The 52425-nt window shown below is 43.7% G+C and overlaps 1 protein-coding gene and 1 long non-coding RNA gene across 3 annotated transcripts in view; one reads left to right on the top strand and one right to left on the bottom strand.

The window, feature by feature from the left end:
- The window catches only part of LOC123028514, an 18802-nt gene extending 11714 nt beyond the window's left edge, over positions 1–7088 (bottom strand). Inside the window, exon 1 of the long non-coding RNA XR_006415696.1 lies at positions 6928–7088. This is a non-coding gene — a long non-coding RNA (uncharacterized LOC123028514). The remainder of the gene's footprint in view (positions 1–6927) is intronic.
- Positions 7089–15927: 8839 nt separating this feature from the next.
- HNF4A (hepatocyte nuclear factor 4 alpha) lies at positions 15928–44359 on the top strand. Of its 2 annotated transcripts, XM_044440276.1 has the most exons (10): positions 15928–16048; positions 26256–26430; positions 27561–27655; positions 31737–31843; positions 34127–34282; positions 38072–38159; positions 39018–39173; positions 40739–40975; positions 42075–42200; positions 43615–44359. In XM_044440276.1, the coding sequence occupies exons 1-10, from the start codon at positions 15928–15930 to the stop codon at positions 43755–43757; spliced, it is 1404 nt and encodes a 467-aa protein (XP_044296211.1). In that variant the 3' UTR covers positions 43758–44359. The 2 variants fall into 2 exon arrangements, with proteins under 2 accessions (XP_044296211.1, XP_044296212.1); XM_044440277.1 differs by lacking the exon at positions 39018–39173 and having other exon boundaries at positions 15934–16048.
- The last annotated feature ends 8066 nt before the right edge of the window (positions 44360–52425 follow it).

The raw sequence follows: 52425 nt of genomic DNA on the forward strand, positions 1-52425 counted from the left end.
CCCCCCCCCCCCCCCCCTTGGCAGCACACTGTCTGGCCATGCAAAAGCTTGGACAAGCCGCAGCTAGTGAGTCGTGGCTCATGACGTCATCGTCTGGCGTCACTTCTCCTTTCCCAGCATGAGCATGGCCCCTGTGTGCGCTGTTATCCAATGCTCGGCTGCTGGGGTGATGCTGGGGTGACTTGGCTCACGTGCCGACATAGGGGGATCTGTGTGCCCGCTGCGGCATGCGTGCCATAGGTTCGCCACCACTGCTCTAGACAACGTGGGAGACGTCTACAGTGCATCTTTTCCTTACAGCAGTGCAGCCCTGGTTTTTGGAGAAGTGATGCCAGTAGGAGGATGAGCATCTCCCACATGGAGTCCAGAGTTTCTGGTGTCAGTCCAATTGCACAGGAAGGAGCTGCACAGCAGCTGTATCTATCATACTACTGAGAAGCACCAAATGGGCTTCTCAGTAGGCAGACAAAAACTGAAGTTACTGTATTTCAGGTATATCATGAAAAGGTAAGACTTGCTGGAAAGGACAATAATGACAGGGAAAGTCAAAGACAAAAGAAGAGGAAGGCCAACTAGCAGATGGATGGATTCAATAAAGGAAGCCACAACCTTAAGTTTACAAGAGCTAAACAAGGCTTTCAAGGACAGGGAATTTTACAAGGCATTCATTCATAGGGTCACCATAAGCTGGAGATGGCATGATAGTTCATAACAACAGGTGGCACAATGCCTGCAAGCATCAGGATAACAGCAGACAAGTTTCATGGTGCCCATCAAAGTAGCCAACTGCTACACATTTTCTTTCCAGCAACATGAATTACTGTGAGATAAGTTTCTGTTGGTGCTGCTGTTTAGTGTCTTGTGGCTCAGACCTGCACATGGTAGGCATGTCATAAGCGGAGCCAGCTAGAGCCAGGAGTCAGACTAGATAGCCCGGGAGGCCCCTTCTGACTCGCTCAATGTTTCTATCTCAACTCTGCCTTGCACTTAGTCTGCTGGGCCAGCTACTTGCCCTTTGTCATTCCGCCAATGAGCTGCTGCCCAGTTTCTCAAATTGTCAACTGTGCCCACCTACCAAAGAGGTTGCCATCAGTAGCATAATTCACAATGAAATCCATTGCACTCACAAGGTAGTGGCAGGGTGGGGTGGGAGAAATATACTCGAAAGCTCAAGGCAGCTTTGTTCAATGTTTCTACTTCCTTAAAAAAACAGGCTCTTAACGCCAGATCTCTTTTAATATAAGCTAGGTTAATGCCCCACCAGCCAGTTCCCCCTCCCACCCTCTGATTAACTTACCCAATATCATCCACCCTCTCATGTTTCCATGAAACCAACTTTGGGGACACCAGTTCTGGGAGTTAATCATTGCATTGTTTATCAGTTGATGATTGATTTATAAGGTTCGTGGCTTCAGCTTGCTACTATGATCCAATTTGTCGAAATGCTTCATTGACTTGAATGATGCAGTTTATGGTTATAATATAATGTAATTATTTTATGGCAGAACAGGGCGTTATCGAAGAGTGCTTGCTGGAAGTATCAAGTAGCAAAAAATAATGTATTTTTCTGTTAAGGCTATCATTCATTAAAGCAGCCCTAGCAATTTATGGTTGCTGCAATATCTTGCAAATTGTTTGGACATCTCTTTCTAATCATAATGATTAGTAAGAAGAGTGAAAAGTTCTTAATCTAAACCTCATAGACCTGAACCTTGAAATATTTGTAATGAGCAAATAGAGACACTCATAATATCTGACAGCGCTGTAGCAAAAGGGGACATTTTTAGTACAGTAAATACACATGTCATCTATTCTTAAGGGCTGATTGTGTTTGGATAACAAATGTGTTAAATGTGCCACTTGGGATTGTCACTTGGGATTGTCTCTGGCTCTCAAATGTGAGCTGTCTGTGTGCCCCCCCTCCCCCAACCCCAAGACAGGGGAAAGCAGAGAAAAGCCACTATAAGTGAAAAGTTGCTGATGATTGTGGTGAGGAGGAGAGACCAAGCAGCTGGGTTCTGGGTTGGGAGACTAAGGGGGAACGAGGTGAAGACAACCCACTGTGATTTTGATTGTCTGTTGTCACACTGCGGTTTGTGCAATGAGCAACAAAGAGGTAAGGAGGATGGCAAACAGAAGAGGGGCCTTCTTAGTGGCCGCACCTCACCTATGGAATAGCCTCCCAAGAGCAGTTCGCCTGGCACCTTCATTACAATCTATCCAAATTCAGGAAAAAGCAACATTATTTTCTGGTCATTTTAATAATTGATTTTATTTTGTTTTATTATGTAACAACTCTGTAAAAAAGTTTAAATTGTTTCATCTGTTCAAGGCCTGCTCAGACCAATGGCATTTAAAGGCAAGACATTTGTTAGGAAAAAAAGAGATGGTAACCCACATCCTGCATGGTTGAATATTGAATATATAGGGCTTCAAATCCTGACTTTTAAGTGCTTTTAAGCTCCAGAGCCCTAAACCTGTATGGACAAATGTTGTTGGTTTGTTTTCTCCCACTATTATTTTTATTTTTAAATTCTGAGTTCTTTATGCCCTGGCTATGGAGAACCAAGTGGATTTGTGCAAATATTTATCAACACTAAAATTAAACACAGTTCTTAGCTATCCTTGATTGCATTGGCCCTTTGACAGGTGAAGCGCAATTAGGGATGGATGAGCCTTCTCAGTTCTTGTCAAATTTGAATGGCAAAGAAACCATTTTTTCTCCCCAAACTGAGAATATCTAGTGTGCATAATTTCTAATTTGTTTTATACAAGATTTCCTTTAGTGATTTTTCCCCTGATTAAAGAGTTTGATTGAAACAAATTAAGAATTATATCAATATGTGCACTGTGGTTGTCTGTCTTTGGTGCTTCTTCCTATTACTGTATTTAATCTTCCCTTTTTGTGCCCTAACCTGCTCTGTATCTGTCTACCTCCATGGCCCCCAAACTTTTTTTGCCCTTGAGCCCTTCAATCTTTTCCTCTCTTCTGTTCACCTTGACTTTCTTAGCAGGTGTGGAGGAGAGGGCAAGACACTGGCTCAAATAGCAAAAATTAGTTTAGGTGTGGTTTAATGCTTGCCATCCAAGCCTGGGAATGTGAGTTAAGGTGTCAAAACTCACTCAAGAAATTTGAGTGCCCTTTTTTGATAGAAAGGCAGGGTATAAATAACTAGATAAATAAATAAACAAACAGTAGTTGTGATCTGCTTACAGCATATTTCACTTTTCCAGTTAGAAAAGAACAGGAATATTGCTTACTTAATTGCCTTCATGATCGAGTGTTACATTTTAGAAGCTCTTGGGACTCAGCAAGAGGGTGGCCATATCAAAAACGTGTACTTGAGCATTAAGACGTTATTAAGAGGTTGTTTGACTCAAAAAGCAGTAAAAGAGTTATCCAGCTGTAATACAGTGTCTGGTTCATCTTGTCTGGTTCGTCTCTGTCTCTCTCAGGGTTATGACATTTCCTTTCCTCCCTTTCCATTCTGGGATAGCTCCGGTTTGCTACCAAGCCTTGATGAACTCCAGCACTCTCTGAGAGGCATCCATTTTGATTTCCAAAGGCTGCTTCTGCCTGGAACTGAAACTAGATTTCTTTTTCTTTATTATGTCCAGCTAGAGTTGAGCAGCCACCAGATGGCAACCTTGGGAGCAAGCCATGGGGTCAAATAGGTTTGACATTGGTTTGCATTTGTAATGTCACTGCAGCCTTTTCCAGAAACCTAGTCAGGCCACTAGAATACCAGTGGTGCTTTCTTGGTTGTCTTCTATAAGGGATGCACTGCAAGCATCACTTTTCAAGTAAACAAGAACCTCCTTGAAATAATGAGTCTAGACAGCCAAGGCAAGATCAGCAGATAATTCACAGGAGCTCACGACCGGGACAAACAACTTTGTCAGACTATAGTGACCAGGCATGTGACATAAAGGGTAAGGGGAAATATCACTGTGACACTAGGAATCTGTGCTCCATTTCCACATTTGCTAGTCTGACCATTTTGCTGGGCACAGTCTCTCTCTGGGCATTGATTTGCTGGGCATGGTCTCTCTCTTTACCACAAACAAATTAATAAATATGTGAAGGAACTTGGTGGCTGTTAAACCCATTTGGCTGATGGCTTTTGTGGAAGGAGGGCAGGGGGACTGGTTTGCAACATCACAGATGTTTTAATGCTAGGCAGCTGTTGTTGCCTGGTGGCTAGTACTGAGCTATAGCCCAGGAAGTCCTTGGATGGGGTGGCACCTCTGCCATGAATTGACTAGGGGACCGAGAGCAGGCCACTCTGGTCTTTATCCCCCTCCCCACGACACCCTCACTTGCAATATAGGGGAGGATCTTACAGGGTTGTTATATGAATTACAACTAGATAATGCTGGTGAAATGCTTTAAAGGTTTGAAGTGTTAATTATTGTTAAGCACTTCCCGCTTTTCAAAGTGGCAAGAAGTCCAGGGGAAGTCCAGATTCATTTTCTATTGGATAAAAAGGGCCACTAGAGATCCTCCCTGGCTCTCTTGGGGGTTCTACATGTGAGCATACCAAACCCATGAGCAGGGGGGGGCACATGAGCCCAGTCATTGTGTTTTGGTACCCTCTGTAGCACTGTTAGCCACACTGGTTCTCCATGGGGCTCAGGTTTCTGCAATATTTCTTAATAAAAATGAAACCAGAGCACTTTGGAAACAGGCGGCTGATGGATAAGCACCACAACTGTTAATTTTGCATCCAGTTCTCAGGCAGGAATGGCATGGCCCCCAGTACCCCCCCCCCATGTTGCCTAAGATAGGTGGCACATTGCCAAGGTGGAAGGGAAATTTCAGGGCATTAAGGATGATGTGCCCATTTGTTACATTCCTGTGAGAGTTCTCCATGCAACCAAAATATCAAAATGCCTTTCTCTCAGTCAGCCAGACCCTCCAGAGCTACTGCCCAGGTTTATACAATGATGGAAGGCAAATACCCAAAGTAGTTTATTATCCCTCCCTGAGTGTGCCCATTATGAGACATCTCGTTAACATAATTAGCAGGTTGTCATGCCATCTGAACTCAGCAAGTGTGGCTGGCTGGAATGGTTTACACAGCTCCCTACAAACCATGGCTTGGGCTAAGCTTTTACAGTGGTGGGTAAAACACTCCACCCACTGACTCTTGCCACTTCAGACGTCATGGTATCCAATGGAGGCAATTCTGCAAATTGGACAACTTGCAACCAGCACACATAGGAGGGCAGAATATGGGACCGTGGCTTATTTTCCCTCTGTGATTGGGTGAATCATGTCTCTTTGTCATGGGCTTCTGTCAAAGTGGCTATGCCGATCCACTGGTACTGCTAGCTAGCTGAGAATTTCCCATAAGTCCTCAGCAACCAACTAATGCCCCATTCATCGTCTGCTTCTAATTACCAGTTGACCTCTGATCAGAAGGGAGAGTGGAGAACTCTTTGCTATCTCAACATTGCCACATTTTTATTTTGTGTCTAATCCTGTGTCTTGAACAACTACAAGGCATGTACGGCACTTAGGAGGCGAAGCTTCTTCTGAGCTGCAGAGGCAGTGAAAGGAAGCCGACCTGCCAGCATCCCTTCTGCTTGCCATGCTGGTGTTAAGTGTCCATTAAATAAAACGAAGAGAAAGTGCTCATCTGTGGTTGACTCATGTAAGGCTGGTGTAAAACTGTTTGGTGTGAAGGGATCACATCACCTTTTCAGTCTCTTTTATTCTAGTTTTGTACCAGGTTCCCAAGTTCTTGGTTTAGTTAATCCAGAAGTGTAGGAAACATCCTAGAAAAAACGTGGGCATGTTAAAATTCTCCCTGCACCTGCAAAGGCACCTCAGAGCCTGCCATGAAGATTGCACATCCTATGCTGGCCCCACATATTTGCAGTACAAAGGGCCAAGAATGAGTGCAAGCCGAAGCCTCCATGTATCTAGACCATCCTTCCCCAACCTGGTGCCCTCCAAACATTTCATATTTCCACTCTCGTCAGTCCCTGCTAGCATGGCCAATGCTCAGGCATGCTAAGTGTTGTACTCTCAAACATCTGGAGGGCACCAGGTTGGGGAAGGCTAGCCTAGACTGCCAGCCCCCCTCACTTTTTGCAAACCTGGCCCCTTTCTGAGCTGCAGCAAGTGAGGATGTACCCTCTGACACCTATTCCTGATGCATTTTTTCCAGTTGGCTAATAATCCATAAATGCTCTGCAACTTTCTGATTCAGCTGAATTCCACAGGGGTGCTTATTAACACATGGAGGAGGGGGAATGGTTCTGTAATCATTTAAGACATGAATCCAGGCAAAAGGCAAATGGGATTTGATGGTGTGGAAAGAAGATCCCTGTTTACTAAAGTCTGACAAAATACAAGCCTTTGGGGGCTTTATCATCTCCATTTGGAAACAGCCAGAGAGCAAATATATACTCAGGTCATGGAAAAGGGGCAGGTACAAAATATTGACTCTAGAGGGGAGGGTGGGAATGATCTTTCTTTCTCTTTTAATGGCGCACTTAGATTCAATGCAGGATCTTACCGAGGGGCCAGACATTCTGCCTGACAGCTTCTTATGCCATTTCTTGAAGTTGTGAGCAAGTCATGCAGTAAACTATTCCCTGTTAATTTTTTAATGCAGGACAAACAGGCCAAGAAATGATTAGCAGCAGAAGTAAGTTTGAACTAGTCTGGATAGAATCAGAAAGGATGAGAGTGAGAAAATCGGCCTGGAGTTATCTGTTAACTACATCAAGTGCCTCCAATTAGAAGAGTTCGTTCTTCCTATCTCTTTGGCTTTCGGTTCCCTGCCCCCTTTACATTGTTTTTCTTTTATAATCTTAAGCAGTGGACCAAAATAACTTCAAGCACAATAGAAGGTTTCATCTCTTTCCTTTGAAACAGAGATTTGCAACAACTGTAGGAGACAAGTATCTTCCTACCTGCTCTGGGAGTGGTGATCAGAAGGCATCCTCTTCCCCAATTCCTTATGCTGAAGTCACAAAAAGGCCAAAAGGAATCCAAAACCTCCTGGGTACTCAGGTTATGCATGCAAAACTGGGGTTAGTAGGTTTCCCATCAGCTCCAGGCACAGAATGTCAGAGAGCTGGGGGAAAGCATAGCTAGGTAGTCACTTAGAATGGAGTTTGGTCAGTGGTCGGAGATCTATATTCTCAGATAGGTAGGACTTTGTCCACAAACTGGAATTTGAAATTTCAAAGGGGGGGAAAGCAGAAGGGACGGTTTCAGAGATGATTGTGCTGGCGTGATTCCCCTAGGACTTTAGTTCTTAACCTTGCAACTCTGGGCCGTGCCCAAACAGGCTTACTTTCCTCATGGCCTGGTGAATGAAAAGCTGAATGGCCTCAGACTGCCTTGGCATGCATCATGTGTACTTATTAATGCTAGAAGCTGCAGTGCTACTTGTGTTTATAACTGCAAGAGAAAGTGCAAAGGACTTGCAATGCAAGGGAGGTTTCCTTTCCAGCAGGTTGTGGCTGGGAAGACTCAGGCTTCTCCTAGAACCTTTCCATGGAACAACTTCTGATGTCCAAGTCAATAGTGCAAAAGGTCAACCCAGAAGCAGTGTCATCTGGGCAGTCTACATGGAAATCTTTCCAATAGATCTTGATTTGCCCATGGCCGATGCTGGCTGCAAAAGGTGGGAATTGCAACATGGCACATCTGGAGCACACCAGGATGGGCAAGGTCGCATTAGCTTATTTGTGCATTTGGCTGGATCAGGCCAAAGGCCCATCTAGTCTAGTGTCCTGCTTCCTAAACTGACGACCTCCAGGAAGCTCGTTATGCAAGACATGAAGGGATCAGTCCTTTCCTGCCCTTACTTCCCAGCCATCAATATTGAGAGACAGGACATGGTGGTTGTATAGACTCATCATGGTGAATAGCCATTGATGGACCTCTTCTCCATGCATTTGTCTTTTTCCTCTTTTAAAGCCATCTAAAATAATGGCCACATCTTGTGACAGTGAATAGGTAGTGGTGGCCAGCACCAACTTAAATGGTTTTATTATGAAAGCGAGTGAAATGAAATTGTTCTTTCTTTCCCCAGGATGCTTTACATTCTTCCAGTTGAGCTGCCATCTTGCTAGGTCCTATCCATTTAAACATCTGGCCAGACGCTTCATGCTTTAACATTTTAAAGGGTCGAGGAAAGGACTGAGCCTCTTCAGAACTGTAGTCCTGTCTTGTATCCATCCAAATGCAAAAACAAAAACAAAACCCTCAATCAAACCAAACAAACTAGGAAAAGCAGGCAAAAGTATTTATCCTGCCTCTACAAGTTCTCTAGCAAAGCCCTCCCATCTTATGGAATTTTTGTCTCCTGGCATTTTAATATAGGGTTTTGTTTTGCTTTGTTTTTGTTTTTTGAGGTCTCTTCTTGCCCCTTCTCTAGTTCTACGCAAAATTGACTGGAAAAGCCCTTAGGAGCTGGATTGCAAATACTTGCTTTGGTACATCTGAGTCATCAGCAGTAGAGGTGAAAGGCTCTATGAGCCATTGACAATTTCCAGGGATTTAATCCTTCTGTTCCCCTTAAGGAACTCTCTGCCCTGCTACCCTTGTGCATACACTTCTTTCGTTTGCTATTTGTGGCATCCTTAATCCTTCCGGGGCTAGTTCCTCAGACCTTGTGGGGAGAACCTATTTTTTGCCTTCCTTAGCAAGGGGTTTATTTGAACAAAGACTTGTTTTGCTGAACTGAGCAAAACAGGCTGGAGGTTTACGATATTGTACTAGACACTATGGCAAATCCTGGACATATTTAACCTGATGTCTGTACACATTTATCTAATCACAGGGATCACTCTATCCGAGCCAGGATTGGGATGGAAGATCCGTCCGTGGGGCTGTTAAGGCTCTTTCTTCACCTCCCTGACCCTCTCTTGTCCCATTGTTCCTTTCTATCAAGCAAATGTATTATTGCCTCAGCAAGATCCTGGCTAAAGGGAAAAAATACTCAGCTGTGTTCTTTCAAAGAGTACCCCTGAGGGGTTACGTTCCAGAGACTTGCTCTGCCTGCCCGGAAGAGCAACGGGAAGGCACAAGCCATGATTTGTTCAGCCCCGGTGGTCCTGTTTCGAGCTAACTTTGACTGCACGCATTGCGGTCACTGTGTGGGCTACATGGAATCTCCAGGTCTACAGGCAGAGTGGTGTGGCATTGAATGCCACTTCCTGAAGAGCAACAGTGGGATTATGTCTGAATAAGATCTAGCCAAACCACTTCCCAGGCAACTCATACAGAGGAAGGTTCACAGAGACACAGACCACTGGCTGACTGTCCTCCCTGCTGCAGTTGCAAGCCAGTTTCAGCTCCAAGCAGCTTTTTGTCACTTCTTGCCTCCCCTTGGAGATCACAACATCTGGTTGAATAGCCAGGTTTGCAGGTCCCAGTTTTACAGCCCCCGACAGCCGCTTGGAAGTGCTGTCAGTGCTTGGCAAACATTTTTATGTACTAAATAAGCCAGCATTTTTAAAATGTTTCTGGGTTTTTTAGAATTTAATTTTAATGCACACTTTTATGGGGCTGAAACAGGCAGACATTTCTTGGGCGATGTCTTGAAGGAGACCTGCTGCAAAGTGCAGGTAGCCACAATGAACATTGACCCAAATACCCACACACACGCTTTGCCTTCCCCTGACAGCTGTCAAAAGGTGAGTTATCCAGGGAAAGCAAAACTGAAAAGTGGCATTTGCATGTGGAAAGTGGTGACAACAAAATCACTGCCTTGGTGACAAGATGGTCTACTTCTTTTTGGCTTGATTGGTCTCTCCTCAGCATCCTGCTTGTTTTCCACCCTTTCCAGATAGTCTAGGTATTCAGGAAAGTGGAAGAGTGAGAGACATTCCCTTCTATGGGAGCAAAGAATGTCAAAACACAGGCTTCTTTTTAAACTGTGGGGGGGGGGTTTCAGGGGGAGTTGTTTGTTTTTTATTATTTTGTTTTGGCAGACTTAATCCATCTCCCTCCTCACACACAGGGACATATGCATTTGTCTGATTACAATTTAAACTAACATTCACAAAAGCTGTGCAAGGGGCGGGGAGAAGCTGCAGTGAGAAAAGAAGTTCTTGCAATCACAGCAAAGGGGGCACCAAGGATCTGACGGTTGCCCCAAAGTGCTGCCTGGTCACTTTTGCAAGCAACTGTCACATATTTGGCCTGGGCAAGCTTGACAAAAGCAGCAATGGACAAGTGGGTGCAATTCCTGGTATCCAGAATGGGTTTAATTGTCTGTTTTTAGATGATATCATGGGTAGAGCAACACCTCAAAGAAGTCGTTGCTTGCCTGGGTGGTTTGTTGTCCTCAAACAATTCATCCTATGGAAATAGTCCAGATTTGTACAATATGACAACCTACCAACAGTGTGTTGTCATATCATGCAAGCCTAGACTCTGTCTCTCTCCCCACATATACATACTATGAGAGTAAGAAAGGTTCCAGTTTAGTTTAACTTAGTCCCCAGTGAAATTAGTAGGGCTAAAATCTTGGATAATTTGTCTTACTGATTCCATTGGAGCCATTGCAAATGAGTTAGTTTCAATCCATTGATTCCAGGCCATATATCATTATGTATGCATTTATGAAAATTGCTGAAAGTCCTGTTGCTCCACTAGGAAAAGAACTCTCCAAACCCATAATACTTTCATTATGTAAGGAGCAAGTCATCTTAATTCATTATTACTGAATTCTCAGTGCAACTCAAGGAATACAATCCAACTGAAAATGACCAAGATCATACAATGTTATCTCACCTGGAATACTGCATACAATTCTGGTCACTGTGCCTAAAAAAAGGACACCGCAGAGCTGAAAAATGCAGAAAAGAGCAACTAAAATGATCAATGGGCTACAGCAAGTCCCCAGTGTGGAAAGGTTACAACAGCTGGTTCTGACTGGCTTAGAAAAAGGTCAGTGAGAAGAGACATGATGGAGATGTACAAAATTATGCATGGTACATAGAGAGTGGATAGGGAGACATTTTTCTCCCTCTTTCATAATAATTGAACATGGAATCATGCCATGAATATGCTTGCTGGAAGATTCAGGACAGACAAAAATGCAGCCAGTCAGGCTATGGAGTTCACTTTCAGAAGGTGTAGCGATGGCCATGACTTTAAAAGGGGCTGGAATTCATGGAAGATAAGGCTATCAGGAGCCAAAAATCTCGATGGCTACATCCAGCCTCCAGTACCCAAGGCAGTAGGCCCACGTACACCAGTTGCTGGTGGAAATGGGTGGGAGTGGGCTGGTGCATTGTTCGGCCACTGTGTGAGCAGAATGCTGTACTGCATAGAGCTTGGTTTTCTCCGGTACAGCTCTTGCTATGTTCTTACGCTCCCAAGTGATTAATTGATTTACAGTTATTAATCATGGGTTGTTACACAAGAGAATTTATAGTGATCATAAAACTCCTCCCCAGTTCAAGCCCGTGTAAGCAATTCACAGAGCTAGAGATGAAAGTAGCTTTAGGAGAATGTGGCGCATATCTGCTGTTTGGAGCTGCACCAGGCTTAGCACACGCAACACACATGCACACACAATACGAAACGGCTCCCGTTGACTTTGGTGGGACTTGAGGCAGCTCTGATTATGTAGAACGCTTGGGGAGTGGCAGCAGGTGACGGGAGGCTGTGTACAAAAATATGTCGCAGTTGTTCAGCTTGCCTAGAATATGGGCATATACACAAGGAAGAATCAATGCCGACTGAACTATGTGAAAGTATCATACACACCAGTGTGTTATGAAAGGGAAAGGCTACTTTTGTTTTATGTTAAATGTAGAAGAGGTTCTGCTTACTACATTTTATGAAGAGGGCTTTGGTATCTGTAGTGAGAAAGATCACACCACAATATATGTATTAATTTAATGTCTGTGGCAACAGACTGAAATGCAACTTATCACACTTGCCAGTCTTCTTCTTTTAGGAGGTGGTGGCATTTCCGTCCTCCCGCCTGCCCGACTGCCTGCCTGTCTAAACTATTTATTTTTCTGTCTATGGGGTTATACCATTTAACTCCCCAAAGACCTGTGAAATAGTCAAAACCAAGAAGTCATGGCTTCTCAGAGCCAAGTGCTCCATGACTTTAGTAGCAATTTACACACAGATTTTCCCTAGAAAATATTCAGTCAAAAAGACTATTTTGAACTTAGAAATTGAATTTAGAACTCTGAATTTAGAAAAACACACATCTTTTTAATTTATCTTGGAGCTTGCTATCATCTCTTCTCCTGGCATACACACAGTATTATCTTCAAAATATACATTTCCCTGTCTTCCCAAAAACACACATTCATCTATAGGAGTCTCAAATTTGGTCATGTTTATTGTTCTATGCTTCATTTTCCAATCACTGAAATGTTTAGAATTTGCTACAATACAGCAAAATCATATGAGAGAATTTCAAAGTAATATGCATTTTTCCAGTAGGATAGTGAAATGAAAATGCAATTGATGCCTGAAACTATTTTGGTGCTATTATGGTGCTATTTTGGCTATTTTTGGCCCTGTTCCATTTGCCCCATTCCCATTACCTTCAGCCTTTCCCTGAAATCTTCTCTAAAATAGCATTCAGTCCTTGGGCTGAAAAAAGAAATTGTGCCTGTGTTACAGGCAGTCCTTCTGACCACAGGGAATTCTGGGAGTAAAGGTATCTGGTAAAGAAATACAATGAGTATCTATAAGCAAGAAGGGCAGTGCACAATACAGGACGGAAACACAGTCAATGGCAGACTGATGGGATTCTGGAGGCAAAGAAAGCAGGATCAGGTAGTTCTGACTGGAGAAAGCAAGGTTATCAAGAGGCAGTGGATGCAAGGTAGAAAATAAGCTGATGATGTGATCCAGAACAACTGCATCATGGTAACCTCTTATACTTCCTCCGTGTTGAAAGCAGAAAGGTGGGTTAGTAAGGCATGGTGGTTTGTTACCTTCCCTGTGTATGCTGGCCCAATTTACAAAAATGCCCTTTGCCAGGTGTCTTTTGTTGTGATGCGCACATCTGGTGAGGTAATTACTTCAAATCTGGAGATGATACTGGGGCAATTTTCCAAGCAACCCTATAACAAACCACTGATTCTGGATAGTTTATTACCTACCACTACCACAACCTTCCCGTGCTGCATCGGGATGTTTCAACATGCTGTAGCTGGCACTGCAGCTTATTAACCCCCTCTCTGCCACACAAACCAGATTGTTCTATACTGACTTAGCTCTTACTTGCAAGTTTGGTTTTAGAGCATAACATTTGAGGATTGGATTTGGCCACTGAACTGTGGGATGGCACAGGGCACCATCTTGTCTCCAGTGTCATTTTCCATGTGAAGCCATTCAGAGTAGTCATTATGAGATCTGGGACAAGGTGTTAGCAATTCGCTGATGCCATGCGGCTCTGTTTCTCTGTGCTCTCTGAATCAGGAGAGGTGGTGCTTGTTCTGAATGATGCATGGATGCAGTTATGACTTGGATGAGGGCTGATGAACTGCAACTTAATCCTCACGGCACATGGATTCTATGGGTAGGCAGTTCCCAGGTCTGGGAACTGGGCTGGATGCATTTCTTCCAAAGGAGCAGGTATGCAGTGGGGTGCTCCTGGATCCATCTCTGTCACTGGAGGTCCTGGTGATCTTAGGGAACTGGAACTCCCACTACCAACTTCAGCTAGTCCCTAGGGTGGTACCCAGAACACCCAGCTGTGTTCACATAACACCTGCTTCAGCTATTAGGTGGTACAAAAATATCATAAATCAATATTGGCTACAAAGCTTATGTTGTTGTCAAAGTCTTAAACAACTTGGGAACAGGATGTCTAGCAGACTGTGTTCTCTCTAAATATGCAGCCAGCCTTTAAGAACTTGAGAGGAGGCCAGGGTAGTTCTCCTGTGACAAACAGAATATTACCTTCTTGGTGATAGCACCCAGCATCTGGAAAATTCTCCCCCGTGCAGTTCAGGGAGGAGAAAATATGGTACGTTTCAAGAACTTCCTGAAAATTCTCTTGTTCACTCAAGCTCTGTGTTATAATTAATTGCAATTACTCATATGCTATGCCATATTCTGTTCCTTGTATTATTATAATCGGGTGTATTTTAATACCATATTTAAATATGATTTTCAATATTTATATGTGAACCAATGGGGGATTTTATTACAGTAAGTGATATATAAGTATTACTAAGAACATATACATGTTTCTTTGGACATTCAAAATGCTGGCCAACTGAAGTAGATCTTCCAATATAATGCAAACAGCACGAGATTAAAGATAAGTTTCCTGTCTGAGTTTTTTGACGGACCAGCTCCCCGCATGCTTAACATTTGCCAGCAAGGGCCCACTCAAGACACCATCTCTTATGAATGAATGCAAGATGAGCACCCATGCAAAGCAGCAAGGACTTTCCAGTTGCGTGTTCTCGTACTGTGAAATGTGTTTCCCTGCCCCTGCATGCTCTGAAGAAATAAAAGCAAGGGTGATGAATAATAATTCAGACATTCTACTTCAGCAGTAGAAAAGGCTACAGTCAGCAGTATTTAGATGGCTAGGAAGTGGATGCTTCTGCAGATAAAACCAATCAGCAAGGACTGATTGTAATCGCACCAACACCCATACCTGGTGGTGATATCCAGCTGCTAGAAAGAAGACGCACATCTAGGTGGTCATATCAAGTTGGGAAAGGACAGACACGGAAGAGACAAGAGCTGATCTCTCTCTCTTTCTCGATGGAGCCATCAAAGGGTCCCCCTAAACTGGTGCAGGGAAGCACTCCTAAGTGGGGGGGGGGGGGTTGATTAACCCTCTATTCCCCATGATTTCCCTGTTCCAAATTGTCTCCTGAAGAAATTCCTACTATCCCTGCTTGGGAGTGGGGGACATGATTACCCACATTGTGCCTTCCAATGATATTAGTAGGTGAGAGGACACCACTTCAATCAGGAGAATGGCTCAGGAAAAAGGGGTTAATAAACTTTTCCAGCACTGCTGCCCTAAGCCAGCTGGTGATTAAGCTTTACAAAAGACCCTGGGCAATTGGGAGATGGGTCACATGCATCACAATGCAGTTGCCCCAAATGCTACTTCCTGCTGGTGCAGGGGTGAATCACAAGGAGGAGGTTATTTGGCCCATGAAATACAAGCAGTGAATGCTGGAAGGAATACACCAATGGTGCAGTAAACTGATTGTGCATTTGTGTGCCTGGCCCGGTGAGATCTGTTTTAGGTAAATGCTGTGAAGTGGGTGTTGTTTATAGCCAGGCCAGAGCCTATAAAACACAGTTTTATAAGGAAGTAAAATGAAAGTCCCATATTGTCTCTGTGTATGACAGTGTGTAAATTACATTCTACTGACCTTCACCAAAGAGAGACAGCAGGGTGTGGGAGAAGAATGGGAGAGAGAAAGAAATAGATGGCGTGAAATGGCAACCAGATGGGATAGGGGAGCGAGGTTTTCAGCATTCCCCATCCATTTGTCTGATCCTTTGCAACTTTAGCTAAACATGAAGCAGCCCTGAGGACTGGGCATTAGGCAGAGCAAGCACTGGGAAAAGTTAGCCCGTACTGCTTGCTGCATTGTCCATCTCTGACACCTGTCCTGAACTGAAACCAGCAGATTGCCAATTTGATCTTAAACAATCACCCAAACTGAAGGCAAGCGGAGAAAAGAATGATGGAAAGACAGAAAGAAGAAGCAGAGCAGAGCAGTATGCACTAGTGGGTGAGATGATTAAAGATTAACCCCCCCTTGCCTCCTGCCTCCACCCCCTCTGGGTAGTATAGGCCTTGAAGCTCAGAGAACCTTTCAGAGAAATATTTGAAATAAAGGCCAACAGATAGGGGACGCCGGCAAAATCAGTTAGGGAGGTTGAGGGGCCAATAACCTCTGGCTGCAGGATCGCTGCAATCTGGACCGTGTTTGCTGATGATAATGCGCCTTTCCAAAGCCCTGATAGACATGGAGATGGCAGATTATAGCGCAGCTCTTGACCCAGCATACACCACCCTGGAGTTTGAGAACATGCAAGTCCTGGCCATAGGCAACGGTGAGTCTAATTTGCTCTTTTCTATAACAGTAGGGTGCTGCGGGTAGGCAGCCAAGACATTCAGGGGTGTCTTTCCAGGCTGGCAGACAGATGGTGTGAAGACGTAGTAGCTTGTTTCTCTCTTTCCTGGGTCGGAGGAAAAGTTTTTCCTGGTGGTAGAGGCTCTTACCTGTTGACACAGCAAGTTCTTGTTTGAATTCTACTCCTCCTGGCTTTGAGTGGATAAGATTTCACAGGATAGATGCTCTCTAGAAATCCAAAGAGGAGCATGGTCTGTTCTCTCACATTATATAACTGCTTGGCAGACTGGCATGGCTGATGAGCTTTTGAAAGGATGACTTGAGAAGCCTAGCTTTTCCTGGTTGCTGAGACTTCTCTGGTGCAAAAGCCTGCTAGCAGTAGAAACGGCATTGCTAAGACATTTCAACATGGTTTTTACTGCATTGTACCGTCAGAAACTACAAAGGGAAGCTGCGTCAGGATTCTGCAAAGCTTGAAAAGGTTTAGTGGCTGCAATCTTGTTTACACAAACCTGGGGGGAAAGACCCCTTAATACAGTGGCACTTAATTCCAGGTAAACATACCTGGAACTGGGGTTGCCCAGTTTGTAGGCAGCACTGGTGAACCATTCTGAAGCGGTCACATCTGAGGTAGAAAAATATCCTGATTTCTGTCAGGAAGATTCAAAATATGCAAGGAGAATTAGACCGAAAGGAAACCTGCTTTTTCTATGGCGTCTGTGTATTTTGTAGCTTCAGTGTATTTTGCAGCAGTCTTGCCCAATTTGGTGCCCACCAGAGGGATTTGACCACAACTTGCACTGTCTCAGCCACCTCAGCCCATGGCCCTGTTGGCTGGGGATGATGGGAATGGTAGTCTAAGATAGTTGGAGAATACCGGCTATGGGAAGGCCACTCTATAGAAAGGAAGAGTAGACAAGTACTGCAAGCTGTCATTATTGTTTCCTTGCGCTTCTTTTGCCCTCATGACTTGTGTTGCATTATTCCACTGTTGAATCTTCCAGGGATTAATTTCTGTTTATGAGAACAAAGTGCATTCTTGGGCATAATTACCTCACATCCTCAGGAGCCTCAGAATTAATGTTAGTGTAATTTAGAAGCATGTCTTTCATTCATTCTGTAATTCAGAAGCATATTTTATATATGTGTGTGTGTTGCTAAAGTCACTTAATAAAGACACCTCCTAAGCTATGATCAGTGCGTCATACTCTCCACGTGCACCTATTTAACAAGCAGGACTTTTAATGATGAGTACAGTTATTTTCTAGAATATTTATGGTATAGCTCTATTTTGGTTGGCCTAACACTTTCTAATTTTGGGACTGTCTCCAGAATCCTAGCCAGTATGTATTGAAATTCCAAATGTTTTGAAATTGGGGGTGATGGCATGCTATGAATCAAGAAAAATATGCTCATTTGTAAGCATGTGTGCTTTTAATAATGTGTGTTGTGAATCTGTGAATTTCAGAACGTTTTCGGCAGGGTATCTTGGCAGCTTGTACAAAAACAGTATTTGGCTCATTTCATGCTAGAATATGTCGGGCTGGCTGGGTTGAAAGAAAAGATGGTGCTCCCACAATCCACATGCAAAGACCAACTGGACTGGCAACTGAATTTTATTTCAACACTAGCATCCTCTACTGCGCTGGGCTGCAGGAGGCTAATTTGGGGCGGGGGGGGGGGGGCAGGCCTCATGGCACAAACAGCTCTGTGTCCGTGACACCAGACCCTTCAGTTTCTGGGAGAGTGCAGAGAATTTATTTGTCTCTCCTCTGAACTGCAAATTTTGTGTTTTGAGTTTTGCACGCAACCTCTATGAAGCTTCTGAACTGCAGACAAGCCGGGATCAGCTCCAGCACGAGACATAATATGGCAGCTGCTTCAAGTGATGTGTGCCAAGGGCCAGATATGGACAGAGCCAAATGATTGTGAAATGCAAGAGCTGAAGTTTGCAATGGTTCAACATGAGGCTTAAATCTGTACAAGATAAGCAGAGTGACCAATCCCAATAGCAATGATTGTCATACTTGATCGGCATAATTGGAATTAGATGAAAATTACATTTATTGACATTGCTACATAATACATTTATACCACGACTTTATTCCTCTTGCAAGGAACCAAAGGCTGCTTACATGATCCTCTTTCTCTCCATTTGATCCTCACAACAGCCCTGTGAGGTAGGCTAGGCTGAGAATCAGTGACTGGCCCAAAGTCACCCATGGAGCATCACAGCTGAGCGGGGACCAGAATGTGGATCTCCAGGTCCCAGTCCAATACTCTAAGCCACACTGGCTTTAATAGGTTTCCCACAGACACATAACTTGCTGCCTTCCTGTTACTTATGAGGCCATTTTCTCATACATGAAGTACTTGCCTTCTTTGATCTTTGGAGGTGTTATTCTCCACATGCCACCACAATAGGATGACACTTGTCACAAGTCATGTTCAATTAAACCTTATGAGGAAACACTCATAATGTCTTGTGAATATAAGAAGCAGTGAATCTTGTATACATCAGCCATTAATGTAGATCAAGATTAATACCTTCGTGTTTTCAGAGTAATTCCCTGAAAATAGCCTGATCATTTATCTCACTTCCTTCAAATCAGGTTGCACATTATTTGAAAGAAGGATGTTTGTGTATGTATGCATTCCCACCGGGGCCCGCTCAAGACCTTTTGATGCCTGAAGGAAAGCAGCAAATGTCCCTTTCCTACCCCTCCCTACCAAGTTATGTCCAAGTCAAATTGGTTGGGCACCCAAGACAAAAAATCCCGCAAGCACTTCTCCCACTCCCTAGTGAGTCAAATACAACTATACTAACTTAAATAACTAGCCAATTCCTGCCATTCCATAGCACCTATTCATAGGCACGCATGCTGCCTAACACAAAATCTGGCCCCGATTCACACAGTGCCAGGTATCCTAAGTGATTCATGCAATGTCTCGCATTCACCCTATAGGGCTGGCAAGATAGCAAGCTTTTCTGTGGCACAGCTCTATTCTTCTGGCAGGGAGTTCGGTGCTCCTTTGAAGCTTGCTACAATACCAACACTGTAGGGATCATCTGAATCATCTGAGGTTCTCCTCTGATCTGGCTGGCATTGCTCAGATGAATGATAAAATAGTCTGGTTTTGCATTTCATAAAAGTGTTATTTATTTTCATAAAGTATTGTGGAATTTGTCCTATGACTGTCAGAAACTTCCATTTCAAAACATGTGTTTCCTTTATCACTTACAATATACAGTCATTTAACATTTATATATCATAATATTTTATATTACCCAGTGTATAATACAAATCATCATAAAAGCACTTTATATGTGCCAACCCAGTAGACCATATCAGAGGTTATATTCTGCTATTATGTACAAAGTCAGTGTATTCCAGCAAGTGTTAGGCTTATGCATAGGGGAAAAATAGTTAACTGTTGTGCCTCTTAAATAGAAGTACCTGGACAGTAAACTGAACTTGTCTGCCTTCACGACTAACAAGGCAGTCACTTTCATTATTACCATTAATCAAGATGATGATGTGTATATTTTGCTCCCCACCACAAAAAACTGCTGAAGAAACTTGCACACACAGCTACAGAAATCCATGATTAATATGACCAAGAAAACTATTAATCGAACAAATAGTACAAATAAAAATAAATGCAATTAAAATATCATCTAAAAATCAAGGCAGTACAAAAAGTGTCCAGACAGTACACTAATTTATTTCCTGCCCATCCATATGCCCTTAATTCAAATGACCACCACAAAAGCAGCCCATAATGGGCCTTAAAATGGAACTCAGCATAGTGAAGTATTGGATCTCAGCAGGAAGGGTCCGGGAGGTGTTCCTGCGAAGAAGAACACTGTGTAATTTACAACAACAATACAACAAACTGTGTCTCTTTCCTGATACCAGCATTATTTGATTACCTGGTGCAACAGATTGCTTAGTTGCTTGGGCCGTGATGTAATGCAGCTGGTGGCCATTGGGCTCTTCTTTGGTCAAATCTTTACCTCTCTGTTTCCCAGCATCTTCCCTTGCAGCTTCACGATACTTTCATTTTCAGTTGGAGATGTTTGCTAGGGAGTGGACGTACGAAGAGTGGGGCGGGTGAAGGGAAATAAGTACACATCCCTTTGACTTTTTTAATGCAATGACAAATCACCCCCCACACATACACACACAAAGGGGGGGGGGCACCAGTACCAGCATTAAGGTTTCCTTCTCTTTCCTTTCCATGGAACAGGATAGCACCCTATTCACGTAGGATTGCTGAGCTCTGGTACAGGGGGAAAGAGGGGGAAAATGGTGTTTTGAATCCTTTAAAAAGGCCACGAGGTGTCATCAGGAGAAAAATCTTTGGATGTTCCCAGACCAGGTTTATATGGCAACATCACCCTGCAGAAGCTTATGGAGAGTCCAAACAAGGTTGTCCTCTTTTCATAGCCCTCCTGTGTTGTTGTTTTTTTACCACATTTCCGCCTTAATAATCCATCTGGAAGCCCCATCATCGTTCTTCTCACATTTCCCACTGATTCTTCTGTCTCTTCCTTCAGGTCAGTTATACTTGAATTATCCCTCCCTCCTCCACATTGGATATTGCTTTGAACTTTTATTGATAGGTTATTAGAATGTTTTAATTGTTAGGTCATTTTTACCAGTTTGTTGTCTGGTATTATCTAATTCATTTTGGTATTTTATTCTCTGACACTGCAGGCTTTGTTTTGGAAGGAAAAGTAGGATACAAAGACTGAGATGAAATCAAAATGAATCCTGCATACCAATTGTGAACTCATTTTCTGGGTGCTGATCCTTCTATAGGCCCAGTTGCTCGGTGGAGAAGCAAATTCAACTGCCAGCTCTTAGAGTTGCAAAAGTCTCCTCCCTTCCACTCCATATTGCAGCTTGACAGATTGTTTGAGACTTTTGTAAACAGCTTTGTAAACTTCAAAAAAACAGCACAGAAATACAATAGCACAAAGTATTTACTGTGCGCTTCTGATTCTTTACTCAGGGCGATTTGCAGATGCCTTCCTTGATGTTGCCATCCTCCAGAGCCTTTTCTGTGCTTTGCAATCATCACTGCATTCTTTCCCATGTGAGGAAAGTCTGATATTATCCATCTGTGAACAGCAACAGGAAACTCTGGTGTAATTGCACAATCCTGCTATAGCACAGCACCACCTAGTGGTTTATAGAAAGTCCAAGGAAGAAAAGCAAGGCTGTGGGGACATACAGAAAACAGTTAATCTAAATGCTGCAAAATTCTGGAAGCAGAAGCCTTGGTAGAAGGCCTCATATAGAGACCGCCCCCCCCCCGGCCCCCGCTGCATCCGCTGCCTGTTAACTGTTTTGATGACTGCTTAAGGCTGTAATCCTGCTCACACTACCTGGAGTAAGCCTCCTTCAGTTCAGTGGGACTTAGCGTCTGGGTAGACACACACAGGAGTCCAATGTTAACCAATTTCATATGTGGAATGGTAACTTGTATGGCTCCGAGAAAAAACAGAGGACTCCAGAGTGAAAGATGATGGTGTTAGCAAGAAGAGGAACATTTTGTATCATGTATGCATTGACACCCGCAAAGTAGAAAGTGAGGGCTGGGTAGCCTTGGCTGTGGTGTGATGGGAGCTCCCCTGCAGCCAATGAGGAAAATTCATGTGCAGGCCTCCCTGGGTAGGAGCTCGTTATATAAGGCAGTGGGTTGTACACAGAGGCCCCAGGCTCCTTGACTGCATCCAGCAATCAGGGTTCCACATGTAGTCCCTGTCCCAGAATCCTTCTCCACAACGTGTGACACACTAGCATTGTAGACATTATATGGATGTACCTTCAAATGTCTCTATCAAATCAGTTGTGATATAAATCCTTTGGCTGCAATTAGTTAGGACTGGCTTGCATTCCACTGCTTTCAGCTGGACTTTAAGGGCTTGATATCATGTCGGGTTTCTGCATCTGACGTTGTACCTTGATAAAATGTGTCTGGTCACTGCACGCTTAATTACCTTCCAGTAGTGGAAACACTTAGTCCATCAGTCAGTGGAGTAAGTGACATCCTGCTGATGAGGTGATGGCTTGGGACATCTAGTTGTGGTTTGTACTTTCCCGAATCCTTCCTATTCCCCACCCACTTCCTTTCTGTGATATCAGCCCAGTTTCCTGAGCAGTGGGCTTTCTGGGGTACAGTGCCTGCCTCGGGTTCGGTCTGCTTGGGAATGCGGCCACTGGAAGCTTCCCAGCATTTGGCAATGCCTCTGTTTATGAACCTAGATGGAGGCTGAGCATAGGTTTAGCATGGATGCCCCAACGTTCCCTGCTCCCCCATCAGACTTCAGGGTGGTGGAGGTGATGCAGCCAGCACCATCAGACTTCCCAAAGGCCTCTAGCTGGCTCTCCTCGGACTGACACTGCCTCATTGCTTGAAAAGTACAGGCTGCTTGCTGCTATAGACACCTTTGCCTAGCACATTCCTTAGAGGAGTGGGAGCGGAGAGGTACAGGCAAATGGCCTCTTCCAGGAACATCATGCACCCTTTCCTCGCTCATGCCAAGGAGCCATTCAGTCACCTTCCGCCTGATCTCCCTACTAACAGGGGACACACCAAGTTGAATTGGTCTGACCTCCTTGCCCCTTCCAGCAGTTCACCTGGTTATCATGGTTGGGAGCAGGAATGGGGGAGCTCTGAGCAAAGATGCCCCCTGCCCACACCCCCTGCTGCAACAGCTTCTTCCTTCCCCTGCCAGCTCTCAACCCTTCCTCCGTTTGCAAAGCAGCAAGAAATGATGAAATAGTCCTTTTCTCTTGTCCTGTGCTCTCCCCGCTCATCCCATTCCACACACAGAAACTGACTGCGCTGGCACCACAACCCAGAACATCAGACGAGTTGTGTGGGGCGTGTGTGTGGGGGGTCCATACAGGCTCTGTCTTCCAAGAGAAGGGGCTGCCCTGGGAGGCTCAGGAGGGAGGGGGCTGCTGCCCCTCAGCTTCTGTGGCCCGAGGCACTGGCCTCACTCTGCTAATGGTAGGGTCAAAAGGAGACTGGGCAAAAGAGGCCCATTCCTCTTTCTTCCTGCCACATGGGACATGGAGGAAGGGGGTGGGTGTGTGGCAGAAAGGTCCCTTTCTCGAAAACCTTACCAAGAGGTCATCAGATGCGTTGAATCCAGCAGGCTGGGCCACTTCTGCAGAAAGCTTCGCAGACAGAACAAGGGGCTGCTGCTCCACGCCCACCCCTGCTGCCCCAGTGGCCGACTGCGTGGCCTTTCCTTTTTTCCTTTCCTTTTTGCAGAGTGAGCATGCAGAGTAGGGATCCAGAGTACCACTTAGTCCCATGCAGAGCCCAGGCACACAACATTCTGGGAAATGATGGTGCCTGGTGCAAATGACGGAAGCTTCCCCCGCCTGCCCTGCCCTGCTCTGCGGAAAGCATAAGGAACCAAGGGAAAGAGGTCGTGGTGATGGGGCACCATCCCAGCCTTGGCTGCGAGGCACCAGAGCTGAATCCCACATTTCCACCCTACCGGTGCCATTGGCTGGGGGGTGTCCTGAGATGTCACTTGGTCAAAACCCCAAGCCCATAGTGCATCTGGCTGCGGCCCACCTTAGTCAATACTGTTTGCACAACCGGAAGTGGTTCTTCAAGGCTTCCCCAGCCCTGCTGCCTGAGAACAATCTTAACAAAGCTGTGGATGCCTGGGGAGCTCTTTGCACAGAAATCATGTTCTCCAACCATAAAGTGTTGTTCTTCCCTGCAAAGATGAGATTCGAATTCACAGCCCTTCTAGCCCACTCTGGGCTGCAGCACAATGCACGTCACAGCTCCCAGGCAACTACATATTCTGAAGGGAACCCCTGGTTGCATATTACCTGGTACACGGAAACCATCTCTCTCTTTCCCTCACTTTTTCCCATGCCTGGGAGAAGATGACCACAACAATAACTAATGCTTCTTCTTTTTTCTTCCTCCTTCTTCTTCCTCTTTTCCCTGCTCTTCTCTTTGCCCTGAAATGCATATTACTCTGCTGAATGCAAAATCTACCCTTTATTGCATCTGTACTTTGCAAAAAGAGGTGAATGGTAGGGATTTCCCCCCAGGCTTTAAAAGGCTTTGATTCACTTCTGTGGTGTTTCCACTTTACGGAAGGGAAGCTGAGGCATAAAAAGCTGGAGCCCTCCTTTTCACGCCAGCTCAGACTGTTAATAGCTCAGAAGTTATTTTGCAGGAGTTTTGTCAACTAAAGGGGCCCTCACTCAACCCCACCTTACCCAAGCACACAATATACTATTTTGGGCTGTTTCTTTAAGCTGCTTTAAGTGCCATTTTATGGAAGAAAAGTGGGGTACAAATGAAATAAATAAGGGGAGCTCGAGCAAGACCATAGTTTTGCACTTCACTACTTTTGCTTTAGAGCTACTATAGCCAAGAGAGTAATCCTACACAGTGGGTAAATACCCAGAGGAGGATGCTGTAAGAAACTAAAGGCATCCTGCTGTGGCTTCCAGACATCGTGGGTGGTGGAGGGAGAGCAGGATTCCTCAAGGTCCTCTGATAGCTGAGCCTCACCGTGGCCCTTGCAGCTAGCATGGAAAGAGACACACCAGCCGCCTTCCCAAGAGCAGAAATGTGGCTTTGAGAGGGCAAAGAGGGGTTGTGGAGAGAGGACTTATGCCAGTGCCTACTGGTGCTCCAGCCTCCTTTCTCCCTTTCTCTGATGCTTCATCTATCTGGCCAAAAAAGGGCATCTGGATAAAAGGCAGAGGGCAATGCATGGTCATGGGAGAGATGGGTGTCATTGCATCTCTCTCTGGTTGCTTGATGCATCGCAGCCTCTGAGTGCGGAGGCTTATGTGCATCCAGAGGTCCTAGGATTGTTCCCTAAGCTACAGACCAGAGGTCCCTGGTTTAGCTCTCACCACTGCCAAGCAGTCCAAGGCAAGTCTCTCTGGGCTTTTCTGCATGAGGTGTTTAACATGCAACTTTGCTGAGGTTTCTGTTTCCAGATTCTTCGAGGTATTAAGATGGATACCTTTTCACATTGGTTCCATTATGGAACCAAGAGGTAGTACTGTGGTACAGTGAAATTGTGCAATGCATCAGGCTATCGTGCTGCCATTCACAGAAATACCAGACTTCCCTTGTTAGGCAAAGAGAAAAGCTATAATGGTTGAAGAGCAGAGGAGATGCCCTGGAGGGCAACAGTGTTGTATAAAGCACCTTCAAACTGTGAGTGACTAATTATGAGCACACAATAAAAGTCTCATGTAGAAAGCCATTCTTTCAGTGTGCATATAAATAAATATACTGTACACAGTGCATTATCAAGATAATAAAGATGACCTGCCTTGTGTGGTTCTTGTAAAACTGTATGTGATTGTGTTTTCAGTGCTCCAGACAGACTCAATCAATGTATTGTCAACTTATTTTTCACTGTGCCTTTCATTCTAAAACAAGATGCTTAAGGTGATTTAAATATAAAGCCATTCTTTCTTATAAAACAATTTGAACTCTGAACAATGGCTACAATCTTTCCCCCCTGCCTGCAAAACTGGTCAGCACAGAGATAAGGACAATTATCTAAAATGTTTTTAAAACATGTGTGTAGACATACATAGAGACTGATCTAAGGATCTGAAAGTCCTGAGTTTGAATCTTGTCTCTGTCAAGAGTGACAGAGTGACTTTAGACTTTAGGCAAGCTAATTATTTCAGCTCAGTACCCCAATCTGCAATATGAGGAATATTTATTTACCACTCTATATCTAAATAGATTCCAGGATAAAACGGTGGCTGCTTAGAGCAAGAAATAGAGATGTTTTCAGGAGGTGCCAAAACCAACACTGTTTTGGTGCCTGCCTGACCTCCGGAGGCACAGAGTTCCAGAGAAATGGAGCCACCACATTGAAGGCTCTTGCCTGGATGGAATCCAATCACTCCATTGATCTGTGTAGAACCACATGGCATCTCCACATCCCATCAGGCTGCTAAGCTAGCAGGAGCTCTCTCAAGTATCCTGGTCCCAAGTTATTCAATAGTTCTGACCGACCCTTGCAAAGTTCTTGCAAAAATAGGAATATTGTTTTCATTGTTGCTTGTGTGAATTTGGCATGTCCATAGTGATGTCCTGCCTCCATTTTAATCTCCGGTTATTCTACTCTTGCCTTCCTTGTCCCCCTTCCTAAGCAGACACAACCCCGTCGGAAGCTGCCAACCTCCATGCCTCCAACAGCATCGGGGCCAGTGTGTTGTGTGCCATCTGTGGAGATCGCGCTACAGGGAAACACTATGGAGCTTCCAGCTGTGATGGATGCAAAGGTTTTTTCAGGAGAAGCGTCAGGAAGAACCACATGTACTCCTGCAGGTAAAGCAGGGCAAGAGTACTAGGTAGACCTTTCATGCTTTAAGCCTTTGAAGTGCAATGGATTGCAAGGTATTATTTTTGAAACAAGGGGCTGGGTGCACATCTATGCTGGATCAACTGCTTTGGTGACAGTGGATTTCCCCATCTCTTTCCCTCCCAAGATAGCCTTGCCTTCCCACTGAAAACCCTACACAGAGGATTCCTCTTGGAGATTGTGTGAAAACTGAAAGCAGGGAGAAGTACGGGAAAGCAAAAAATGGCTTGAGATCGAAACAGGGAGCATCGTGTCCGTGATGTCTGTCCCATCATTCTACTTAGGCATGTGTAGGGTAGTTGGCACTGAAGAGGCCCGATGAGCTCGACAAGATTGGCAAGGGGCTTTTGCCAGTCTCATCTCATAGCTTGCTTGCTGCTTCCCTGTACCCACACTGGGGTTGGTCACCCGGGTTCAGATGACGTGGCAACTCACCATGGGCACAACAGCCCCAAGAGCAAGCCACAGGTTGTGAGGGTAGCTTGTTGCCCACAAGCAAGTGACTTTGTAGGAAGCAGTCTGGGTTTGAATTGTTTATGTATTTATTTAAAACATTTCTATAATATACCTACAGCCATTCAGCTCTCTGGGCAGTTTACAGAATTACATAAGAACCCACTGTGGCTCGTCCATGACATTATGAGTTGTCCTGTTATGTGAACCTAGCCATATTCTCTCTTTCATCCATCCATCCATTCACTCAGACAGACAATGCCCTCAACCTTCCCACCATAAATACCGAAATAAAAGATGACTGACACTTGGCTAGAATGGAAAAAGATTCCCCAGCCCTCCTTCTCGATAATGATATTTTTCAGAGTGAGGCCATAGAGTTTGGTAGGTGACAGGAGGAAAAAAACATCCCTGCACCCCAAAGTGGGAGGAAGATGCAATAGGAGGGGTGCAAATGGGGCAGGGGCTGGGTAAGGCACCCCTGGAGAGCAGAGGGAAGACTGAGGTCTGCATGCAGGCTCCATTTTGTATATCCCTCTTCTAGCCAATTATGGACCGAAAACTCAATTCATCCTTGCATTGCATCAAGTCTTAGCATTGTTTGCTTTTTAAACTAATCCCTCACTCTTCTCTGTCTTTGCAGGTTTAACAGACAGTGTGTTGTAGACAAGGACAAAAGGAACCAGTGTCGATATTGCAGGCTAAAGAAATGTTTTCGAGCGGGAATGAAGAAGGAAGGTGAGGGCTCTTCACGGCCACCCTGTCATGTCAAACAATTTGAGTGCAACCATGTCGGAAAAAAAGCTATATACCTTCTCCTTTCTCTGCCCAGCTTCACACAGCCAAGGAATTTTGAGGTCAACATACTTGCATTAAGGCAGAATGCTCAGTGTTCATTTTTGCATACAGATGTATTTCTAATCATGCAAATAAGTGTACTTGAACAAATATACTGCAACCATTTATCACCCACCTTTCTATACTAAGTGTCTCACAAAACAAAATAAAGCAAGAAGCTATAAATATAATAATAAAAAATAGCAAAAGGGCAGAAACAACGGCAATTAAAATGATCAGAAAAGTGCATCATTAACTTGCTGCCAGTTTTTAAGCAGAATACATGCATTTCTGGAGGATAAGGCTGTCATTAGCTAGAAATGATGGTGGTATACCAGTTGTTGGGGAAAAACAGCAGGCAGGTACCCTGTTTCTCTCAGGTCCTGGTTTTGGGCATCCTGTAGCCATCTGGTTAGATTAGAGATGTAGAACCTTGAGGGCTAAGGTCAAAACTGGCCTTCTTGAGATCCACATCTGGCCCTCTGGTGTTTTCCAGGGAGCCGTGCCCTCTTCTCTTACCCCAACCCCTTTCCCCTGGCCAGCAGTCGCTGGATGCTTCCCAGTTTCTGTGCACTGTTCCCATTCCAAAAGATTGAAATGTCTTCCTTGAGGCAAGAGCTTTAAGAAATAGTAGACCCAATGGTATTTGGGTTATTTTGGCTCACCTCTTTTGCTTTCATCATACCAGCTCCCAGGAGCTTGTTCACAACAGAATTTGACCCTTGGATCTAAAGAGGTTCAGCACCCATGGTATAGAATAGATGTTGTGAAAGAAAAGATGCTGGGTCAGGTAGAACTTTGATCAGATACACGAGGGCTTCCTTTATATTGTAATTCCAGCCTTATTTATTTATTATGTTTATATGCTGCACCCATAGCCAGCAAGGCTCTCTGGGAAGCTAACAGTGAGTAATAACAACAGGAAAACAAAAATTAAAAGATAAAAATCCAGTTAAACCAGCAAGGCAATAAAACTAAAAAACCAACCATTAACAAATTAAAAATTAAATTAAAAACAATCTAATCAAAAATGTTTTAGTAAGGAGTTAAGAACAATAAAAGGTTTACATACAATTCACAGCCCAAGTGCATCAGATGAAGTTTGTGTGGACTCACAGAAACTTTTGCCAAAATAAAGGCAAGTTTAAATCGAAAAAAAAGCTTTACTGGCTAGGAGCTGTGGGCTTTTCTGTAAACCTGTATGGAATTGTGCCCAAAATGTGTTGATCTTTTAGGTGCTAGAAGATTCTTCCTTGCTGCACATGTTTCTTTAGTTTAGAGTGAGCTGTGGTCATAATCTCTTTCATCATTTTTTTTCCTGCAACAGCTTAATGCAACTAACCCCCAGATCTTGGACATCCGTGTCTTCTCCACAGTACTAGCTGTAATCAAACCCGTAAGCCCCGGCACTTCTAAGAATGTGGCTTAGACATGCCTGAAGGATAGCGGAATCCTCCTGTCTTTTTGGAGCACCCACTCGTATTTTTCTGTTAATATTCAATGGAAGTTACATTAGGTCCATGACCAGCTAAATACTGAGTAAACATTCAGAATACATCATGCCACGACTGAGCTCTGGCGATCCTGATAACACACAGAATAACCTTGAGCACTCCTATTAACAGCCGCTGACTGCAGGGTTTCCATTTCAGAACAAGCTCATTATAGCCCTATTATCAAGCAGAATTATATGATTGCAAAATCAATCTTCAGAAGCACAGGTGGAATAGTGACAATCAGATATTGTTTGATGCAGGTATTCTTGTGATTAGCCATAGAGAGGATAGATAGCCATCCAGTTGTAGCTCGCAGTTCAGGCATTTGTTTGACTTGGCAACTTGGTTTGCCTCCAGGAAGTCAGTGCTGGTCACGGAAAGGCCAGATGTCTTAACAGGAGAGCCTAGAATACCTTTCCCTGGTGCAGGAAGGAGCACCCAAAATGGTTGTACAGGTGGAGTATCTTTCCTGCAATGGAAGGTTAATGCACTGGGGCCTTTTAAGCTGAGAAAATCAAAAAAGATGACTAAGAGGGTAGATGAAAGAGAGCCATACTCTTATGCACAGTGAGGAAAGAGCTATCCGTTTCTTTAATTTGACTTAAGATATCCCTGTGTACATATGTATCCTTTTAAACAGACTCATTTCAGCCTGCATCTCAGAGGAGTAGCATCCATGACAGGAGAACAGAAGATGTGGAAGGTGAATTTTTCCTAGTCCTGGTGAAACTGACCAGGTTTTCCTTTAATCTTAGCTGTTTCCCCAGAGATCTGAGAAGGGAGAGTATGAGGGAAATCTGCATGTGTGAAGATGACTCAGCTTCCTCTTGCACACTTCTATACATCATTCGCAAATGTGTGCACTTCTAGGGTGAGAGGGGAGGGGCAAAATGCTGACTGAAGGTTGCAAAACGTGGTTCAGTTTGAGCGTACCTGTTCTGCTAGGTGACCTGAAAAACAGAGAAGTTGAAGCATGGCAGTAAATCTGTATTTCTGCATAGCCATCAACCAATTTCTAAGCATGATACAAGCATCTTTAAAGCTAGATTTCTGCCTTTTGGGCATGCAGACTAATAGCAGGAGAGTGGCTCTCAAAAAGAACTTTTAAAAATGGCCTGTGAAATCTATCTAGATTAGGTCCTATCACTGAAAGGGAAAGTAGAGGAGAAACTTGCTGAAATCTGACCCTCATGTATGCACATTAAATGTGATCTTTCAACATTTTTAGTTGAACATGTTGATGTTTTCAGTTAAAATGCATCCTGTCATTCATCGTTAAGATCCATTGAAATTGGTGGGATTTACTCCTGAATATATGCACCATGGTTAGGAATGAGCTGTGAATCCCACTTAAATCTGTGCAGATTAAGACTGTTGTGTCGGGGGTTTATTCCATTGCTTTTAATGGAGTTAGCCATGATGAGCATTTGCTGGCTAGCCAGCCCTGTTCAGCTGGGATCATTTCAGTTCAGCTGACTTCCGTGATGGTGTATGTAGGATTCGGTATACTTTTGAGGTGCTTTCAGATGGGCATCTCCTAACAAAGTCTTCCCCAACTCAGTGCCCTCCAAATGGTTTGGACTTCAAATCCTATCAACCTCAGCCATCATAATCAATGGTCAAGAATACTAATGGCTGTTGTTCAAAACAGCTGGAATTTACAACTGGTATAGTCTGTCCTAGAGCTATCAATGAGATTGTGCAGCTGCTCTATATTTTCTGGGATACAGGAGGAGGAGAAGGAGGAGAAGACAAGACAGCATTGTGTTTATACCCCCCTTTTTAACTCCTGCAAGGATCCCAAGTTTTCCTCCATTCTGTTTTTATGCTCATATCAACAACATTATTAAGGCTGGCTGTGAAGCTGGTTAGGCCGAAGGAGCAAGACTGCCCTAAGCCACTCAGTGACTGGCTGGGTAGGGACGAGGGCCTGGATCTCCCAGGTCTCCAGTCCAAGACTCAAACCATCACACCACACTCTTGGTGTTTTTTTGATCCTCTGCGCAGTTTTTTGGATGAAGAAGAATGACTGTAGTAAGAAACCCTTGCCTGGAAGCACCCTGGTTTAATTTGGGCATTTCATACATTTATGTTATCTTTTATCTCAAATGTTTTGGACAAGACAGGTGGCATCATATTCGCGTTTGGCTTTGCCTTTTCAGAGGGTGAAATCGAATGCTACATGAGTGGCCCTCTGCCCATGCGATGGGGTATCCCCCTCCTCTCCCTATGCCGTCCCCACAAAAGCTGCTCTGCAGGGTTCCATCCGCAGGTGGGGCTTCAGCGACAGGGGAATTGCTCTTGGCCAACAGAACCTGTTGCAAATTGGATGCAACCCCGAAAATTAGGACTATAGCATATAAAATCAATGACTAAAGTATACAAACCAACCAAAGCTTTTTGCTTTGTTTTGTGTTACTTTTTGAATGCAAGATAAAGGGTTTTTTGTGCTTTACGTTTTGGTTTTGGTTTTGTTTTGTTTGCAGCTGTGCAGAACGAACGAGATCGAATCAGCACGCGGAGATCCAGCTATGAAGACAGCAGCTTACCTTCCATTAATGTTTTACTGCAAGCAGAAGTACTTTCACAGCAGGTACTTCTTTGAATTTAGAGAACAAATCAACATAAGAACTATCTGACAAGCCCCCCTGTGTTGTTTTAATTTTACTTTCCATTTCATCCTCTCTATAATAAGAAAGAAATTTCTGTAAATCATCAGATGCTTACACTACAGATCCTGTGTGCTTACTCTTGAGAGGAAGCTCTACTGAACCCGCTGGAGCTTACTTCAGAGTAAACGTGCATATGGGTGTGCTGTGAAATCTCTAGCAGGACATCTTTCATCTGAACCAGATCTGTCATTTGTCAAGGACAACATCATGGGCAATATCCAGTTGCTCTCTTCATGGCACTAGTGCAGCCACATTCAAACCACATTTGGTCAAGGTGCAGTCAGCTATTTGGCAGGTACAAAGTACTGCCCTTTTGTGCTGAGAAAATGTAGCAGAAGTTCAGATTTGAGGGAAGTTGCTTAGATTAGGTGAATCCTGGATGGGGAATCTTGGAAAATGAAGGACATTTTTCTATCTATGAGTAAATATTCATAAAACTGTGCCCTTAGTGTATCAAAATTGAGAAAGGCCCTTATATAGTTAGGTATAAGAAGGGCAAATATCAGGAAGGAATTTGTTTATGTCCAATCCAGAGTCACTCGGTATTTATGTGTATTAAATCTTCTGTGTTCCTTGACTAAGAAATGAAATAGCAAGGGTGTGTTTTTTATTTTCTTTTTTGTTATTTTTACAATTCTGTTGATTCAATGACACATACTTCTAAAGCTGACAAGTTTCCAGGAAATAAAGGCACTTGGAAGAAAAGAAGAAGGGTGAAAGGGTAGGCTTTGCAGTGGCCTTGGAGACAATTTTTTGCACTCTGTAAACAAGAGATTTGGGATCCTTGGATGCTAGAAGGAACTGTACAAGAACTGTACAAGAAAGGAGGCGGAAACCCTTAAAGGAACTGGCTTATGGCTCACAAAAGTATCAAAGCACAATAATTCAAATAACTTCAGTGCATAATAGTGATTGCCAAAACATGCATCCAGGTAGACCAACACGGTGGTATTGCAAACAGATCCATGTAAGAACAACCCAGCTCATTTCAATTGCAGAGTCAGCATTCCACTAAAATAGATCATTGAAGTTTTGGCCTTATTCCTTATAAGGTGTGTGCACAAGAACTTCAGCGTGTTCTATCACTCAGCTCCATGCTGTTCACTTTCCCCAAACAGGCATCTTTTTTTACTGTTTATTGTGATCTAGAAACTGCCACCTAATATTGTCCCCCTCCGTATTCAGACTTGGCAAAATGGTCCCAATGTTCTCTGGCTAGCCAATCAGAAAGAGTGGAGAATGGTCCTATGCATCTGTCTTTTAATTTTGAACTCCCTCATTACAAGGAGTCTTGGCCAACTTGCATGGTTTCTTTCATCCCAACTGCTGCAATGTTGGGTGAGATATATTAGGCTCCAAGGACAGGCACCAGGCCTCGTGACCAGTGGTGCTTCCAGACAAGGCTTCTATTGCGAAACCGTCTTGCAAGAAACACAGAGTTTTGGGGTTCGGGTTAGGGGCAGACAGCATCTTTTATTTGCACCCCTCTTGTATTTCACAACCATTGCTTCCACTGACATTGTATTTGGGATGATGCGAAGAGGTATGACTGTTCTGTCTACTGGTGAATTGCTGTATTCCTTCTACACCACCAGAGCTCCAGACAAACTCATGTGAGCTCAGCTTTTGAATCATCTGCAAGTGCTCTAAGAACACTTGGGGCTGGTTTGCAGGATCAACGGCTCCAAGCTCAAGATGACAAAAAACCAACTGAAGCCAAATCACAACCAAGTGATAGTTCAGTGTTTGGACCGAAGAGGTTTTGCCCACTTGCTGCTGAACTCCAGTACCCAGAAGCCCCAGCCCATAAGGCCAATGTTCAAGGATGATGGGAGTTGCAGACCAACAGCATCGGGAGGACCACGCATTCCTCACACTAGCCCTAAGGAGACCAAGGGAAACAAGTTATACCAATGTATGATTTGCTTGCAAAAGCATTTACCCTAGTTTTGGAGGCCAACATAGCTAATAAAGGAGGGGAAGAAGAGGCATTAAAATATAACTCATGTTAGACTATTTGAGGAAAAATGAATTTCCATTTGGTAATAGGTCAAGAGCCTTTGGATTCCACTTAAGCATAAGAAAAGGCATTTCACATTCTCCCACATTGTTAGATGATGAAATCTTGTAGTTTGCATAGCTTCCAGTTCTGTTTTTTTTTTTTTTTCCTAAGTAATGTTAGGTAAATTTTCATGCTTTTCCAGATATCATCACCAATTTCAGTGATAAGTGGAGATATCAGAGGGAAAAAGATTGCAAATATTGCAGACGTGTGTGAGTCTATGAAGCAGCAGCTGTTAGTGCTAGTGGAGTGGGCCAAGTACATCCCAGCATTCTGTGAGCTTCCTTTGGATGACCAGGTAAGCCAGTTGTTTGGATTCCCATTTATAGCTAAAATTAAACTGTGGTTTCCTTATTCCAGCTCTAAAAAATTCTGTAAGCCTCTTATGTTACTCATTGTTTGAATGAGCATTATTGTCCTTTCGCAGTTCATTGATACACAGAAATACTGAGCTGATTAGCAACATGTAATATTTTGTTATATTTTAATTTATTTTACATGTGCATGCTGCTCCCTGCTCCAAGTGGAGTCTCTAGGTGGCTTACAACACTTAAAATTACACAATCGCTAAAACAATAAAACGAATAAACAATCAATCACTCATACAAGGAAACAATAATAAAACCAATCAAATATGATAAAAATATGATAAACACAATAATAAATAAGTAATTGCAATAAATCCACTGCAGGAACAACCATAAGATGATACGTTATCACACACATTAAAATAGTTGTTAAATGTATTGTTAAAATGCCTGGAAAAGAGAAATGTTTTCACCTGGTGCTGGAAATGGAGTAATATCGGCACCAGGCAAATTTCTCTGGGGAGCACATTCTGTAAGCGAGGGGCAGCTACTGAGAAGGCCCTTCTTCTATTTGCCTCTCACCTCTTTGAGGAATGGCTCCTTTAGAAGGATCTTCTAAAGGTCTTTACAAATGGAGACAGGGACCTCTAAAGACACATACAAAAAGAGACTTGAAGCATAAGCAAATTAGCATATGCAAATTTGTGGAGGTTGTCCTGTGGGCCTGAGTTTCAAATCTTTTCGGTACCTCCCCACAATTTATCCCCCAGGAATACTTCCTGCACACTTAGGGGCAGTGGTGAATATTAGTGTAATAATCTACATACTTTCTTCTTTGAAAGAAGGATGAAATGCTCCTGCAGTAGGCCACAAAATTGCACATCCTGAAAACTGCTACAACAAATCATCATCAGCTGAAACTTCTGTTTAAAAGGACAACAAATTCATCATGAGTTAGGTGTGGGTGAGTGGAGAGTTAGTAATACAACCTGAAATATGCAATTGAGATGTAAGTATTTGCATGCAAAACCTCAATGGCCATGGTGAACAGGCCTGGGGAAGGACTGCATTTCACCAGCAAGAGGATGGTAGGATGAGTTGGAAGAAAAGCATCTGTATCCCTGTCAGCCATCTATTTAATTCATTCCCAGAAAGCACCTTCATCCAAAAAGCTACATTTCAGGGCATAGCACATGAAATTCCATCCAGCAAAATAATATGAAAATCACAACATCAAAACTTCATTGACAGTAAAATTGGCAAGATGAGATAAACAATTGCACAGGCTAAAACCACACAACCGCACAAACCAATTGTACAAACCTAGCTTGTTTTCACTAGTCTGGAGGGCATTCCAGGGACAGGGCACCATCAAAGAAAAGGTTTTGTGGTTGCACAATGCACTTAAACTAATGACTGATTCAGAGAAAGGCCTCAGCTGAGTACAGGTTAAGAAAGCAAGGAGGGAGCCCAAGAAGGAAATGTTGCAATGAAGCAAACTTTCCCCATGCTTGGGGATAATAGGAGTTGAAGTCCAACACATCTGGAGATCACCTGGTTGGGGAAAGGTAAAATAATGGTTGATTTAACTTGGCAAATTAAACATCTGAAAAAAAAGAGAAAATATCTAAATATGATGCCATAGCAAGTTAGTTGTAAAGTTGAGCGTGGGAGTGCACACAATAGGAGGAACAGTTGCTTTCTTGCCCCGCTGTTTGTCATCTTGCAGCACATGGCCAGTCCTTGGAAATAGGACACCAGACTAGCAAATCTTGCTGTGAGCAGATAATAACACTCTTTATGTTCTCATTGGAGGGGAGGGGGATGCATCTAAGTGGGAATCATGCGGATACAATCCCTGAAAATGGCTGGGGTAGATAAGGCCTCATGCATGCTTCATTTGCCTCACACAACAATCACATCCCTGGTTGCAGGAATGCCTGCATTTGCGGCTTGTTTACAGCAGGGCTGGGCAAGTTCTGGCAGGTCAAGGGCCAATTTTCCTTCCCTGCCTGCTGCCACCACACTGCTGAATTTGCCACCAAATTTTAGCTGCACAGCAATAGCAAAAATACTGATGTTTTTGTTGTAAACCTAAGCACATGTCCTGTTTGACAGGGAATTTGTGGCAAATCTGGCAGCAGCAGAGTCTGGGCCACATGTGGCCTGGGCTGCACATTGTCCACCCCTAATTTACAGAGAAGTTTGAGATGGCCCTTTCTGTGCTTTTAGTATCAGGATACTTTTAACGAAGAACATTGCTCAGGCAAATTTGCCTCCTACTTTGTCTTCATGAGTTGATCGAAGCCTTTGGGAAATAGTAGTCTCTCCCTTCCCTTCAGATTGTTCACTGCAAGGTTATTTCTCGGTGTTTGTTCAGCACATACACATTGGCCCATCCCCGTGAAGACACCCTTTCCCAAATCCTTAAGTTAATGTTTAGTAGTTGTTTGCCACGCAGCTGAAGTCCCAGTCGGACATTAAGAAGTATCCATGTCACACCGTGTTTTCGTGTTAACCTTTGTTTCTGCAGATTTTTTTTTAACAGAAGTAGGATAGGAGAATCAGAGCATTCCTGAGGATCACTGGAGGGTATAAAGTGACTCACTGGAATCATTAACAACAAAGTGATTGGTTTGGTTTAAAAAAAAAAACTCTTCAGAACCCTCTTCTCAACAAAATGTCCACAGTCACCAGAAAAATTACATACACTGGGACAGGGATGCTAAACTTTTGGGGTTGGATCCAGATAGGATGGCATGGAAGAATTCCTTGGCGTTCCATGGAAAGAATATACTAACACAGTAGCACAACATGCACAGATTGAAATCTGCCCATACACCAAGCACACAACAGTTCCTGAGCAACACTGCACACATGTCAAGTGCTGACAGAGCCCAGGATGCCAAATCAGGATGGGCCAATTAGTGGAATAACATTACCAAATAGGGAGGAAAGTCACTGTGCTGTAACACACATTCTGCTCACATGGGGCAGAATCTGGGTCCAGCCCATGAAGGATAGTCCACCTTGTGGCTATTCTGTGACCTTATGGTGCTCTAAAGAACCTTCATGTTGCAGAACCCTGGCAGCTGAGTATAATTTCATTTCCTGATTAACTAGAAATGGTCCATCCTCACACTCATGCAGTTCTGCCCTCTGGAGAGGACCAGCTCAGTTCAGCTTTCTTCCTTCGCACTGCATGAAGACTCCAGGAAGTGTGCATGTACTGGCTATTACCACAGAAGTACTTCCTGTACAGCCATCCAACTGGCCTTCTGGTCCCCACGCCCCGAGCTTGCAAGATACTGATGATATGGGAACTCTAGTCCCAAAACAACTTGGCTCCAAGTGAGGATGCTCATTGCATCATTGGAGTATTTACTTCCACAGATTCTGGTGAAAGGTCAGACAGTGTCACCAAGAAATGAATGGAGTTTTGCTGTATTCTCTTTGATGTGTGACATATTATGACTGAATATGGAAGGGTGAGTGCTCCCTGTACTCTGATGCATGGGAGGCACTCCCTTGCCTATTGTTGCAAGTTTCGGCTGGCATATCTGTGCAGACATGAGTCAGCTGGGGAAGGAAAGTTTTCCAACCCCACAGAAACAAAACAGTCTTGAGGGCCGCACTGCCAGATGCCTCCTGTAACGTGGCCTTCACAGGAGGTAGCAAGGTGAATGTTCTCTCTGCATTTCTCTTCCATGGGTACATTCGAGTTCTCTGCCTTTCTGTTACACTCTTCTTCCAGTAATAAGAGGTCTTTGTTGCTCCAGGTGGCTTTGCTACGGGCCCATGCAGGAGAACACCTGTTACTGGGAGCTGCCAAACGGTCGATGGTGTTCAAAGACATCCTACTGCTAGGTAAAGAGCCTCTGTCTCCTCCCATTATACATACTGCAGTCTGTGAAGTTTTCAGTGTAGGGATTTGAAAGGAGAAGTGTGTTGCAGATTTTAACAGCACAATCCTATGCATGTTTATTTGGAAGTAATTGGGAATGTATGAACAGTGTAAAATCCATTCTGCATCTGTTTCAGTGAAGGTTAAGTGCTCTTTGTTGTGCTGTCTGCACACTGAAGGAATCAAATTTTTCAAAAATCTGTTCCTATGCATTTGCTAAGATTTGCATTCTTGAAAATGAGCAGGCTAGAGACAGTGAGTAGTTTTTAAGAGTTGAATGTGTGATAAGATAGGTGCTTCTTCCTATTTCTTCACTGTCATTTCCAGTAAATAGATTTTGCAGGTTTGGGAACGGGAAAAGGGCAGAGACACTCTGAGTGACATATAAATGATTGCACTGATATGCTTAAGCTCCAATTTACAAACAACTTATGAGTATTCCTGCAAGTTATTGGTGGGACATAAGGGACATCAGTTCTGCCATAAGGACATTTTTTCTGGAAGAAAATAAAGTGAAAACAGGAGCCTTGGAATTTTTAAATTTTCCAACAGTTAAATGATGGAGAGGGCAAGGTAATTATTTGTCATCTGTTTGTCTTTCAGATAAATCAGCTGTATAAATAATAATAATAGTAATAATAATAACAACAATAATAGCAGCAGCAAATGTTTCCATCATAGCTCAACAAATCCACTGGAAGGGGAAGAGGTTATTTAATAAAACAATAGATAGTAAATTACAAAACTATGGGCAGCCAGGGAACCGCATTGGCAAAGATGTTTGAAAGAACTAGGTTTTAAATAAAACAATTTTCCTGCAGGAAATGACCACATAATCCCACGTAACTGCCCAGAGCTCCTAGAAATCAGTCGTGTGGCTGTACGGATCCTGGACGAGCTCGTGTTGACGTTCCAGGAGTTGCAGATTGATGATAATGAATATGCTTGTTTGAAAGCCATCATCTTCTTTGATCCAGGTAGAAGCAGATTTCTTCATGACTGCAAGTGGGGTGTACAGTGGTTTGTGCACTATACAGTAGTCCTCTAGCACAGCCAAGACACTGCTTTTATTCAATCTTCTGGAAGTTGGAATCAAGGACAGTGTTCAGCATGATACTACCACTGACATGAATTGCCTGTGCAGGCCTCTAGCAGAATGCCAGTCCCTTTGGCTTTTAGGGCAGGTTTCCCCAGAAAACACAACATGGCAACATGGGCTATTGACCTAGAAGCTGCATATGCTATTGTTAGTGCAAGATAATTTACGTCAGTGACAGTGTCACACTGGATACCACACAAGCACTAAGGAGAAAAGACCTCCCAACAGAGCTTACCCAGTAAAATCCCATTAAATAGAATCCTAAAGCAATGGTAAAACACAACATTTAATCAAATCTAAATTATTAAGTAACGCTGTTTCCCATGGCCATGCTCCTCCTTTACGCTCATTCTGCAAAGGTTCCTTACAATGTGATCCTAGATAGGGAATTAGTGATTAGTTTAAGTGCCTTCTGAAGAAACTGTCCTAATTGCCCCAAGGTTGATTCCTGTTTCTGCCAGGGATCAGGTCTCTTTAAGTACTGTTTTGTTTTCTTTTGTTTTTCATGTTACAGCAAGATAGTTTGACTCTGAATTCAATAACAAAAAGTAACCATCAGAGAAAGCCCGAAAGAAAGCCCCTCTCCTCCATAAGAGCAGCAACTGGCAGGAGGCCAGTGAAGAGCGGCTGCTCAGGTCTGCCTTGGTGATTCATCATGAATCTCCACCTGCGGTCATAAGGAACCATTAAGCCTTAGTCACGCTCTACCTGCCCACGCGAGAGGGAGAGAGAGAGAGAGAGAGAGAGAGAGAGGCTCATGCTGCAGTCACCTTTTATCACCCTGAAACTGAACTGCAGTGATTTGATGACAAGGATGTCTGGATCTCCTTAAGAAAGGGGGCAAACAAAGCTTGGCGATTCCGGGGAAAGGGGCTGGTGTGGAGGCTACTCTCCTTCGCAACTTCATCCAAGCTCTTTCAAACTATGCCACCTATGGCCTCCATGCTGCCATTCGAAAGCAAACAAAGCTCAGCTCAGGTGGCCAGATGGAAAGGAAAGCAGGACTTCTGCACCTTTGATATCTAAGTTGGTGCAGTTTTCTCATTTTTCTAGCACTCCTCATCACATCCCCTCTTGGCGGGAACTGTGCCTTTTGTGCTGAGCTGAGTCACCTGGTTTCATAAGCCTCTTTACCAGTTCTTACATCAGGGCTGGGCAACCCATGGTGTTAGAGATGCTCACCTCCATTTTCATTCATCCTTGACTATGGCTGGGGCTGAAGGATTGTAGTCCAACGTGTAGTCCATGTGGACAGCCGGAGCTCAGAGCTAGCCTGTGCAAATCCTGAATAAGGAACATGAAACAGGTGCCTCTTCCACAGTGCCAAAAGAGTTTGAAGATAGTGTGGATTCATGTAGCCACCCAAACTGGCCTGAATCTCTGGATGTGCACCTTTATATGGGAGACATGGCATAGTGTGTAACTTCCTGTGGCTTATTCCAGATGCTAAAGGCCTGAGTGACCCCATCAAGATAAAACGAATGCGGTATCAAGTTCAGGTCAGCCTGGAGGACTACATCAACGACCGGCAATATGATTCTCGGGGACGCTTTGGGGAGCTCCTCCTGCTGCTGCCCACCCTCCAGAGCATCACCTGGCAGATGATTGAACAGATCCAGTTCGTCAAGCTCTTTGGCATGGCCAAGATTGACAACCTGCTGCAGGAGATGCTGCTGGGAGGTAAGCATTTCCAGAGAGGCCCTGCAGAGAGCTTTCCAGGCATTAGACTTGGAGTCTTGATGCTTGGCTAACAGGCAAGTGTAGGACACAACATCAGCCCCACTGCAAAGAAGAAGAGAGGAGAAGAAGACATCTGGAGTCCAAGAAGAGTCTCTGGTGTTTGGCCAGGGACTCTGATCTCCCTGCCTGAAGTGAGATTTGAGGTAGTCATCTGTTTTTATGTTGCACTAAGGTTTGCAGTCAGGGTAGGAGAGAAGAGGTTATTGTCTAATGGGACATAATCTTATCTTCAGTCTTCCACCAGAGGCCCTGAGGTCTACATAGAGAGAGGATACACCACCTGAGGCAGGGAGAGCATGTTATAGATATTTTATGGGTGTTAGGCTTTTTCTCTCTTTCAGAGAGTAATAATATGAGGTGACTCCATTCCATTCTATTGGAGATCCTCTGTCTTCAACCCAGTTAGGGGGACACTAGACATTCAGTGGAGAACTGGGTCTAGTCAGTGAGTGTCTCTGCCAAACAGCTGAGGAAGGACATGTTTTGAAGCAGAGAGACAGTGGACTGAGAGGATGCAGGAGAGGGAAAGGGAAAGCTGTCCTTATTTGCCACTTCTGATTGCATCTTTTCCCAGTGCTCTGTAGCTCCTTGGCAAAGACCTGAGTTCTCCATCCCATCTCCCCACCAAACCTCAGTGTCCAGCCCTTAATCTTACTCAGTCTTGTGTGCCTTAACACCACTGCATCTTCCCCCTCCTCCCTCCCTCCCTCCCCCTCTCTCCCCACACACACAACCAAGATACAAATTGATTTCTGTTAGCCACAACATGGCCCTAGCATCACCTCAAGCAGGTGATCTTGGTTGTGATCCTGACCAAAATGCACCTCCACAGTTATGACCGCACACCTACACATCTGATATTGATTGGCAGAACATCCATGACTAGTTTGGGCAACTAGAAGGTGGGCCTTGGTCATGTGCTTCTCTCTATCCCTGGGTTGATTACTGACACTGGGAGCATTTCAAATGTGGAAAGAATTGTGTGTCACTTTTTGCGCTGAATATCGTGCCATGCTAAGAGCAATATAAATCATTTTAGGATCGTCGAGCGAAGCACCTCATGCTCACCACCACGCTCTGCACCCTCACCTTATCCAGGAGAATCTGGGGACAAACGTCATAGTGGCCAACACAATGCCAGCTCAGATCCACAACGGGCAGCTGTGTGAGTATTCCTGCAGGGAGACCCAGTATCCAGGAATGCCGTGCATATTCTGAGTTATGGTAAACTAAGTGCACATGGATGTGCACTGGTTATCCTTCTGCTTGAATAATGGGATCAGGTTTTCCCATGTTGCTCTGGCCTCCCTAACAGACGTAGCAGTGGAGAACAGGGGAGCTTTGCTGTGTGGAAAACTTGCTGTTTGTTCATTGTTCTTCAAAAAAAAAAAGCATCCAGAGGATGTGTATTTGAGCACTGAATTTCTCCCTGCACATACTTTTTTTCAAAGAAAAAAACGCAGAATCATGGTGCTGAGGGAAGAAAGCATTGTTTTACTTTCCCTTTCAAAGGGGCACCCTGAGTACTGACATCCTGCAGTGTATAAGCATGCAACCTTTACACACCTATACATTTACACACACATGAACACACCAAGAAAAAAGAATAAAGTGGGAAAAAGCATTTTTTAACTATCCGCACAAAAACTCCTCTGATACTGGAGTGATATCAAGTACACTGCGTAAAAGCAGCCCATTACAGATACTAATGTTTAATTTTTTAAAGATTTGCATGAAAATTTTCATGCACAAATTTGCCTCATATACACAAACTTGCAAGCCATTTGACTAATTATAATTAATTTTTAACATAACTTTCACTAATGTAGGATTTTCTGTGTGCATTTTTGACCGGATAACTCCACTGCAAAATTCAGGGATGTGCAAATTTTCAAGAATAACTGTGTTTATGTATTGATCAAAAAGTGCAGAATTATATCACTTCACATTAAACTGTACACATATCCCCCCAGTCCCTAAGATTTGAATTAGTAGCAATAGCTTTGGGACAGATGACTTCTGTAAGAGGAGGAATGGTCCAGTCCCAAGAAGGTGGATGGATGCTTCTCCACCTTCTACTCTTACAATGGTGATGGCTCTCTTCTCTGGCACCTGCTTCTTTTATGTTTTACATTAGGAGTAGGTAGTCTGTAGCTTTTCAAGTATAGTTAAATTACAGCTCTCATTATCCCTCATCATTGGTTATGCTGGCTGGGATTGATAGGACTTCGAAACCAAAACATCTGGAGGGTCACAAGTTCTCTGTCTTCACTTACAGGGATTCTTTTAGCACTGTGTATAGATGCCAGCAAGAACTTCGTGTGGTTTAGCATCATCCTATGTTTATTCTTTCCAATAGAAGTCTTACATTCCAACTTAATTGAAAGCCAAAACTAACAGGTTGCAGTCTTAAGCACAAAACACTTACTAAGGAGTAAACCTTATTGATCCTAGCAGAACTTTTAGAAATCTGTGTAAGATGGTGCTATTACACATTTCTACCATGTGTATGGAAATGCTTGTGTTTGGCTCAAGGCTTTACGGTGCCTGATTTTGTAACAGAGCCTTTCTCCCCACAGCCACTCCAGAAACTCCTCAGCCTTCCCCACCTGCTGGCTCAGGAGCTGAACAATACAAACTACTTCCAGGAGCCATTGCAACTGTAGCCAAACAACCCAGCTCAGTCCCTCAACCTGCCATCACAAAGCAGGAGGTCATCTAGCATCTGAACATGCCTGGTGTCATGAAGACCATGTTGCGAGAGAAAAGTTCTCGCTCTCATCTTGAACATGCTGGAGGTGGAATGTTCATCGAGATATCCCAGGGTACAGATGCACCAATTTTCTCTTTGGAAACTGCATGAAAAAAGCCACCTCCACATGTTGGCTGTGGAGACATCTGCACCCAAGCACTGCAGAACTTATGGACTAGCCTCCATGGTGGCCTTATCCTCCTTCTGTAGCACCAGGTCCCACCCTTCAGATCTGCTGGTGCCTTTTACAGAAATGCACTGACTGCCTGTTTCTTCACTGCCACTGAGTTACTTGTTATTTTTATTTTTACTGGTTTTTAAAAGGCATCTGAATGTGGGGTGGTGGGGGGACACTCCTTGGCTGGAGCATCTCTAAATAGCTCCAAGTCCTCCTGTGACATTCTGGAGTTAACACATTCTCAGACGGGCATGGCTTCTATGAAAGAAGATGCAGAGTTTGAACTGGCTGCTGCCAGAGCTTCTGTAATGCAACCTCTTTACTGCTTCCTGCATAGCTCCACTGCCTTGGCGTGATACCAGAAGCATAGACCAGGCCTACATGCTTCCACTGAACCTCAACAATAAACAAAAATTCAGTGGCAAAAGTGTTGCTCTCTTAAGGTAGAGTTATCTGGTTGTATTTTGTCCATCTGGTGATTGATGATTTCTGTGAGGAAGGAAAAGTGTATATGAACAAAGAATTTCCGTGCTGGGTCAGAACAAGGTCCATTCTAGTCCAGCATTCTCACCTTCCAACAGTGGCCAACACAATGTTTCTTGGAAACCTAAAAATAGGGAGATACAAGAAGGGCCAATGTCTTCTTACTGTCTTTAGCACCTGGCACTCAGCTCCATTTTATGTACACATCAAGGTCCCACGGCTAATAGCCATTGATAGACTTCTCCTTCATGAATTTGTCTTGTTGTTAAGACTAAGATCTGGCTTGCTGAAACAGACTGCAGTTCATCTATTTGCAGGGACACCTCTGTGGTGAGGTATGTTGCTTAAGGTTATTCTAATGCCCTCCTTCTCCTTCTCACTTTCCATCCAAAATGAATGGTTTGGTTCAGTGGAAATGAATAATGGCAGATGTGTGTATTTTGGTGAACCTCTTAATTGTTCCATTGCCAATCCGTCTGTTTCTTGTCCTTATTCATTATGATCTCAGGTGCTATTATATTGAGAATCATGGAGAATAAATATGGGAAAGAGTATGGGCTGGAGCAAGTTGTAGGAGCAAGACTGATACCCACAAACTCACATTATGCTTTACCATTCCAAGGAACTCATAGAAAACCTTCTGTTTGGGCCGACTGCACTTTTTGCCCAAATCCATGGATTGTCACCCTATTCACATGTCCCATAAACCTGTGAGGGATGGGGCACAAGGATGAGCATGTGAGCTCTGCCCTCACCTCTCCATATTTTGAGGGCAACTGTCCACAGCTCACACCCTTTTCTGGAGGGGGACTGTCCTGGCACATGAAAGAACCCAGGTTTAAAAGTGGATGGAGAACCTCCATGGATAGAGAAGGCTCTCTGCTGTAAAATGATCACCCTCAACAGAGGGAGGAAAACCAGGATGGTGATGGAGAGAGGTGGGCTCAGCATGCTCATTTTCGCTCTCCCTTCCTCCCGCTCAGCTATTTATAGAAAGCCTGACTAGGGCTTATATTGCAATGGAAACAGTGTCCTCTGTGGCAGAGTTGAGGACCTGCCCTTGAGTGCTTGCTGTCATGCCATTTGGGCACCATTCCAAACTCCAGGAATGGCAGCTTCCTTGACACACCCATTGACAAAGGCCATAAGCACATAACAAGCTGTCATTGATGGAGTCAGGTCATTGACCCATCTAGCCCAGGATTGCCCATTCAGATGCAAGGCTTCAGAGAGAGGACTTCCCCAACCTGCCTCTAAATTAGAGGTGCTGAGCATTGAAACGGGGGCCTTCTGTACGCGAAGCATGTGCTCTGATGTTGAGAGCTATAGAAACGTCCTTAAACAGAGGAACTGGGCACATCTTTACAAAGCATGTTGAGAACCTTTGAAGTACTCTAGAAACTCTGAGATTTAAAAAAACATAGTTGAATGTTGTTCACAGGAGGGAGGAAGAATCTTTAGCACATTTAATTTTTTTTCTATGCAATCATGAAGGTTGGGAACCTGCAGAGAGGGTAGATTCCTGAAAATGCTGAGCATTTCTTGTACGCTGTACAAAAGTGGCACTAGCACCTAATAGGATGTCAAAAATATGCTGACATTTGATGGGCATTAAATTGGGATTTGTAACAAGGGTGAGAGGTACCCTAGTTGTCAGATATTCACCCTGGGGTATGTTTACATCATTTGTTATCCTTGCTTAAGGAGTCCTGATTTCCCATCAAGCTCCACTTTATTTAGCACATTCAATGGGTAAGTTAGAGACTGAATCTGAAAGAGAAAAGATATTCAGAAGAACAAGGGGATTTGCTTATTTTAATCCCAAGATAAACAGTGCTATAACAATAGCTGAATTGTTTACTCTGATGACTAACATTTCCTGTTAATTGGAAGCCTAAGTCACATAACAATTTCAGAGATTCAAAAGTCTCCATGGGTGCCATTCCCATTCCACGCTTCCATCAGAAAATTGCACTGCAAGAATACACAGAGAGAGCCTGCAAGTTCCCAAGCATTTTTAGTTGTGTTTCAGGACACAGTAGGGTATTCATGCCACTTTATTTTGTAAATATTGAGAAGAAAAATCACTTTTGTGGTTACCCTCCCTCCTCAGAAATGTTCATATGAATCAGTTTAGAGGGGCTTGCAAATTATTCAAGGCATTCAGCATGGAAGTGTGGGTGTTAAACCTGGAATTCCCTGGAATTCATAAGGGTTGCTAGCTTGAGATAGCAGCCTCTGAATTCTGCACGTATAGACAAGCTTGGCTCAAAATGTCATTGTAATAAGAATGTTGCCCTCTTCCACGCCTTCTCTCTGGAGCCCAGCTTGTCCCTCACAGAGAGACATATACCTTAATTTTATAGAAGAAGCAAGTGATCAGATCAAGGCCCAACCCAGGGAAGAAAATAGCTATGATGCAATTTAGAAAGGCCTTTCAGTCTTTAGGTTAATACACTGAGGCGGGTGAGCACCATTTTCCATCATGCACCATATACAAGAAGGAAAAAAATGGTTTGCAGAAAGAGCTCTAACTAGGAAAGAGAAACACTAATGCCTATGAGAAACATGGACTATATCTCTGTCCCAGAAACTCTAGAACGGTGGTTTACGAACTCTTTGCTTCCATATAATCCTTTCTGCCCCTGGGCTGCACTGCAGAAGGAGCTGGCAGTAAGGAAATGTTAGCAGGTGTGGACAGACTTGATATTTGCAGGATCCACTTATTAATAATAATTATTATTTTATTAAAACCTTAAGATCTACCAGCTAGAATAGGGTGCAAAAGGTATGCACATAAAATTAAAGAATTCTATGTCCAAAAGTTGCTACAAGTACCAGAACCAAGTAAAGTCCACAATCTCCCAACACAAAAATCACTTTCTGGTTACCAAACGCTTTCTTCATACATTCACATGCAATGGGGGGAGAGTAATTTTCCTGCTGTTTTTAAACAACTGGGAGCCAGAAATCTTTGATGATCTACTGAAATCATTCCGAGGTCTGCCAGTAGATCCTGCTCTTCATACTGCCATCCCTGTTCTAGCATCTTTAGATCAATTCAAGTACTGACCCAAATCGTATTGTACCTGGCACCCCGCGTGAGTCGAGAGCATTCCATACACTCCCCTGGTGTGCAGGACAGGAAAAGATCAGCATTTCTTGATGGGTAGAATTCAAGTTGCTTTATGCAAAGTCAGGCTAATGGTCCATCTCACTTGTCTAGTAGCAGCTAACTTGGATTTGAGACAGAAGTTCACTGATTTCTGCTACTGGATCAAGATCCCCTTAACTGGAGATGTAAATGATTGAAGCCAAGACCTTCTTAATGTGGAACATCTGCTCATCTACTGGGCTATGGCCAAAAGTCTTCCCACGGAAATTGTGGAGGGGCCATCCAGTTTCCTGGAAAAGATGAAAAGACATTGACTCAGTTCAGACAACACAAAAACCCACACTCAAGAGCTGAACATGGGTTGTTGTTGGACCATGGACTATAATGTTTGAAAAACTCAGATGCACTAACAAGACCTGTTACCCACAAACAACCCATGAAAAGAAACAATAGTTTGTTGTTGGGTTGTGAACCATGGTTTGTTAACTATGGTTTCTTAGCTGAGCTCAGACAACACAGCAACCCGTATTTCAGCAATAAGCATGGTTCAATGACAATCATGATTTCTGAACCAGTTGCTGAATGTTTCAGAGAGCATGATAATAAACTACTGACAGTTTCGAGCATTTAAGAATTGGAATCAGCGTTTAGGGAAATATGAGTCTGTGGCGAGTTGTAAGTGGAGTTGTCGCCTTATAGAATGTAAAGACAATTGAAGTGATAACTGCCTCAAAGCCCCGAAGACATATTTGTAAGTGAGATAACCAACCTTTTGATATTAATCAAGTTCATTTTACTTACAGCAGCTTAGAGCCTAGCCTTTTTACACCAGATGCAAAAGTAAGTACCCTACTAGCAGACAGTGGTTGTCAAAGTATTGTAATATTTTCCACACATGACTGTGTTATGCTATGTAATTTATTACAATGATGGACTGAATAATTCTTGCTAAATTACTGTGTAAATCATATTGATTGCATTTAATCAAAAATTAATGTGAATAGTTTAAATTGCAGGACTGCTTCTCCAACTGCATCAATGTTTTCTGTATCTCTGGATAGTTGGAAGAAGGTATTTTGGGTGTAGGTGTACTACATGCCAAAAATCTCCTAGTGCGGTATGTTAATTTTTGTTGACTACTGCCTTCCAATGGGAACAGTGCTGTATTTCTTTATTAGTGTTTTAAAGAAAAATAAACACAAAAATATTTTCTAACCTTTCACAGATGGACGTATTTTCTAATGTAAAAGCAGTAAATCAACTTGGATTAGCCCATGTTAAAACTGATATTTTTGAACCTCTCTACTGCAAGAAATGATGAGGCAGCATGATATGTAAGCTAGACTGATAAATTAGACTGGGAGACTCCAGCAAATCTATACACCAGCCTTCCCACCAGCCTGTTCTCCAAATCTCCTGTATGAAAATTCCCATCATCCCCAGACTGCATGGGAGGGGGTGATGGGAGTGTGGTTGGGTGGATATAGTCCATATCTCTCTACACACACACACACATGGGTGGGGCGGGGGGGGGAGAGAAAGTTAAAACCCAAAGGCCGTAACATTCAAGAGGTATAACCTGTGAATTAAAATGTATAAGGTAAGTACATTGTAAGTAGGTATCGTTTTCCATTAAAAGCTGTCCCCAACTAATCAGGGAGCAGATTTTATATTTTCTTAACTTTAAACCCTCCCTGCAAGTTCTTCAGTTTTTGAGAAGTAAAACTAACTGACTGTGTTGTCATTTTTCTCAGGAATTTTGTTTTTCCTCATATGTTAATTTATGCAGATCTGATCCATGAAAACACATAAAGTGGCTGAGCTTTCTAACTGGGTGATGATTGTCAACTTCTTAGCATTATATTCCTTAGGAGTACTTTAAGTGCTTCCTATACGTTGGGTTGGACTGAGTCTAAGGTTGCAATGCCATATTCCCTGAGAGGATGTCTGCAGGCCTATCCAGTATATTGTAGTTCCCCCATTCCCAGAAAGGTCCTCAGAAGATGAGATCCAGCCAAGGGTTGCCCCTTCCAGCTCCTGTTGATAGCTCCATATCCCTTACCACCTGGACATTGGAGCTCTAAGGTGAAAACAGGGTGGACTGGGGTCATGGCATGGGCAGGTTGGGGAGGTTTGGATTAAGAGCATAAGAAGAGTTGTGCTGAATCAGACCAAGGATCCATCTAGTCAGCTTCATGTTCATACAATGGCTCACCAGCTTCCCACAGAATATCCATAAGCAGCCCATGAGTGCAACAATGCCTTCATGCCCATGCTCCCCAGCAACTAGTAGGCATAGACATGTTGCTTCTGATATTAGTTTGGGACTTGTAGCTGTGGACAGCTTTCTCCTCCATGAATTCATCTAATCCCCCTTTAAAGCAATCCAAATCCTTGGTCAAAGCAAATTCCATGATTCTTGTGCTATGTGAAAAAGTGCTTCCTTTCAGCTCCCCTAGCATAGGATTCATGGACTCCAAAATCTTCCCACTCCCCACCCATACCCTCAACAGGGGTGGACGGGGGGTGGGGGTTATGTCAACTTATGTATTTTCTTCCCGTTGCTTCTAATTTGCAAAACTGGTTCAAAAAAGGAGATGAAATAGAAAACAGGAAGTTAGAAACTGCAGAAACCTTTACTGGACTTCCTTCACTTCTACTCTGCTGACATCACCACAACAGGGCTTTAGAGATCTTGGAAGCCTGGATGTTAGTTCTCCACAATCAAGCTTATGTTTGCACTGCAAGTCAGCTGAGATAACGTCCTACATCAACTCCTCTGTAGGGAGGAAGAAAAAGGAGTGGAGACAGAAGCAGGCAAAGGGAACATCGGGGCCTGCTCCAGCTGGACTGCCATCGGACGCCACCATCTGTCCTGTGGGGAGGGACACTGGATGCTCTCCCCTGCTCAAGGGTACCTTGAGGTGCTCAAGTTTGCCTTCTTGTGTTGCTGTATCTCTTGTCTGTTATGGAGATGGCAAACCATTTTGAGGAGTGACTGGGTTTATTTATTTATTTATTTATTTAAAACATTTATTTATGTCATACATAAAGGGTGGCATATACAAGTTTTAAATAAATAAATAAATAAATAAATAAATAAATAAATAAATAAATAAATAAATTTCTATGCCGTCCTTTGCATAGCCTCAGTGGAATAGTGGAGTGCCTATCTATTAAATCCAAATCAAAACTAATTAGCTAAAAATCAGTAGTGTTATTTCTACATCACAGCTGTTGAATGAAACTGACAAAGAACAGCTCGCCTAAGTTCACCTACTGAGCTCACAGAAGTCAGATTTGATCCAGGGACCCAGTTGCTTGGTTACAGGTCCACTGCTTAGAACATGATTCTACCAGTTTTGCCCTCCATGTCCAGAAGGCCCTGAATGCAGAGACTTTTGATTCTCCAGCGCAGGGCAAGATGAGCCACAGGGATCATCTTTGCTTCCCAATCTTCCTGCCCTGTTTTGTGTGTGTGTGTGTGTGTGTGTGTGTGTGTGTGGTTTTTTTGTTTTTTTGCTTGTTTGCTTTTTTGCCTGTCTAGCAATGGTGCTTCACAGGGGAAGGGAAAGAAATTGGAAGGGGTTCAGGATAGCTCGTATCCTGGTCTTCCCAGTCTCTTCTCTTTCCACTGAAACACCTCATTTTCCCCTCCCTGATGACACTTTTTCAGAACATGGAGGCCAGCCACTGTGGTCTTCTCCCTGCCAGCTGAAAGGGGGAAGGGAAAGGTGGCCAGATCTTCATCTCCCCCTTCTGAGGTCAGAGCATGTCTCCAGTCTTAGAGGAAGGAGTCCTCCTTATCTTATGGCTCTTCCAACAATGTCCAGTGGCCACAGGAGTTCTCTCTCCACCATCATATTATGACAGCCTTGGTATGCATCAATATTGGGGAAGCCTACTTTTTAGATCCCGGGTAATGACCTAATGGCATTGATAAGGCTAAGCAAGCCTGTTTCTGGTCACTGCCTGGATGACAGATCACCTGTAAAACACTCTACATGCCACCTTCAGTTTCCTGGAAGAAAAGTGGGATGTAAGTCTAATAAGCAAAATTCCCTGATGGGGCTTTTATGCTCACACAGCATGAGACAGAATCCATCCTTTAGAAATGCTGACCCAAACCAAGTAGGTTTTCTGGCTCGCCTAATCCTCTGCATAGTTGTTGGGTTAAGTGGATGACGCCAAAGGCAGGATAGAGCCACCGAAGCACAAAAGAAAGATAAAGTGAAAGTTAATTTGTTACCGGTTGTAAAAGTGAAGAAATGCACCAAAGATTAGGAAAGATTGTAAACAGCTTTCCTCCCCTCTGATCATGAGACCTTTGTGTGTCTATGGCACATGCCAAAATATGTGCAGCAACTGGGGAAGAGGGATAAGGAGCAGATAACTATATGTCATTGACTTACTGCTCAGTGTTGTCCTACCATGTAAAGTTCTCATATATGTGACGAGCAATTACTGGTGCTGTGTTAGTGCTGAAAGAGCCAACAGTAAATCTACTGCCATTCCCCTGGCTATGCTGGAAAGAAACAGTATAGTTAGTTCTGAAGAATGAGGCCCTTCAGGCCATGAATGGTTGTGGAGAGTGTCCCTTGCAAGGAACAGCATAACCACTTCCACATTCTCAGGGAAGATTAAGGAGTGGTAGGCGATCTGCAGCCCTTTGCCTAATTTCCCAACCCCTCCCAAAGCAATCCATTCACAGAGTGATCTGTCTTCCCAACAGTCAGTTGGGCAGGAGGAAAAGTGCAAGACAGTGAAGGAGGTGATGTTGGAGCAGGGGTGGCAGAAAAGAAAGGAGTGGCAAAGAGCTGCTCAGCCCACTTTGCTTCTGATCCCATCCGCATCTGGCTTCA

The sequence above is a fragment of the Varanus komodoensis genome, unplaced genomic scaffold (assembly GCF_004798865.1).
Source record: "Varanus komodoensis strain SLA01 unplaced genomic scaffold, ASM479886v1 scaffold37, whole genome shotgun sequence".
NCBI lineage: Eukaryota > Metazoa > Chordata > Lepidosauria > Squamata > Varanidae > Varanus > Varanus komodoensis.

Bases quoted from the DNA above. Each gene is read 5' to 3' on its own strand.
- HNF4A (XM_044440276.1), top strand. From the start codon at position 15,928: ATGATAATGCGCCTTTCCAAAGCCCTGATAGACATGGAGATGGCAGAT. The intron at 34,283-38,071 runs GTAAGCCAGTTG...TTGTTGCTCCAG, and splicing joins AGCTTCCTTTGGATGACCAG to GTGGCTTTGCTACGGGCCCA. The intron at 42,201-43,614 runs GTGAGTATTCCT...TTCTCCCCACAG, and splicing joins GATCCACAACGGGCAGCTGT to CCACTCCAGAAACTCCTCAG.